The sequence below is a fragment of the Zea mays genome, chromosome 2, assembly GCF_902167145.1.
Source record: "Zea mays cultivar B73 chromosome 2, Zm-B73-REFERENCE-NAM-5.0, whole genome shotgun sequence".
Lineage (NCBI taxonomy): Eukaryota > Viridiplantae > Streptophyta > Magnoliopsida > Poales > Poaceae > Zea > Zea mays.
The window spans coordinates 201,929,186-201,998,923 of record NC_050097.1 but is presented as its reverse complement, the minus strand read 5'-3'; the positions used below and the strand labels follow the sequence as shown (position 1 = coordinate 201,998,923).

The following is a 69,738-nucleotide window of genomic DNA, read 5'->3' as shown; positions in this document are numbered from 1 at the left end:
CACGCCAGCGGCCGAGGCATCGTCCAAAGATACCTCGGGCACCGTGGCGGCGGTGGAGTTGCGACCGGGTGATACGGTGGAATTCGGTGTTTCGCGGATGTCGTCGGTCCGCGTGCAAGATATGCAACAGTTGGGGTATTTTGGCGGCGGGGTTGGGCGTGTCCCGGGGGTAGAGGAGGTCCCCGAACCCGAGGGCGAATTGGTTGTTTTTGAGGCATTTTTCATCGCCGGCCTTCGTCTGCCTGCACATCGTTTTGTGTTGGAGGTTTTGCAGAAGTTCGAAGTCCAGGTTCATCAGCTGACACCGAACGCCGTGGTGGCGTTGGCGAAGTATGTCTGGGCAACGACGTCGTATGGCGGTCAGCCTTCGGTGGAAGTCTTCGCCAAGCAATATTGTCTCCACTAGGAGAAGAGAAAAAATGGACATAAGATTGCGCAATTCGGATCGTGCACTTTCACGCTGAAGTCCGGGAAGATTTCAATGGAAGTTGTGGAGCTGGTCCCCTGTGCCCGAAATAAGTGGGGAAACTGGTGGGACTACTGGTTCTATGTTTCAGAGGTTGAAGTCGAAGACCACCCAGGGCTCCCCGCTGCCATTATGTGCTCTCATTATTATGTGGCGTACCCGCCATTTGAGGTAGCGGAGGATGATGAGAATGAAAGGGCCCTTCGGATCGCTGCCCGTACGAGTAGTGGGCGTGATCTAGTTGAGGAATTCATAGGGTGTGGGGTGTGGCCCCAGGCGCATGGATGGGCGCTGGGCGAAGTATGCCCTCGTGAGATGCCCTCCCTGGGTGGGCGGAAAGTGCGAAGTCCGCCTTTTGCTTTGGATGTGCGAGGGCGGGATCCTGTCGCGGTTGTGCGTGAGGCGGAGGATGGGGCGGTGCACATTGTTGGGCGCTACGTGTCGAAGACGGAGGCCCAGCGGAGCTGGAATATACGTGGATCCAACGACCGCCTGAATAGGGTCTTCGAGTTGAATCGTTTGTCGTATGGCGGTTATCCCGGGGAAGACGTTGTCGACCGCCGCGGGAAAAAACCAACGACTGTGACTGAAGACGACCCCGCGTCGGAGGCCGCCCCAGCCACTAAAAAAAGGAAGCTAGGTACTGCGATGGGAGAACTGGGGGTCTCCGATAGTTTTGCTATGGAGTTGATGGGGACATGCGCGGCCCCCGGGGGAAGGATGTCTTCGCCCGAGCTTCGGCAGTCTTTGGCGCGGATGCTGGAGGTTACCGAGAGTCGATGGCCCAAGAACGTTCCTATCCCCCGCGCGGCTGGCAAAGACTTCTTTACGTCTCGCATGGCTTGTGACTTGAGAGTGTTTCCTTACGGGCAGAATATTGCTGCTGTTGTGTCGGTAGTGATGACCAAGGACCGTCAAGATGCTGCGCAGAAGCGCCAGGCGGTCGTCGGGATGGTCGATCCCGTGCGCGAGGCGAAGAGGGCGCGAGGAAGCGCGAAGGCTGCACCTCCGGTAGTGGCAAGCTGGTGCTGGCTGCGAAAACGGTTGCGCCCGGGGGCAGCAAAGCGTCGATAGGCGAGAAGGCTGCGGCCGCTGGTGGAACCAAGCCTCTCCCGGGCGGACCGTCGGTCGCGAAGCTGCCTCCGCCGGGGAAGCGTGTTGCTGACTTCGGCACAAATATCAGTGTCGAGGATTATCTAGGTGGTAAGATTTTTTTTTGACCAGAGACGTGTTGCAGGGTCGGGCGAGGGGCAGTTGGTCGTTGTCCTGCCTTCGGTGGCAGCCACGTCGCCATCGACGGTGGTAAAGGCGAAGGGGGCCACGCAGGACCCGTGGGCTGCCTTTTGTGCGAGCGGCGAGATTTTGATGGCCGCTGCCGCTAGGGACGTGGCGGGCACCATGTCCCAGCGGTTGAGGGAAGTGTCTCAGCAGTTGTCGCAGTAGGTGACGCAGCAGCTGAAATAAGTAAGTTGCGCTGGACTTCGATGTTTGTTGTGTTTTGGTTCACGCTTTTGTCTCGTGAAGGTTTGACTTGTGTTTTTGCCAGGCGACCGACTTCGCCGACCGTGTCGCGTCGGGCGTCCTGACTGCGGACAACGCCGCCGAAGTCGAGAATCTTCGGGCGCAGCACGCGGATGCTGTCCGGGATAAGTCGGTCGCGGAGAGCAAGAGCCGCAGGCTGGCGGAGAAGGTGGCTGCCCTGGAGGCTGAGAAGATTGACCTCCAACGCCGGCTGGTGGAGGAGAGGAGGGAGGCTAACCAGGCCGTCGCTGAAGCGTAGGCTGCGCAAGCGGAGGCTAAGGTGGCGCTGGCGAAGGGTAGCCTCGCCAGCCAATGCGCCGAGGAGTGGGAGGCGAGGTTCAACGCCCTACGCAGTCGCGTAGACAAGGCCGAGACCTCAGTGCGCTCAGAAGTCGTGCGGACGCACCCGCAGCTCGTGGAGGCATACCGCGATCTGGGTGCGCGGACTGCAGATTTCGAAGTGCCCGACCGTGAGGCCAGCCTCCGCTTCCTTGAATGGTTGCAGGAGGAGCTGCTGGTGCTCCCGACGATTGTGCAGGGCTTCATGTCCTATGCCTCCCTCGTCACATGCGAGGGGCCATGAATGCGTTGTCGCGCGAGGGGTGCAAACACTATGAGGTCTTCGACAAGTCGGATGACAACTTTGAGCGGGAGATTTTTAAGGTTGAAGACCCTATGGTAAAGGATTCTGCGGGGGCGCTCTTCGATCGGATGTGGGGCCCCCATGGTCGAGAGGCAGTTAGGGAGCGGTCTGACCGGGCGAGTGTCAGCGTTTCGAGACGGGGGGGTCCCTGGGCCGACGAGTGAATGTCGTCGCGTGCCCCAGCCCAGATGGGTCGGCGCGAGGCCGAGCGCGAAGGGGGAAGTGAGGTGGCCGGAGATGGGCGTGAGAGAGATGGAAATCCCGCGGCCTCCGTGTTCGTCCCACGCCCAGGTCGGGTGCGCTTGCAGTAGGGGGTTACAAGCGTCCACGCGGGAGAGGGAGCGAGCGGCCTCACGCGAGCGCCTGTCTCGTCCTCGTCCCCGCGCGGCCAACCCTCTCTAAGAGGGCCCTGGTCCTTCCTTTTATAGGCGTAAAGAGAGGATCCAGGTGTACAATGGGGGGTGTAGCAGAGTGCTACGTGTCTAGCGGAGGAGAGCTAGCGCCCTAAGTACACGCCATCGTGGCGGCCGAAGAGGTTTTGGCGCCCGGTTCGTGTGATGTCGTGGCCGTCGGAGGAGCGCTACAGCCTGGCGGAGGGACAGCTGTCGGAGCTGTTGAGTCCTTGTTGACGTCCTCTTGCTTTCGTAAGGGGGCTGAGAGTCGCCGTCGTCACAGAGTGTGCGGGGCGCCATCATTGCCTATCTGGCGGAGCGAGCCAGGTGGGACGCCGGTCTTGTTCCCCGTGGCCTGAGTCAGCTTGGGGTAGGGTGATGATGGCGCCTCCTGTTGACGTGGCTGGTCTGCGCCCTAGGTTGGGCGATGTGGAGGCTCCTCCAAGGTCGAGGTCGAGTCTGTCTTCCGTGGCCGTGGTCGAGTCCGAGCCCCTGGGTCGGGCGAGGCGGAGACCGTCGGCTGAGGCCAGGGCTGAGTCCGAGCCCTGGGGTCGGGCGAAGCGGAGTTCGTCGTCTTCCGGGGCTGAGCCCAAGTCCGAGCCCTGGGTCGGGCGGAGCGGAGTTCGTCGGCTGAGGCCAGGGCTGAGTCCGAGCCCTGGGGTCGGGCGAAGCGTAGTTCGTCGTCTTCCGGGGCTGAGCCCAAGTCCGAGCCCTGGGTCGGGCAGAGCGGAGTTCGTCATCTTCCGGGGCTGAGCCCAAGTCCGAGCCCTGGGTCGGGCGGAGCGGAGTTCGCCGTCTTCAGGGGCTTAGCCCGAGTCCGAGCCCTGGGTCGGGCGGAGCGGAGTTCGCCGTCTTCAGGGTCTTAGCCCGAGTCCGAGCTCTGGGTCGGGCGGAGCGGAGTTCGCCGTCTTCAGGGGCTTAGCCCGAGTCCGAGCCCTGGGTCGGGCGGAGCGGTGTTCGCCATCTTCCGGGGCTTAGCCCGAGTTCGAGCCCTGGGTCGGGCAGAGCGGAGCTTCCTATGGTGCCTGAGGTCGGGCCTGACTGCCTCCGAGCCCTGGGTCGGGCGGAGCGGTGTTCGCCGTCTTCCGGGGCTTAGCCCGAGTCCGAGCCTTGGGTCGGGCGGAGCGGAGCTTCCTATGGTGCCTGAGGTCGGGCCTGACTGCCTGTCAGCCTTACTCTGTCAAGTGGCACCGCAGTCGGTGCGGCGCAGGCGGCGCTGTCCTTCTGTCAGGTCGGTCAGTGGAGCGGCGAAGTGACTGCGGTCACTTCGGCTCTGTCGACTGAAGGGCGCGCGTCAGGATAAAGGTGTCAGGCCACCTTTGCATTAAATGCTCCTGCGATTTGGTCGGTTGGTGCGGCGATTTGGTCAGGGTTGCTTCTTGGCGAAGACAGGGCCTCGGGCGAGCCGGAAATATGTTTGTCGCTGGAGGGGGGCCTCGGGCGAGACGGAGATCCCCCGGGGTCGGCTGCCCTTGTCCGAGGCTAGGCTCGGGCGAGGCGTGATCGAGTCCCTCGAATGGACCGATCCCTGACTTAATCGCACCCATCAGGCCTTTGCAGCTTTGTGCTGATGGGGGTTACCAGCTGAGAATTAGGAGCCTTGAGGGTACCCCTAATTATGGTCCCCGACAGTAGCCCCCGAGCCTCGAAGGGAGTGTTAACACTCGCTTGGAGGCTTTTGTCGCACTTTTTTGCAAGGGGACCAGCCTTTCTCGGTTGCGTTTTGTTCCGGTGGGTGCGCGCGAGCGCACCCGCCGGGTGTAGCCCCCGAGGCCTCGGAGGAGTGGTTTGACTCCTCCGAGGTCTTAATGCCTCGCGTAATGCTTCGGCTGGTCTGGTCGTTCCCTCATGTGAGCTGGCCGTAGCCCGGGTGCACGGTCGGATCCCAAGTTCTCGGGCTGGTATGTTGACACTGTCAACAGTTTGGCCGGAGCCGGGTTTGCGAGAGCAGCCCCCGAGCCTCTGCACAGGGCGAGAGGACGATCAGGGACAGACTCGACTTTTTACATACGCCTCTGCGTCGCCTTTCCGCAAGGAGGAGGGGGGAAAGCGCCATGTTGCCCTCGGTGGGCGCCGAACATGGTGTCTCCGGTGAGCTGCTGGCGGGTAATCCGAGTGGACGTCCGTGCCCCATTCGCTATGGGTCGGCTAGAGGCCCAGAGGCGCGCCCAAAAGTACCTGCGGGTGATCTGCCGGACCCGGTCCCCTGTCGACGGGGTCCGAGGGCTCGATGCCTCCCTCTGATGGGATTCCGTTACAAGATCGTTCCCGCTGGTCTCGGAAATGTCCTAGGGTACCTCGGGAGCGCAGCCCGAGCCTTGGTTATGTATCGAACGTACCCATGGTCATCCCTCGCTCTGTGTCTGAGGCGGTTATGAACCTTTCGAGGGCCAGCCTTCGAACCCCTGATCAGTAGTGGGCGCGGAGTCCGAGTAGCCTGAGGCGGTCGTTGAACCCTTCCGAGGGGCCGGCCTTCGAACCTCTGACCAATAGTGGGTGTGGGGCCCACGCGCTCTGAGGCGGCTGTTGAACCCCTCCGAGGGGGCAGCCTTCGAACCTCTGATCAGTAGGGAGGCTCGGAGCCTGGTTCCTTCACGGGGAAGGATCCTTTTCGGGGTATCCCCCTTTCCCGGTCCCTGTTGTAAGAGAGAGAAAGAGGAGAAGGAAAAGGATACGAAATTGAATGACGCGGCGTACCTTTTTTTGACGCGATCATTATGGCGAAGGCGAAGCGTCGCTTGCTTCTCCTGCCAGAGGCGCCGCCTGCCCTGCCGCGGAGTTAATGCGACGGGGCGAGTGGTTCGCGGGGCGGCCGTTCCGCGTGCGCGGGCCGTTCGAGGAACGGAACACGGGCGCGTCGTCTTCACGCCGTGAGAGAGGGTTCTCTCGCTGCCCCCGGATGGGATGTAAGCTTGGCTGACGACGTGACCGCTGCTCCTGCCCGCCTGCCACCGCCATTACTGTCGGCCCATTTTTTGCCGCATTGACCGTCGTGCCAGGCTGGCGTTGCTGGGTCGTGTGCTGGGTCGCCTCGAGTCGCGGCATTGGTTCCGCAGTCGAGGAGGCGCGGTAGTGGCGTGGGTGGCGGTGCAGTCGCTCGCACGCAGCATCCGGCGCGCCGGTTGCATGACGCGTGGGCCTGGGCCTCCATGCTGGGCATGTTGGAAGTCGGAGAAGTGCGCCCACTTGGCGCGGTTTGCATGCCGCCTGCATGGCTGCCCGCCCCTTCGCCCGCTGGTCTGGGCAAAAGTGGAGAGCCGCTTGTAACCGCTGGGCGATTGCATGCACCGCGCGCGGCGGTTTGGCTTCTTCTGCTCTGGCCTGCTTGCATGACGTGTGGGACCCAGCCCCTACGCCGTAGGGGGAGGACCTTGGAGTGTGTTGGAGAAGACTCAACCCACGACGGCTGGGGACACGAGTAGGAAGAGTCGCCTTTAAAAGGAGGGTGATCCCCTTGAAAGGCGACCATGTCTTCGCGCTCCCTTACGCATCGTGTCTTTCCACCTTCCAAGCCCCCGGATGGGGGATGCCCGCAGTCCTTCCGCCTTGTCGTTGGAGGAACGCAACTCCGTGGGAGTTGGTACCTTTCAGCCGTCGTTCGGCTTCAAGGATTTTCATCACGCAGCCCGGCTGCACCCCTCCACCGGTGGTCACCCAAGACGGTGACCTCCAGTTTGATAGCGGGGGAAAGCAAGTCAGGCTGCAGCCTCTGCCCCTCCCTCAGCCTCAAGTATTTTCATCACCAGTGCTGGGGAGGGGAGAGTGTCGAGTTGGGGTCGGCCCCTGCATGGGCGGTGGCCCGCTCCTTCCCTCAGTGATCGGGGGGAAGGAGCGGTTGCTGTCCGTGGCGCTGGCAGCTGCAGCGTGCCTGGCTCTCGGACCCGAGTGGCTTCGGAGCCACTCTCGGCGCCGGCTTCCGCCACGGCAGCTGGAAGAGGTTCCTCCGCCGACGAGATAGCCGGGGCCGCCTACGGATCGACCTCCAACTCTACGGCCTTCTGCCCATCCTTGCCTCACGAGTTTGGGCATGGGCGGGGGCCCCCTGGCAGCAGCATCCGCCCTGAGGTCATCGCTGCCGCTGTTCGGCCCCCCCGGAGCAGAAGTCGTCGTCGTCGCCGCTGCTGGAGCGGGTCACGGTGTGCCGTTCGTCGGTCTTCTGTTGCTCCGCAGGCCCCCCCATCGAGTGGGGTTGTTCGTACCTGCGAAGGTGGAACCGGAGTTCCGTTTGTAATGACACTTTGAATGCTAGTGTTTTTGTTCACTGTGGCTGTCGAGGCCTGAACATGTATGTATTTTTTCCTCATTTTCGAGCACTTAAGACTCGCCTGTTGGTTGTCTGAACCGCTTCACCAAACGCGAGTCGCCCCGTGCAAAGGTGACGAGTTAGGTATCCGTATCCCGGAGGCGTAGGAGTCCCTCGGCTCGGTCAGCCTTGGCTGCTTACGTGTACTCCGTCGTTTTCAGGATCCACTTTCGAAATAGTCGAAAAGCACGAAAGACATTCTGGCAGAAAAGATCTTTTTTCGAGGAAAATTTCGACGCAGAGGGGGTTCCCCCCTTTTAGCCCCCGAGGGAGGGTCGGGCTTTGCCGAGGCAAGGATGACCCTTCCTTGACGACTAAACTTTGCGCGGGAGCGACGTATATGAACAACTTGAAAACATCTTAAGGGTAGAAGCGACGTAGCTGTTGGATGTTCCAAGCGTTGCTGTAGACCTCGCCTTGACTGTTGGCCAGCTTGTACGTTTCGGGCTTCAGAACTTTGGCGATGACGAACGGCCCCTCCCAGGGGGGCGTGAGCTTGTGCCGCCCTCGGGCGTTTTGTCGCAGCCGAAGCACCAGGTCGCCCACCTGGAGGTCTCGGGACCGGAACCCTCGGGCGTGGTAGCGTCGCAGGGACTGCTGGTACCGCGCCGAGTGTAGTAAGGCCTTGTCCCGAGCCTCTTCTAGCTGGTCCAGCGAGTCTTCTCGACTAGCTTGGTTGCTTTGGTCAGCATAGGCCCTCGTCCTCGGGGAACCGTATTCTAAGTCTATGGGCAAGATGGCCTCGGCCCCATAGACTAGAAAGAACGGCGTGAAGCCCGTGGCCCGGCTCGGCGTTGTCCTCAGGCTCCAGACCACGGAGGGGAGTTCCTTCATCCATCGCTTGCCGAACTTGTTGAGGTCGTTGTAGATCCGAGGCTTGAGTCCTTGTAGAATCATGACGTTGGCACGCTCTACTTGCCCATTCGTCATGGGGTGAGCCACGGCGGCCCAGTCCACCCGAATGTGGTGATCCTCGCAGAAGTCCAGGAACTTTCTGCCGGTGAACTGGGTGCCATTGTCTGTGATGATGGAGTTCGGGACCCCGAAACGATGGATGATGTTGGTGAAGAACGCCACCGCCTGCTCGGACCTGATGCTGTTTAGGGGTCGGACCTCGACCCACTTGGAGAATTTGTCGATGGCGACCAACAGGTGCGTGTAGCCCCCGGGTGCCTTCTGCAAGGGGTCGACGAGGTCCAGACCCCACACAACAAAAGGCCAGGTGATGGGTATGGTCTGCAGAGCCACAGCAGGCAGGTGGGTCTGCCTTGCGTAGAACTGACACCCTTCGCAGGTGCGGACAATTCTGGCGGCATCGGCCACCGCCGTCGGCCAGTAGAATCCTTGCCGGAAAGCGTTTCCGACAAGGGCTCGAGGCGCTGCGTGATGGCCGCAAGCCCCCGAGTGTATCTCTCGTAGGAGTTCCTGACCTTCGGTGATGGAGATGCATCGCTGGAGGATGCCTGAGGGGTTGCGGTGGTAGAGCTCCTTCCCATCTCCCAGCAAGACGAACGACTTGGCGCGTCGCGCCAACCGCCGAGCCTCGACTCGGTCGAGGGGTAGCTCTCCTCGGTGGAGATATTGCAGGTATGGGGTCTGCCAGTTTTGACTAGGCGTGACCCCGCTTCGCTCCTCCTCGACGTGCAGTGCCTCACCCTCGGGTGCCGAGGGTGCCTCGGGGTGAACCGAGGGTGGCTCAGGCCGGGCTGAGGGTGCATCGGGCCTTACTGAAGATGCCTCGGACTGAGCCGAGGGTACCTCGGGCTGGGCCGAGGGCGCCTCAGGCTCGGGCGTGTCGTCGATCTTGATGCAGGGTTGATGCAGGTCTCGGGAGAAGACGTCTAGGGGAACCGTTGTTCGCCCCGAGGCTATTTTAGCCAGCTCATCCGCAGTCTCATTGTAGCGCCGGGCGATGTGGTTGAGCTCGAGCCCGTAGAACTTGTCTTCCAGGCACCGAACCTCATCGCAGTAGGCCTCCATCTTCAGGTCGTGGCAGTGGGAGTTCTTCATGACTTGGTCGATTACGAGCTGCGAGTCTCCGCGAGCGTCGAGGCGTCGGACCCCTAGCTCGATGGCGATCCGCAACCCGTTGACCAGAGCCTCGTACTCAGCCACATTGTTGGACGCCGGGAAATGGAGGTGTAGCACGTAGCGTAAGTGCTTCCCGAGGGGTGAGATGAAGAGTAGGCCTGCGCCGGCTCCTGTCTTCATCAGTGACCCGTCGAAGAACATGGTCCAGAGCTCCGGTTGAATCGGAGCTGTTGGGAGCTGGGTGTCGACCCATTCAGCCACGAAGTCCGCCAAGACCTGGGACTTGATGGCCTTCCGAGGGGCGAACGAGATTGTTTCGCCCATGATTTCCACCGCCCACTTTGCAATCCTACCCGAGGCCTCTCAGCACTGGATGATCTCCCCCAGGGGGAAGGATGACACCACAGTTACCGGATGAGACTCGAAGTAGTGTCGCAGCTTCCGCCGCGTCAGGATCACCACGTACAGCAGCTTTTGAACTTGTGGGTAGCGGATCTTGGTTCCGGACAGTACCTCGCTGATGAAGTAGACTGGCCTCTGAACGGGCAATGCATGCCCCTCTTCTTGCCTCTCGACCACAATCGCGGCGCTAACCACCTGAGTGGTCGCGGCGACGTAGATCAAGAGGGCTTCTCCGGCAGCTAGGGGCACCAAGATAGGCGCATTCGTGAGGAGCGCCTTCAGATTCCCAAGGGCTTCCTCGGCCTTAGCGGTCCAAGTGAAGCACTCGGCCTTCCTTAAGAGGCGGTACAGAGGCAGACCTCTTTCGCCGAGGCGTGAGATTAAGCGGCTCAGAGCCGTGAGACATCCCATGACCCTCTGTACGCCCTTCAAGTCCTTGATGGGTCCCATGCTGGTGATGGCTGCGATCTTCTCCGGGTTGGCTTCGATGCCCCGCTCGAAGACGATGAACCCCAAGAGCATGCCTCGGGGTACCCCGAAGACACACTTTTCGGGATTGAGCTTCACGCCTTTCGCCTTGAGACATCGGAATGTCACTTCAAGGTCGGAAAGGAGGTCGGAGGCTCTCCTCGTCTTGACTACGATGTCATCGACGTAGGCCTCGACCGTCCGGCCAATGTGTTCGCCGAACACATGGTTCATGCACCGCTGGTACGTCGCACCCGCATTCCTCAAGCCGAATGGCTTGGTGACATAGCAGTGCATGCCGAAGGGTGTGATGAAAGAAGTCGCGAGCTGGTCGGACTCTTTCATCCTGATTTGGTGATACCCGGAGTAGGCATCGAGGAAAGATAGGGTTTCGCACCCAGCAGTGGAATCCACGATTTGATCGATGCGAGGCAGAGGGTAGGGAACCTTCGGACATGCTTTGTTTAGACCAGTGTAGTCTACACACATCCGCCATTTCCCTCCTTTCTTTCTCACAAGCACAGGGTTGGCAAGCCATTCGGGATGGAATACCTCTTTGATGAACCCTGCTGCCATTAGCTTGTGGAGCTCCTCGCCTATGGCTCTGCGCTTCTCTTCGTCGAATCGGCGCAGAGGCTGCTTGACGGGTCGGGCTCCGGCTCGGATATCCAGCGAGTGCTCGGCGACATCCCTCGGTATGCCGGGCATGTCCGAGGGACTCCACGTGAAGACGTTGGCGTTCGCACGGAGAAAGTCGACGAGCACTGCTTCCTATTTGGGATCAAGCTCGGAGCCGATCCGGACTTGCTTGGAGGCGTCGCTGCTGGGGTCGAGGGGGACGGACTTAACCGTCTCCGCTGGCTCGAAGTTGCCGGCATGACGCTTCACGTCTGGCACCTCCTTAGAGAGGCTCTCCAGGTCGGCGATGAGGGCCTCGGACTCGGCGAGGGCCTCGACGTACTCCACACACTCCACGTCGCATTCGAACGCGTGTTTGTACGTGGGGCCGACGGTGATGACCCCGTTGGGGCCCGGCATCTTGAGCTTGAGGTAGGTGTAGTTGGGGACGGCCATGAACTTCGCGTAGCATGGCCTTCCCAGTACCGCGTGGTAGGTTCCTCGGAACCCGACCACCTCGAACGTCAGGGTCTCCCTTCGGAAGTTGGAGGGCATCCCGAAGCAGATGGGAAGGTCGAGTTGTCCGAGGGGCTGGACGCGCTTCCCGGGAATGATTCCGTGGAAAGGCGCAGCGCCTGCCCGGACCGAGGACAGATCGACACGCAGGAGCCCGAGGGTCTTGGCGTAGATGATGTTGAGGCTGCTGCCTCCGTCCATGAGGACCTTGGTGAGCCTGACGTCGCCGACGACGGGGTCGACAACGAGCGGGTATTTTCCCAGGCTCCGCACGTGGTCGGGCTGGTCGGCTTGGTCGAAGGTGATGGGCTTGTCGGACCAGTCTAGGTAGATTGGCGCCGCCACCTTCACCGAACAGACCTCCCGACGCTCTTGCTTGCGGTGCCGAGCCGAGGCGTTCGCCGCTTGCCCACCGTAGATCATGAAGCAGTCGCGGACCTCGGGGAACTCTCCTGCCTGGTGATCTTCCTTCTTGTCGTCGTCGCGAGCCTTGCCACCCTCCGCGGGTGGCCCGGCCCTGTGGAAGTGGCGCCGAAGCATGACGCACTCCTCAAAGGTGTGCTTGACGGGCCCCTGGTGATAGGGGCATGGCTCCTTGAGCATCTTGTCGAAGAGGTTGGCACCTCCGGGGGGTTTCCGAGGGTTCTTGTACTCGGCGGCGGCGACAAGATCCGCGTCGGCGGCGTCGCGTTTCGCTTGCGACTTCTTCTTGCCCTTCTTCTTGGCGCCGCGCTAAGTTGACGCCTCAGGGGCATCTTCCGGTGGGCGGCCCTGGGCTGCTTGTCCTTCCGGAAGATAGCCTCAACCACCTCCTGGCCAGAGGCGAACTTGGTGGCGATGTCCATCAGCTCGCTCGCCCTGGTGGGGGTCTTGCGACCCAGCTTGCTCACCAGGTCGCGGCAGGTGGTGCCGGCGAGGAACGCGCCGATGACATCCGAGTCGGTGATGTTGGGCAGCTCGGTGCGCTGCTTCGAGAATCGCCGGATGTAGTCCCGGAGAGACTCTCCCGGCTGCTGCCGGCAGCTTCGGAGGTCCCAGGAGTTTCCAGGGCGCACGTACGTGCCCTGGAAATTGCCGGCAAAGGCCTGGACCAGGTCGTCCCAGTTGGAGATCTGCCCCAGAGGCAGGTGCTCCAACCAGGCGCGAGCGGTGTCGGAGAGGAACAGGGGGAGGTTGCGGATGATGAGGTAGTCATCGTCCGTTCCACCCAGTTGGCAGGCCAGCCGGTAGTCCGCGAGCCACAGTTCCGGTCTCGTCTCCCCCGAGTACTTTGTGATAGTAGTCGGGGGTCGGAACCGGGTCGGGAACGGCGCCCGTCGTATGGCCCGGCTGAAAGCCTGCGGACCGGGTGGTTCGGGCGAGGGACTCCGATCCTCCCCGCTGTCGTAGCGTCCTCCGCGCCTGGGGTGGTAGCCTCGGTGCACCCTCTCGTCGAGGTGGGCCCGACGGTCGCGGTGATGGTGTTCGTTGCCGAGGCGACCCGGGGCCGCAGGCGCTGTGTTGCGCGTGCGCCCGGTGTGGACCGAGGCTTCCCGCATGAATCAGGAAGTCGCGGCATGATGTTTCAAGGGGTACCTCTGCCTTCGGGAGGCGGAGCTCTCGGCCCGTCGGACCGCGGCGTCCTCCAGGAGATTCTTGAGCTCTCCCTGGATTCGCCGTCCCTCGGTGGTTGATGGCTCTGGCATCGCACGGAGAAGCATTGCTGCTGCTGCCAGGTTCTGGCCGACCCCACTGGATGTGGGTGGCGGCCTGACCCTGACATCATCGGCGATGCGGTGCTGGAAGCCCTGGGGTAGATGACGCATTTCTCCGGCCGGAGGTTGGCCCGCCCATTCCTGCCCGACGTCCCGGCGGATCGGCTCAAGCGCTCGTGCTCCCTCGTCGAGCCTGGCATGCACCCCGCGGATTTGCTCGAGCTGCGGGTCATGGCCCCCCGCCGGAACAGGGACCACAGCTAGCTCCCGTGGGATGTCAACGCGAGGCACCGGCCTAGGGAGATCACCGTCCTCCGGCATGCCGAGATGGTTGCCTTCGGAGGGACCCCCTAGATCGACGTGGAAACATTCGCGGCTTGGGCCGTAGTCCTCGTTGCCGAGGCTGCGGCTACCGTCGGAACAGTCGGAAAGGCAGTAGTCGCATGCGGTCATGAAGTCCCGCATGGCACTGGGGTTGCCAAGTCCAGAGAAATCCCAATAGAAGTCGAGCTCGTCATCTTCCTCGGACCCCGAGGGCCCATAGGTCGAGACATCCGCCAGCCGGTCCCAGGGTGACCGCACACGAAACTCCAGAGGGTTTGGACTCACCTCTACGAGAGCGTCCGCCAAAGCGAAGCCGCTTGGCGGGTCGAGGCTGAATCCGAAAGGTGTGAGATGGGAATCGGTCGGTACCTCTTGGTCGACGGGCGGTGATGAAGTCACGTCGGGGACTGACTGCACCGTCGTCTCAGGTACGAGGGTGACGTCCAGCAAGCCTTTTGCGAGCGTGCTGGCGTCGTCCGTTTGCTCGGAATCGGCGTGTTGCGGGGAGACGGCGCTCGTTTTCGTCTCAAACGCGAGGTCGATGCCCGACACGCCCCCCATTGGGGCGCTGGCGCCGTCGACTCGCTCGACAGCCGACGAGGCGCTGCCTCCTGCTTGGCCTTGGTTGCCCCGCCTCCTCCTCCGTCGGCGGGGGAGAGGACGGGGTGAGCTCGAATGTTGTTCTTCCAGCACGCGGGGAAGACGTTGTCGATTCCGCCGCCGGCGGGCGGGCTGTCGGCCGCCATTGTCGCTGTCGCACGGCGGTGGAAGGAGTATCATGTCGTAGCTGCCGTCGAGGGACATGAACTCAAGACTCCCAAAACGGAGCACCGTCCCGGGCCAGAGAGGTTGCTGGAGACTACCCATCTGGAGCTTGACGGGAAGCTGTTCATCAACACGCAGCAGGCCCCTACTTGGCGCGCCAACTGTTGGCGTTTCGAGACCGGGGGGTCCCTGGGCCGACGAGTGAATGTCGCCGCGTGCCCCAGCCCAGATGAGTCGGCGCGAGGCCGAGCGCGAAGGGGGGAAGTGAGGTGGCCGGAGATGGGCGTGAGAGAGATGGAAATCCCACGGCCTTCGTGTTCGTCCCGCGCCCAGGTCGGGTGCGCTTGTAGTAGGGGGTTACAAGCGTCCACGCGGGAGAGGGAGCGAGCGGCCTCACGCGAGCGCCTGTCTCGTCCTCGTCCCCGCGCGGCCAACCCTCTCTAAGAGGGCCCTGGTCCTTCCTTTTATAGGCGTAAGGAGAGGATCCAGGTGTACAATGGGGGGTGGAGCAGAGTGCTACGTGTCTAGCGGAGGAGAGCTAGCGCCCTAAGTACACGCTATCGTGGCGGCCGGAGAGGTTTTGGCGCCCGGTTCGTGTGATGTCGTGGCCGTCGGAGGAGCGCTGGAGCCTGGCGGAGGGACAGCTGTCGGAGCTGTCGAGTCCTTGATGACGTCCTCTTGCTTCCGTAAGAGGGCTGAGAGCCGCCGTCGTCACAGAGTGTGCGGGGCGCCATCATTGCCTATCTGGCGGAGTGAGCCAGGTGGGACGCCGGTCTTGTTCCCCGTGGCCTGAGTCAGCTTGGGGTAGGGTGATGATGGCGCCTCATGTTGACGTGGCTGGTCTGCGCCCTAGGTTGGGCGATGTGGAGGCTCCTCCAAGGTCGAGGTCGAGTCTGTCTTCCGTGGCCGTGGTCGAGTCCGAGCCCCTGGGTCGGGCGAGGCGGAGACTGTCGGCTGAGGCCAGGGCTGAGTCCGAGCCCTGGGGTCGGGCGAAGCGGAGTTCGTCGTCTTCCGGGGCTGAGCCCAAGTCCGAGCCCTGGGTCGGGCGGAGCGGAGTTCGTCGGCTGAGGCCAGGGCTGAGTCTGAGCCCTGGGGTCGGGCGAAGCGGAGTTCGTCGTCTTCTAGGGCTGAGCCCAAGTCCGAGCCCTGGGTCGGGCGGAGCGGAGTTCGTCGTCTTCCGGGGCTGAGCCCAAGTCCGAGCCCTGGGTCGAGCGGAGCGGAGTTCGCCGTCTTCAGGGGCTTATTAGCCCGAGTCCGAGCCCAGGGTCGGGCGGAGCGGAGTTCGCCGTCTTTAGGGGCTTAGCCCGAGTCCGAGCCCTGGGTCGGGCGGAGCGGTGTTCGCCGTCTTCCGGGGCTTAGCCCGAGTCCGAGCCCTGGGTCGGACGGAGCGGAGCTTCCTATGGTGCCTAAGGTCGGGCCTGACTGCCTGTCAGCCTTACTCTGTCAAGTGGCACCACAGTCGGTGCGGCGCAGGCGGCGCTGTCCTTCTGTCAGGTCGGTCAGTGGAGCGGCGAAGTGACTGCGGTCACTTCGGCTCTGTCGACTGAAGGGCGCGCGTCAGGATAAAGGTGTCAGGCCACCTTTGCATTAAATGCTCCTGCGATTTGGTCAGTTGGTGCGGCGATTTGGTCAGGGTTGCTTCTTGGCGAAGACAGGATCTCGGGCGAGCCGGAAATATGTTTGTCGCTGGAGGGGGGCCTCGGGCGAGACGGAGATCTCCCGGGGTCGGCTGCCCTTGTCCGAGGCTAGGCTCGGGCGAGGCGTGATCGAGTCCCTCGAATGGACCGATCCCTGACTTAATCACACCCATCAGGCCTTTGCAGCTTTGTGCTGATGGGGGTTACCAGCTGAGAATTAGGAGCCTTGAGGGTACCCCTAATTATGGTCCCCGAGAGCGAGGGAACAGGTAAAGTTTGTCTTTTGTGTCGTGTCGTTGAATGTGGGTACGTGTGGGTTTGCTGAATCAGTGTGCTGTTGCTGTAGATGGCGCGTGCCGAGGACGTGGAAGACTTTGGACATCTGAATGGCCCGCAGCTCGAGGCGGAGGTCAACCCGGTGCTGCCCGAGGCTGAGGTCGACCCGGCACCGCCCCCGGAAACCGGTGAAGGCTCCCTCGCTGCCCCTGCGTCTACTTTGTCTGGTGGAGGCTCGTCGCCAGCCCCTATGCCGATGGCGGAGGATCCCCCAAAGGCGGCGACGGAGATGGCAGCAAAGGATCCCAAGGCGGCGGCTGGGTCTTCGCAGGTGGCTTAGTGGCTGTGGGGTAGTTAGTGAATTTTTTCTGTGTTACTGAACCTTGGTTGCTGCGCAGGTTCAGGGTTTTGGGCCTACGCACGCAACCACTACTGCTAATTTTATGGCGGCTTCGACCGTGGTCGCTGGAAATGAATCGGATGAGTCTGTGTCTAAGTTTTCGGAGTTTGATGACTCTGGGAGTTCGGTTGTGTGGACGGAAGAGTCTTCGGATGAGGGCTTGGATTACTTTGCGGCCTCGGATGTGGCTGCGGCGGAGGCTTCTCTGTGTGTTACGGATGCTGAAGTTTTGCCTGGTCCGAGTGCTGGGTGTAGGCGGCGAAGGGCGGTGGCGAAGCGTAGAGTGAGTGAGGTGGATGGTGGCTGGCTTCGTGTGGGCAGGGCTGGCAAGCGGGAATTGTTGTCCTCGCCGGTTGGGGCGAGTGTAGGTGATGAGGAGTTGCGAAGTCTTTTTGAGGGTGAGGAGCTGAGGATAATGTTGTTTAACTATAGGGAGATGGGTATCATCCCGAAGGTTGAACCAATGTAAGGTGTGATGCCCTCGTTGTACGTATGTAACTATAATTTGTATGATGAGGTTGTGTGCTTTCGCGCATCCGGCTATGTCCATAGGGGCGTTGCACACTTGGTCTAGCACGTTTATTATGTCGGTCCGGCTGCGCCTATAGTCGGTCTTTGCGCGGATAGTTTTCGACAAAGACTTTTGCACGGATGTAATGTGTCTTCGATTTTGCGCACTCGTTGTGCTAGTCCGGCTGCACCTTTAGGCGACTTTTGCACGAATAGTCTTTTGAGGAAGACTTCGATTTTTCGCACTTGTTGTGCTAGTCCGGCTGCACCCTTAGGCGACTTTTGCACGGATAGTCTTTTGATGAAGACTTCGATTTTACGCACTTGTTGTGCTAGTCCGGCTGCACCCTTAGGCGACTTTTGCGCGGATAGTCTTTTGATGAAGACTTCAATTTTACGCACTTGTTGTGCTAGTCTGGCTGCACCCTTAGGCTACTTTTGCGCGGAGTGTCGCATGCGAGGGTAGCCAGCGCTGCCCCTCGCGGTGACTTTTGTATTGGTCGAATGCTGAAGACCGTCGATGCGGTCTTTTTCGACGTAATTTTTGCGGGGGATTTTTTGCGTGTATATTACATGGCTCCGCCTCGTTAAAAACCTCACCCCCAGGAGGAAAAGAGTGCGAGCCGGAATAAAACTGTTTTGCGAGTTACAAGGGCGAGCTGGCCCTGAGGAGTCAAACAAAAAATTTGCGAAGATTGTCAATGTTCCAAGAATGTTCTAAGTCTTCACCGGATGGCGTTGTGAGCCTGTACGCGTTGGGGGACGCCTTCGTCTTGACGATGAAAGGGCCCTCCCACTTTGGTTCTAGCTTGCCCCGGGACTCTGCCCGAGCTGTCCGGACGAGTACGAGGTCTCCTTCGCTGAATTCCCTCGGGATGACTATTTGGTCGCGCCATGCTTTTGTTTGAGCTTGGTATTTGTTTAGAGCATGTAGGGCGAAGACACGGTCACCATCGATGAGGTCCTTCGAAGTAGGCTCGTCTACGTTGGGGACGGCTGACTTGACTGTCCGTGGTGACCCATATTTTATTTCTTGCGGGGTCATGGCCTCCGATCCATATAGAAGTCGGAAAGGGGTGAACCCAGTCGCCCTGCACTCAGTCATGTTCAGTGCCCAGACCGCTTCAGGTAACAGGTCGGCCCACTTGCCTTTTTTGTCGTCGAGGAGCATTTTCTTGACGGCTGTGAAAATTTTACCGTTGGCGCGTTCCACAACACCGTTGGATTGCGGGTGGTACACTGAGGCGAAGGCAAGCTTGGTGCCAATGGAGAAGCAGAAATCCTTGAAGTCTTGGCTGTCAAATTGCTTGCCATTGTCCACTGTGAGTTCGGACGGGACTCCGAAGCGGCAAACAATGTTTTGCCAGAAGAATTTCTGGGCAGTCTTCGATGTTATCGTGGATATAGCCCTCGCCTCGATCCATTTGGTAAAATACTCGATGGCAATGAAGGTGAACTTGAGGTTCCCCTGGGCCGTGGGCAGGGGCCCGACAATGTCCAGGCCCCAGCGCTGAAGAGGCCACGTGTGGGCGATTAGCTTTGTGAATTGCGAAGGGCTTCCCGAGCGTGGAGAAAATTTCTGGCAGGCTTCGCAGGACCTTGTGACCCGATTTGTGGCGCAGATCATGGCGGGCCAGTAGAAACCTTGACGGATCACCTTTGCGGCTAGGGCCCTAGGCCCTGCGTGAGAGCCGCAAGTCCCGCTGTGGACTTCGCGCAGAATTTGGACGCCTTCGGTCTCGGTGACACATTTAAGCATGGGTTGACTGACCCCCTTCTTGTAAAGCTGGCCTTCGATTAGTGCGAAGTCCCGGCTTCGATGTTTGAGGCGCTTGGCCTCATTGATGTCGGTTGGATGATAGTACCCCTGTAGGAACAGGATTATTGGTGCCCGCCAGTCTTCAGTCATGATGAGGTTGACTATGCGGTGGCCCTCGCTGTCATTGGTTATTTGGAGCCCCTCTGGGCTGCGGATGGCTGGTGTGCCGATAACATGGTAGAATACGTCGGAGGGTAGGGCCTCGCCCCTGGCAGCTGCCTTGGCCAATGCATTGGCCTCCTCATTCTTGGCTCGGTCCACATGCTGCAAGGTAAAACCTTTGAATTGTCTTTCGAGACTGCGGATAGCCGCGAGGTACTGCATAAGTGCGGGGTCCTTCGCTGCGTAGTCTTTCTCGACTTGGCCGACGACTACCTTGGAGTCTGTTCTGATGATGCAGGTGGTAACACCAAGTGCCCTTAGATTGCGAAGGCCGAGGATGACAGCTTCGTATTCTGCTATATTATTAGTGCATCTGTCAGACTCCAAAGCAAAGCTGAGGCGTGCTGCGTATCTGTGCTTGACCCCTGTGGGTGAAGTAATGACCGCAGCGGCGCCTGCCCCCGCATGGCACCATGCGCCGTCGCAATGGATTGTCCACACCTTCTCTGCGGATGGGTCCGGCTGTGTTATTGGCCCAGTCCAGTCGACGACGAAGTCTGCCAGGACTTGTGACTTGATGGTTGTCCTAGGTTCAAATGTGATGTGGTAGCCAGAGAGTTCGGCTGCCCATTTGGCAATCCGGACCGATGCCTCCGAGTTTCTAAACAATTCGCCAAGTCCCCTATCTGAGGTGACCCGTACCTTGAATGCTTCAAAATAATGGTGTAATTTGCGCGAGGCCATAACAACTGCATAGGCGATCTTTTCCAGTTCCATCATGTTGCATTTTGATGTTGTGAGTACTTCGGAGATGTAATAAACTGGGCATTGCCTGATCGTGCCCTCTCTGGTCTGCTCTTGAACCAGTGCTGTGCTGACCGCATGCGGCGAAGCCGCGACGTAGAGCAACAGGGGTAGCGAGGGGTCAGGGCGTGTAAGAATCGCCAATTCTGACAGGTACTGCTTCAATGAAGCGAAGGCCGCCGCCTGCTCTGGTCCCCATGCGGAGTCTTTTGCGCCACGGAGTGTTCTGAGGAAAGGGAGGCTTCGCTCTGCGGATTTGGAGATGAATCTATTGAGGGCGGCCAATCTGCCTGTCAGTCGTTGGACGTCTCTGGCTGACTGCGGGGGTGTCATGTTGATGATGGCCTGGATTTTGGTTGGATTGGCTTCAATCCCGCGGTGCGACACCAGGTAGCCCAATATTTTCCCCTGGCGAACGCCGAAAACGCACTTTTCGGGGTTTAGGCGAAGTCGTGCGTCCCGCATGTTCGCAAACGTTTCGGCGAGGTCAGCTAGATGGTCTTCCTTGCTTCTGCTGGCGACGACGATGTCGTCCACATACGTGAATATGTTTCTGCTGACTTGGCTCTCGAGCACCATTTTGGTGAGCCGAGAGAAAGTGGACCCGACGTTCTTAAGTCCCTCCGGCATTCTGATGAAACAATACGTGCCGAAGGGTGTTATGAAACTGGTGCTTGCCTTGTCTTCTTCCTTCATATATATATTTGATGGTAGCCGGAGAAGCAATCAAGGAGTGACATGACTTCGCACCCGGCCGCGCTATCGACGATTTTGTCGATCTGAGGCAACGGGAAGTTGTCCTTGGGGCAGGCCTTGTTAAGACTGGTGAAATCGATGCACATTCGCCATTTGCCGCTCTTCTTCTGCACCATCACTACGTTGGCGAGCCATGTAGGGTAGGCAATTGGCTCGATAAATTTGGCTTCAAGCAGGCGATGTACCTCGGCCTTGGCGGCTTCTGTCTTCTCATCAGACATCTTGTGCAGCCGCTGTTTCTTCGGCCTCACCGAAGGGTCGATTCCCAAGCTGTGCTCGATGATGGAGCGACTGACTCTGACCAGGTCGAGGGCGGACCAGGCGAAGACGTCTTTATTTTTGGACAGACAGTAGAGGAGTCTCTCCTCGTCATGCGAAGTGAGGTCTTCGCTGATGGTGACTGTTTGTTTGGGCGTTGCCTGGTCGAGGGGAACAGCATTGGTCCCGTCGTTGCTCTGCAGCTGTGCCTTGTCATGTTCTTTGGCGGTTGGGCTGGCAGACTCGGGGACCTCGCGCTAGGCCGTGAGGCAGTGTACGTTCCTTTGTCCGGGAACGAAGTCTCTTTCTATGTTACGCGCATCCTGCTGGTTGCCGTAGACTGTGATGGCGCCTTGCGGACCTGGGATCTTCATGCACAGGTATAGTCCGTGAATGGCTGCCTCAAACTTGTTGATGGAGCCACGACCCATTATGGCGTTGTACGGGTACACCATGTCGACGATGTCGAATGTGACTTGCTCACTTCATGCATTGGGTGCTACACCGAAGGAGAGGGGTAACTCTATTTTGCCGACAGGAAAGGTGCCCTTGCCGCCGAAGCCATACAATGGGTTGTCCGAAGGCTTGAGCAGGCTGTGGCTGATGCCCATGCGGTCGAAGGCGTGGAGGAAAATGATATCCGCCTGGCTGCCATTGTCGACTAAGACTTTGTGCAGGTCCCAGCCCGCCACGCTACAGTTGATAACCATGGCGTCGATGTGGGGTGCGCTGCGCAGATCGACGTCGCAGGCATCGAAGGTCAATGGCACATGGGACCACTTCGTCTGCACAACTGGACCGGTGACGACGACGTGGTTGACGCTGCGGTAATGGTCCCTCTTCTGGCGCTTCGTGTCGAAGTCGACGCTGGACCCCCCAGTAATCATGTGAATGACTCCGCGATACGGCTGATCGGCGAAGTCTTCTTGCTTTGGGGCTTGGGGGTGATTGTGGTGGTGGATATTTTGCTGTTGTTGCGGGTGTGGAGGTGGGGGTGGGGGAGGTACTATTTGTATCTCCTGGTGGTGTTGGTATGCATGGTGCGGTGGATGCGGAGCGGGGCCGTGGTTGTATGGTTGAGGGGGTTGTTGATATGTGTGCGCGACAACTCTAGGGTTGTCGGCTGGTTGCGCCCATGCCATCCTGTCTCTGGTAGCCTTCGTCTCTGGGCAGTCTCTTGTGCGCAGTCTTCGCCGTTGAACAAGCAGTAAAATCTGCGCGGCTCCTGCGCACGTCCCCGGCCCCGACCGTGAGCTCCGTTTCCGCGGCCCTTGGGGGATACTCCTGGCGGCGAGGGGCCTCGCCAGCGGGGTGCTGGTTGGCGATATTGTGTACCTGCTGCTGATTGCGGCCGTCTTGACCGGAGTCTGCCTGCGAAGGCCTCGTCCACGTGCGGCTGGACTGCGGAGGGTCTTTAGGTTTCCTCTGAGACTCGACTCTGCGCTGGTGGAGCTCTTCGGATCTAGCGTATTTTTCAAATAGCTGGTACAACTCCTGGAGATTTCTGGGCGGATCTCTGATGAAGTGGCTATAAAGGACGCCAGCCCGAAGTCCTCTGATGGCGTAGTGAATGGCGATTTGGTCATCAACCGATGGCAGTTGTGACTTGAGAGTCAGAAACTTGCGGTAGTACTCCCGCAGAGTCTCTCTTTCCAGCTGCTTGCAGAGTGAAAGTTCAGCCAAGGCGTCGGTGTCTGGGCAGTACCCTTGGAAGTTGAGCAGGAATTTGTCCCAGAGACTTCTCCAGGAGTCGGTGGACAGCGGGGGCAACCTGGTGTACCAGGTGAGGGCCGGGCCTTCGAGCGCGATGATGAATGACTTGGCCATCGTGGCGTCGTCCCCTCCGGATGAAGCAACGGTGACCTGATAGCTCAAGATATACTGTGTTGGGTCGGTGCTGCCGTTGTACTTGGGATAGGTCCCTGCCCTGAAGTTGGCGGGCCATGGTGATACTTGCAGGTGGGGCGCCAGGGGACTCCGCTCGTCAAGGTAGTTGACACCTTGGAATGCGGCGGCGTGCGGAATGGCGTGTCCGCGCTGAGGGATGAACAAGTCTTCGATTTGCACATGCTGTTGGATGGGTGGGCCGTGTTGCAGACCGAGTTGGCCTTCGCGCTGCATGAGTGCGATTTCTTGGTCAAGCTCTTGAGCCTTTTGCTCTTCGTCGCGTATCATCTGGTGCACCTTGGCTTGCGCAGACACACGTTGGCGCTTGGCCTCGAGGATCTCCTTTTGCTTCTGGAGGTTGCGGTTCTTGATGCGCAAGGCACGCAGCTGTAGTTGTTCCTCTGCGGAAACGTCGATGACTTCGCCGTCCTCGGTGGCGTCCGCACCCTCTGGCGCAGCGAAGCCTGGGGGAGGTTGCGGTTGTCCTCCGGAGTTGCAGGTGCGAAGACTGCCTTCGGGTGTGAGTTGTTCATTACGCTGCCTCTTGCTGAGTACGTCGTCTTCGCAGCCTTCTTGGTGGGTGGTGTCGACAAGGGCTGAAAGTCGCCTAGAGGGGGGGGGTGAATAGGGCGAATCTGAAATTTACAAACTTGATCACAACTACAAGCTGGGTTAGCGTTAGAAATATAATCGAGTCCGAGAGAGAGGGTGCAAAACAAATCGCAAGCGAATAAAGAGTGTGACACGCAGATTTGTTTTACCGAGGTTCGGTTCTTGCAAACCTACTCCTCGTTGAGGTGGTCACAAAGACCGAGTCTCTTTCAACCCTTTCCCTCTCTCAAACGGTCCCTCGGACCGAGTGAGCTTCTCTTCTCAAATCAATTGGGAACCAAACTTCCCGCAAGGACCACCACACAATTGGTGTCTCTTGCCTTGCTTACAATTGAGATGATCGCAAGAAAGAATGAAAGAAAGAAGCAATCCAAGCGCAAGAGCTCAAAAGAACACAACAAATCTCTCTCACTTATCACTAAAGCTTTGTGTGGAATTGGGAGAGGATTTGATCACTTGGGTGTGTCTAGAATTGAATGCTAGAGCTCTTGTAAGTAGTTGGAAGGTGGAAAACTTGGATGACTTGAATGTGGGGTGGTTGGGGGTATTTATAACCCCAACCACCAAACTAGCCGTTTGGTGAAGGCTGCTGTCGACGGGCGCACCGGACAGTCCGGTGCGCCACCGGACACTGTACGGTGCGCCAGCCACGTCACCTGGCCGTTGGGTTCCGACCGTTGGAGCTCTATCTTGTGGGCCCGCCTGGCTGTCCGGTGGCGCACCGGACAAGTCCTGTAGACTGCCCGGCGTGCCACCCGCGCGTGCACTGCTCCTCTGCGCCCAGGCGCGTATTTGATGCGTTGCAGTCGACCGTTGCGCGCGAAGTAGTCGTTGCTCCGCTGGCTCGCCGGACAGTCCGGTGTGCACCAGACATGTCCGGTGAATTTTAGCGGAGCGGAAATCCGAAGCTAGCGAGTTCAGAGTTGCTCTCCCTTGGGGCACCGGACACTGTCCGGTGGTACACCGGACAGTCCGGTGAATTATAGCGAAGCGCCTCTGAAAATTCCCGAAGGTGCAAAGTTTAGCTTGGAGTCCCCTGGTGCACCAGACACTATCCGGTGGTGCACCGGACACTGTCCGGTGGCACACCAGACAATCCGGTGTGCCAGACCAGGGAGCACTTCGGTTATCCCTTGCTCTCTTTGTTTGAACCCTTTTCTTGGTCTTTTTATTGGCTTATTGTGAACCTTTGGCACCTGTAGGACTTATAGACTAGAGCAAACTAGTTAGTCCAATTATTTGTGTTGGGCAATTCAACCACCAAAATCAATTAGGAAATAGGTGTAAGCCTAATTCCCTTTCAAGGGCCTTGCCCTTTTTCTCAGCCAGCAGCGCTGCCTTCGCAGCTTCGTCAACGGATGGGGCTGCCTTCGAGCTAGCTCTTTTGGGTGCCATCGCGGGTGGTCTTTCGTAGCACGAACAGTGGGCGCCAAATGTTGGAACTTGCTCTCCCAAGCAAGATGATCCAACGGGGGAATGAAAGTGACGCAGACAAGGTTTTTGCTCAGGAAGGCAATTGCTCGGTTAATCTAGCCTCTCAAGGGCACTGTGTGGGGGTATTTATAGGTGCCTGAGTGCCCAGCGTCTTGAGTTAAGGACGCATGTGCCCTTAGGCGCCTAGGTTATCCCCAGAATATTCACATAAAGCAGGGTTACAGACTGTAATTACAGAGAAGCCTTTACAAATTAGGCCCGTAATGCGCAGCGGCCACGCAGGACCTGTTACAATGGGTCGGATCGCACGTGGGCCTCCGTGTTGGACGAGGCCGCGGGATGGGACGACCTCGTCATAGGCCTTCGTCCTGCGACGCATGGGACGAAGGGTGGAGTTTGCCAGTCTTGTTTCCGTTGGTGCAGCGAGACTGGCGAATGCATCGAGCGAAGGGTGGCGTCTTCGCCTTCGCCCCAACACGAGGTTCTGCACTCGAAGGCCTAGTCCCCGTTGAGGTGTCCACTCAGGACGGGTCTCTTTCAACCCTTTCCCTCTCTCCACCGATCACACAAGACCGGCGAGCTCTTCTTCTTCTCAAGGATCACTTAAGACCCCGCAAGGATCACCATACACTTAGGTGTCTCTTGCTAGCTTTACAACCCTCCAAAACTTTGGAGGAAGTTCAATGGGAGTCAAAACTCCACGCGCAAATGAACACAAAGATGTAGCACCCACTATCTCTCAATGAATCTCACAAGGCACTAGTGCTAAACTCAAATGAGTAGCTCTCTCTTGCTTGCTCTCTCTTTTGTGGCACTTGTGTTGGTTGTAGTGGTCTAAATCTTGTGTATAGGATGGATCAATGAATAGAGGTGGTTGGGAGGGCTTGAATATGTCAACTATATGACTTGGAATGTTGCTTAGGCTCCCACACCTTGAAGTGGCTGGTTGGGGTGGTATTTATAGCCACCAACCAAATTGTAGCCGTTGGAGAAGTCTGCTGGCGATGGGCGCACCGGACAGTCCGGTGCGCCACCGGACAGTGTCCGGTGTGCCGCCATGTCATCCTCCCATTAGGGCTTGGAGCTGGTCGACCGTTGGAGGCTTTGTCCTCATGCGGCACCGGACAGTCTGGTGCCCCTCTGACCTTCTGCTCTGACATCTGAATTGCACTATTCACTTTGCAGAGTCGACCGTTACGCGCAGATAGCCGTTGCTCTGCTGGTGCACCGGACAGTCTGATGGCACACCGGACAGTCCGATGAATTATAGCGGAGCTGCGCCTGGAAATCCCAAAGCCAAAGAGTTTGAGCTGATTCACCCTGGTGCACCGGACACTGTCCGGTGGCACACCGGACAGTCCGGTGCGCCAGACCAGGGCACACTACGGTTTCCTTTTTGCTCCTTTCTTTTGAAGCCTAACTTGTTCTTTTGATTGGTTTATGTTGAACCTTTGGCATTTGTAGAATGTATGATCTAGAGCAAACTAGTTAGTCCAATTATTTGTGTTGGGCAATTCAACCACCAAAATCATTTAGGAAAAGGATTGACCCTATTTCCCTTTCAGAAAGGAAATGAATTGCATGCATACAAACAAAAAATCGTATTTAACGAAAAGAAAACACGAATCGGATGAGGTAGTGGCCGGAGGACATCGTCGATGACACAAGCACAAATATAGGTCATCACTCGGGCCGCCCAACCTACGCCGGATCGGAAAGATGTCACGCGCGATAATCGCTGCGCGCAACTCGCGCCTTCCGTGACGCCGCTCGCTCGAACCTCGCGCCTCATGCGTCACCGTCGCTACTCGCATGTCGAGGGGTGTCGTTTGCTCGCCAGCATTGGAAGTGTCGCTGCCTCGGGGCCTCGGGGACGTCGCCGCTTGCCCGCACAAGGGCCTCGCTGTCGCTCGCCCTCTGGATCGGGGAGCCGCCGCCACTACTCCGGATCGAGGAACCGCCGCCACCGCGCGTCGAGGTCAGGGAGCTGCGGCTACTGGCTGGGGTCCACCGTCGCGCACTCTCGGGCAACCGCCGTCGTCGCACGCGTCGTCGCTAATGAATCGGTGTGGAGCGTAAAAAACTAAACCCTAGCACTCCAGATCTTGTTTTATAAACGTCCGAACCTGGTCCGACTCGACCGAATTGCAACGTCCGATCTAGACTTCCTCTAGTTATTGAAAGCCCATGGCCCTTAATATATAAACTATATATATAATGTTAATATTTATTAGTACCATTAGACAAATATTTGAACTTATTTTTATACTAATATAATATTATTTGGAGTTAAAATTATTTGGAGATATGAATGTTGCTAATATTTTGTATAAATCTAAATAAAGTTGAGAAAGTTTGACCGGTACAAATATACGGAAAATATTTTAGTTAGAGGGTTATATAAATTTAATCAAAGGTTAGGTTGTTTTTATACAGACGGTAGAGCCATATGCGCACTGCACAGGTGCAGTATCCGTATGATTTGGCTATCCGCACTCGTGTAACTCTAAATTTCTGTTTTAAAAAAAAAATTATATCCCGATCAACGATTTTCTACTCTACCACACAATCCTTCGTAGTTATATTTATCCTAAATCTATATTATATATCAACTACCATATATTCTATTATTTATTTTACCTTGAATGCATACACACGCTACATGCATCCAGAATGGGGCCCATACTGCTGCATGCACATACTGCCGCGGTGACCGGTAGGCGGTAGCGTATACTACCTGCAACGCTAGATTTACAGTTTGTGCACCCTAACGCTATAGCGTAGCCCATGCAGTCCTGGGCTGCATCAAATTTCTTTACGCTGTCTCAAGTGATGTTAGTAAAACATCCGATAAATCTAATATTTTAATATAGATATATATAAATTTTAAAATTAAATTGTAATAATGTTATTTAAAAAATTATAAAATATTTAAATAGATTTTTTATATAATTTTTTATGTATAATATTTTCTTCCTAAAATAAAAAGTGAAAGAACATCTAAATCTGTATTCGGATAGACATTCAAATTTTATATCAATTATTTAAAAAATATAGAACGAATTTAATGTTTATTTTTTTAAGATTAATAGTATAAATATTAAAAATAAAATAATAAATTTATATATCAAATATTATATATTATTTGTTCATAATAAAAAAGATAAGACCAAAAAAATTTCCGGATCCATCCCTAGCTGTCTCCATTGAGTAGTGTGTCGAGTGACCCCCACTGCAGGGAGCCTTAGACCAACTCCAGCAACACTCCCCATCCCACCGCATCTGCATTTTGCACGGTCTGAGGCATTGTTGCGCTCTCCAGCAGGCTCCGCATCCGTCTCCGCAAAATAGACGCCATGTCCCTGCACTCCCCATTTCCACGCTTTCTCTCTCCTCTCCGTAGTTCTCTGCGTGCGCGCGCGGCTGCTCGCGGGCCCCAGGTGTCATAGACTGCATGCGGAGTGGGATGGGGAGTGTTGCTGGAAACGGAGACGGATACGGAGAGGAGAGAGAATGTGTTGGCCGCGCGTTTTAGGTTTACGGAGAGGGAGTCTGCTGAAGTTGGTCTTATACGCATACACTAGCTACGATTAGTTCTTTCCCAATGCATGAATAGTACTCCTATAGTCATGTCGCAATAGACAGTGTACTAGTCCATTAGCTAGTGCTGATAAAAGGATTTAAATATATTGCTTGGTCAAGCGGTGTTTTCGTCAGCTTTTCTATTTCATCTTGTACCTAGGGGTGTTTGGTTGCTCCTGCTAAAGTTTAGCCTGGGTCATATCAAACGTTTGACTTTTAAATAAGAGTATGAAATATAGACCCAACCAACTGGACTAGATTCGTCTCGTCTTTTAATCTTAGGCTGACAAATTAGTTTTATAATCCGACTACATTTAATACCCGGAACGGAGGTTCAAATATTTGATGGGACAGTGGCAAAATTTTAGCGGGGTATAACCAAACACCCCCTTAAACTTCGCTTTCTAACTACTGTCATCTATATTGTCACTTCTATATTTTACATGATATATCAAAGACATCGTTACCGCTTTGTAAACGAGAGGTGATTACAACATACACCAGTACACCACGGTGAGTACTACCAAACATTTTCATCACATGCCGCAAGAGCAAAATAGAGTTTATAATCTGCCTAAAAAATTACCATAAATATGTCGCATTATATATCTTCGGCGTTTATCCATGTTGTACTTTTTTAAGTAAATACTAAATGGTTAAGTTATATGAAGCCTTTATAACTAAAAGATGACTAGTCTAACATCGATTTCTAATCATTATAAGTTGAATGAATATCTACTAAGATATTTTCATACGAAATTTCTGAAACTACATATTCCCTTGGTGAAAATAACAAATCTAGCATTATAAATGTGCATAAAAGAAACATTTCAAGCTTAGGAATAACTTGTGGCCATGTCAAGGCCTGTATAAAAAGAAATATTTCAAGCTTAGCATTGTAAAGTTGTTTAATTTGTACCAACTATATTCGAAAAATCGTGTAATTATTGTATGGTAATGTTTTGGAGCTTGACTAAGGGTGTTTAATTTCTAGGGACTAATTTGTAGTGTCTTTATTTTATTTAATTTTAGTCTCTAAATTAGCAAATATGAAAACTAAAACTCTATTTTAGTTTCTTTATTCGATAATTTATGAACTAAAATGAATTGAAATAGAGAGATTAAAAATTAGTCCACGCAAACCAAACACCCTTTACAAAAATAATTTTATTGTAATAATACTATCTCCGTTCTAAAATATTTGTCGCCTACTAGTTTGTTTTTGACAAATAAAAAAAGAAGGAAGCATATTTGTCATCTACTGATTTGATACGTATACAGTTACAACTCACTGGTGAATTAAATGTATTTATTGGTTTTTTAACCAGTGATGGATACGTCTTATATAATGGTATAGGTGTACATTCGGTCCGCCCGGCCCGGCCCGGCTCGGCCCAAGCCCGTAAAGGCCCGTATTGTTTGAATTTCGGGCCAGTCCGGTCCGTATGAATTTTGGGTCGTGCCGGGCCGGCCCATGGGCCTAGCCCTCGGCCCACGGCCCAGCCCGTAATTGCTTAAACGTGTCGGGCTCATTTCGGGCGGCCCAAAATTATAAAAGCCCGAAATTCTCATTAGGGTCCGAAATTCAATTTTTGGCCCGAAATTCAGTTTTTGCCCAAAATTCACATTAGAGCCCTAAATTCAAAAACAATAGTAAAACAAATAAAAGATAAGACAAATAAATTTGAACAAAATCAAACATAATATTTGTATTAATTAAAGTTACCACAGCTATACAATGACTACCTCGTTTATAAATCATTTTGTTAGAAGAAAAAAGAGTATAACCAGTTATATACAAAGTTCATAAGTTCAGTTTATTGTCTAATGTTTATAACAAAAGCAAAATTACATCACACACTCTAATTCAAAGCTAAAAAAACATCTAACTAGCATTATCTCTAGCTTTATGTTTTTTATCAAATATATAAAAGTGTGGAATGAAGTGTGGTTTTAATAAATATATGGGTCTTTTCGTGCCTCTATATGGGCCATTTCGTGTCTGTCTTAAACGGGCCGTGACCTCGGCCCAAACCCGGCCCGACACTAAATTATTTCGGGCCGTGCCGTACCTGGACCGTGCTTTTTTTTCCGTGCTTCGGGCCGGTCCATGAGATCCGGCCCAAATGTACACCTATATATAATGGTACGGAGCTGGTACTCAACTTTGTACACGGGGTACCAATCAATCGTCCGCAGTGTTGTTTACGCGTGATTTTTTTTTGAATCTTTTTGAAATAACTGTTTACGCGTGATTCGAAGTGCCCAATCCACAGAAGACTTGTGTAAATGGGAAACAGCGAAAGCCCGGCCGAAACAGGATGCGTAGTATCCGGGCGCAGGCAGCAGCAGCAGCAGGAGTTCTCTCCAGATTACAAAATGATTGGCAAAGCATGGACAAGTAGATGGGAAGCTCTGCCGTGGAAACACTGCTCACGAAAACAGTAATTGTCTATACGTATGATTTATTACCACTAAAGACTTTTTTGTTTTGATGATAATCCACATGAATTAGCAAGTCAATCTATCTCAATCTCATTTAATAATACTCTAATACACATGGATTATCAATAACCAAACAAGTATGAAAATAGGCAACTGACTGCACCTGTACTCCACCTTGCTCATCAACTCGATTCGGCGCTGCATGGAGGACACGAGTGTTCTACTACTCGTATAGTAGTACTGTAGTAGCTTCTTCGCTATGTACTCCCTCCGGTGCAGTAAAAGAAGTCATCCTGCGCGTGATCGAGCGTGCACAAAAAGAAGTCATAGCGCGCGTGGGTCTGGGATTTGGACGTTGTTGCCCCTAGTAATTGCACAAAAAAAGATGCATTTAAGAGGATTTGAACTTGAGACCTCTAGTCTAGAATGCCTTGGAGCTGCTGCAGCAACCAATCAAGTCTAATTGTTTTAGTGACGTTAATGCACCCATATCCCTATTTAATAGGGGCAAACAGGGAAAACTCTATGATAATTAATCACTCCTTGGTATGCACAATCAGGCTGGTGCCAATGCAGGCTATAGTGAGGGCGATAGCGCCCAGCAGGAGGCGAGAGCGGGGCTGGAGGCGGGCGAGAGCGACCCGACGGGCGCTACTGCTACCGCCCGACGATAGGCAGACGAGAGCGGGGCGACGCGTTGGCGATGGCGTCTTCGCGGGCGAGAGCGAGGGGCGACAGTGAGTGGCGGCTTCTGATTGGTCCACGTGTGCTATAGCCTGAGGCTGTAGCCTGCTGCAGCCTGTGCACTGGAGCAGCAGGGGCGAGAGTGGAGGCGAGAGCTGACGTGGCAGGGGCGAGAGAGAGGCTGTGCACTGGACTCAGCCTCATGTCCTGAACGACTACCTTTACTGCACTGGAGGGAGTACAGGTACAGCTCACTGGGATGATCCCTGAGGCCTGAGCCTCCTGCTCTGGACGGACTGCTGCCCCGGGAAACATCCTCGAGAATATACACGCAAATCTTGTGCATTAATGGAACGGATTCGTAATCATACGTCCCTATACGTCTACGTCATTAGCCTAGCGTCCTCTGCCATCCCTAGCGTCGAGTGACACAAACCCATTGCTCGCGTTCCGTCTCGTCTGCGGACTCATCCGCAGAAGCGTAGAAAGAAGACGACAGCACACGTCTGATCGCCTCCTCCCCTCTTTTTATACCTCTTGGACTCCCGTCTAGCTTCTTCCTCCATCCGATCCTCCGACTCCGACTCGCCAGAACCAAGCCGCCACCACCAAAGCAACACCAATGGCGCCTCTCAGCCACACAGCCCCAGCCTACATCCCGACGAAGAGAGGCGCGCCATGGATCCCGCCGCCGCCAGCCTCCGGGCTTCCTACGTATATCAGCTGGATGCCCACGCCGCCGCCACGGTTCTTACCGTGGCCGCACCTGGCGCCACCTCCGCCTCCGCCGCTGCCTTGCTGGAGCGTCCCGCAGGTCCCTTGCGCCACCGCCACGGGGATGGTGCAGCGCCCGCTGGCCTGCGTTGCGAGCGCCGCCGCCGGGAACGCGAACGAGGCGGCGACGAACCAGCCGTCCCCACGCTCCGTGCTCGCGGTCACCAGCCCGCCCATCTCGCCGACGACGTCCCTCCCGACGTCGTTCCCGTACCGGCTGGCGCCCCCTGCGCCGCCGCCCACCGCAGGCCACGCCGCTCCAACGCCGCCTCCCACCGCCAAGCGGAGCGTGGCTGCCCGTCCACGGCACGGGCGACGGTCGAGCCGTGTCCGCCGCACCCGCAGCGCTCCCAAGCCTCGGCGTCTGTTCGATCCTACTTCCGAGCTTACCAGTTTCATGATCCGAAACATCCCTAACGATTTCACGTGAGTCTGCCTGCCTGCCATGTTTACTTTCTCTTCGTCGTCGCATTTGTACTAGTTGGTTTTGCTCTACCAAGTACCAATCCCGTTTTATTATTCGATGAAGATCGGTTTACTTGATTCGTTTTTTACGACGCGCGCAGGAGGGCGAGGTTGATTCATATCCTTGACCAACACTGCTCCATCGAAAACGAGAAGATCGCGCCGGGCGGGGTGAGGTCGCAATACGATTTCCTCTACCTGGTGGTAGATTTCAGGTAATTACCGGCCGATACATTTCCTCTATCTGCCTGCCATATTATACCCTTGCGTTGTTGTAAGTAATGGGCCTTCTCGTCTAGCAACGCTATCCGCGACCTTGATCTCGTTCGTTGCGTTTGACCAGGAGCCGTGCAAACAAAGGCTACGCATTTGTGAATATGACCTCGCCGGAGGCGGCCCGTCGGCTCTGGACGCACCTCCATGGACACCTGTGGGCTTTTAAGAGCAGCGCGAAGACCTGCGCAGTCGACTACGCTGATTTACAGGTGAGTCTCCGCTCACTGCCTCCGTCTTCGACCTCCCGCCGCCATGGCGCATCGGACTGACGTGCTGCATGCTTTGGCCGTTTGGATTCCTGCAGGGGCAGGACAACTTGGTCAGCCATTTTTCTGGGTCGCGCTTCGATTGCGACACAGACGAGTACCTGCCAGTGCGCTTTGAGCCTCCGCGCGACGGCACACGGCCTGCCGAGGGAGCCATGAATGTCGTTGGTCGGCGGATTACCCGTTCGCGTCCCAGTGATGAGAACTAATCCGTCGTCTCGCTGCCTGTATCCTGGCCACCCCGTTTCATATCTCGTGTTCTATCTGTTTCTGTTTAAGGGAGGAACAGATAGAACGGGAGATACGATACGATGGCTCATCTGGAGCGGATAGAATGTGAGACACGATACGGGGAGTCGTCTGACGTCTTTGCATAATCTGTCTGTGGATTGCTCTCAGTTCGTATCAATGTGCTTTCTAGCGATCTTGACTCAGAACTACTAAGTTTAGTGTTGAATCTTAGGTTGTCCGGTTATGTATGTATACTACTATATGAATTTGGTCATGTTAGGCTGTTAGTCTATGTGTGTGTTTACTTTGAGGCGTCTGAGGTTTGAGTACCGGTGTTGTTAGTGTTAGCAGGCTAAAAACCTGCTTGTTTCCCGGCATATGGATTAATTCTAGCGCTTTGATTCCTCTGCATGATGATAACAGCCTCATCTAATTGCTTGACTCCTAGTTTCCTGTGGTATGATGAATAAAAATGGTTCCTTGAATCTTGAAGGGACATGGAATATCATGTTTGTTTTACACTAGGGACTAATGGAACTTGTAATCATTGAGTGCAGACATGGACTCAGAAACGGAGCTTGTTAATTACTTGCCATCTTCAAAAAAAATCATCGATTTGGGTTCTTCAACTCTGCGGTGGTCATTTTTTTTGTATTAATAGTTGGCTTTGGTTCTTTGATAAATTTTGGTTATGATTAGGTACGTGTGAATAATTCATCTTACCTTAGTACTGAAGCTTTATGTTACTACTCTTGTTCTTGCACTCACGAGAAATAGATTGTCATAGGACCCACTTTTGGTTTCGGCAGAAGGGCAACTGGGCAACGTTCGTTGTCCGCATCATCAGAAGGGCAACGTTCGTTGCTAGGACCCACTTTTGGTTTCGGCAGATCTTCTGACGACCTCCAGTCCTCCTTGTCAGATTGGATCTTGCTCTTCTCATCTTTGAGTCTAGTTTTGTCCTATTTTTGTTTATTGATGTTTCGGCAGGTTTGGTCCAGATCTATCTTTCGGTTTCATTCACCACGCTTGTTTTATCAGTGTTGGCGGATAATGTTACATGCAGGATTCTATATTTGTGTGCTCGGTGGATCGGTTCAGTATTAACTCAAACTTAGATTCCCTTTAGAACAAAAATGGAATCCTGCACGAAAACTTAGGGCCTGTTCCAATCTCGCGAGATAAACTTTAGCAGCTTTTTTTTAAGCTACTTTTAGTCATTTGTAATCTAAACAGGAGAGCTAATGGTGGTAATTGAAGCTAAACTTTAGCACTTCAATTCATATAGCTAAAGTTTAGCAGGAAGCTAAAGTTTATCCTGTGAGATTTAGAAACGGGGCCTTAGTACCTGTGTTACTTTGGTACAGATGACCAAACCACCAGATTCAATTGAACTCCTCCCTTTATCTCTAAACAGATATTTCTAGCTCAAAAATTATCTATAAATTAATTAATTTCTAAGTGGTTAAATAGCTTTTTTGGAGTCTCATTTTATTAGTTTTTTTTGGAAGCTTTATAAGTGTTTTTTGATAATTAATAAACTGAATGAACTAGCATGGCTTCTAGTATAGTCAATGAGCTTAGTTTGGTCCAAATCAAAGATTAAGTAAAAAATACCAACCATTAAACGATAATGATGATGATAAAGAATAAGTAGCATATAGCGTGTGCTAACGCTACGCATCCTAGAAAGGGGAGATCCACAGGCGACGCCGTGAGTGAGGCGAAGAGAGGGTGGGGCAGGGGGGAGGGGGAAATGTGTGCGCGACGGGGTCGTAGAATGAGGGATGAATGATGATCCAAATAATTTTATCCATTGAGTTTGAGTGAAGAGAGAGAGTGTTATTTAGCAATATGAACTGTTGGTTTTGATGTTGTGTTAGGTATAGGTGCAATTTATTTGGTGCACGTAGTGAAGGTTATGAGTGTAGGGTAAATTTTGCAAAGTTTAAACTGATGGATTATATAGTGGTACAGATAAAATGCTAAACATTAAAAGAGAAAAATATAATAAAATTTAATTGCTCAGTGCTGCTGCAAAGTAGTTTCTTTGACACCAGTTTTGTGTTAATCAAATTTTGAGGCGTGCCTTGTCATTTTGTAGGGTACTCTTCGTAAGTAATTCACCTCCTCTAGCCATCTAGGTCCAATTAATTGGTATCAAAACTAGGGTCTCCGTTAATTTTGAGGATTAACAACCTATTGTGTAAAAGATGGCAACTAATCATGTTGGCAAGTCATCCCAGTTTGATGGGAAAAAATATGGTTATTAGAGGAAGATGATTTGTTTGAATTTGTAGTGCTTGATATAAAGAGCCTAACACAGAAAGAGGAGGAAAATCGCAATTAAATGATCATGCTCTTAATGTGGTATATAATGCTATTGTTCCAAAGATGCTTCGATCAATCCAAGACTTGAATTTGCACATGAAATATGAAAAAGCCTTAAGATTCAGACGAGGGCACACCAACGGTAAAAAGAAGCAAAACTCTATATCCTTAAGTATGAAAAATTTAATATGGTAGAATATGGTCTTCCCCACGCCACCAAAACTTTCTCCAAGTACTTATACGATGCTTTCTAATGTGCGAAAGCAAAGATATAACATCATTAGGTACTAGTCTACATTCAAAACTATGAAAAGTATCGCTTAAAACGAGCACTCCTCTAAATTTAATTGTTGCTTATTAGACCTCGCATAATGATTGGATGATCATTGGACGCATCGGAAGGAGTGGTATCGTTACCATCTGTTTCTCTACCGAAGTGTTACCAACTACTTTATGGTGATACACCTTGATTTACGATATATATTTCGCTGCAAGCATTAGACACACCAAACTTGTCGTTCAGTGCGTCTTATAATTCTTCACTAGTTGTGTATGTTATGTACAATAAGAGTGCGAATTAGTGCTTACTCCTCCTCATCAGAAGTAAAATGTTTTGGTTTTCCCTGTACGGTATGACAGTGATTCGCCATTGCCCACCACCACAAAAGATTATCTTACCACACCACGTATCTTTTATTAAAAAATGTAAAGTTCTACTACTCATCTTACCGCCTCATCGGAATTCTTGTAGGTTTATGTTTAGTTCTACTCTTTCCGTACGACGTTTTTTTAAAAAGGAAATGCGCAGAGCTTGGACTGCCAGTACCATTCCACGAAGCACCGTGCCTGCCACAAATCCCCACTACGGGCGAGCTGTTCATCTCCCTGTCACTTGTAGCACTGCTTGGGCTTGTGGATGACGACTGCCACAAACTTCAGCGGTTTCCCCTAAATTTTTCCCCCTATATCCTATTTCCATGCCACATCATCACCCTCTCTCCCCCTATATATTCACCTTCTGCAATGGTTTCCTCTATACCATCTCTCTAAATCCCACCATGCTACTAAAATATACATTGCGCTACAGCTAACTGAACTACTGGTTCTCTGCTCGGTGGCGCGGCAACCTATGGAGCGGGACGATGACGTCCATGGCAGTGCACTCGGCGACAACAGCGAGGTGGGAGGACGATTTAGCGTCACGCTTGACGGAGAGGGAGAGAGAAGCCTGCTGTGGTATTGAGGGCATTGAAGGGGGAACCGATGCAGTGTATAGGGGGATCCTGTTGCCGCTACAGAATGGGAGGGGGGAGGGAGGCGTTCACCGTTGAAGACAGTCTCAGGCAAACAAGCACTAGGGATGGGATAGTGAGCTTTTTTGTTTTTGGCGAATTTCGATTTCGTTTATTTAGCTTGCGCGAGGAAAAGAAGAAGAAGGAGGAGGTTTCTTCCGCACCAACATCACGCCATTCAGGTTTAGTCCAGGTCGCTGCCATTGGTAGTTGCGGCAAGCATGGCCTCAACGGTCACATAGGCGCCACATTGTCCAGCGTCTCGGCGATCAGGGGGGACCACAATGGAGGCGGAGATAGAGGTGGTAACGGGCCATTTAATTTAGCCTAGCAAATTTAAGGATCGAGTCAAGTTAGGGCCGGATCATAAAACAATACAATTTTGAACTAACAAAATTAAGGGCTTTGTTGATTTGTGAAGCAAGTATTAGGGTCATGATCCATTACCACCTCTAGGCGGAGACCGGAGCGGAGCATGAGCTAGGAAGAAGCCCCATGCATGGATCGAGAGCAGCTTACGCGGATGTGGCATAAGCACACGCTAGGAGGTCATGGCCTCATCGCCATGCGTTCGTCCTCATGCCATATCGCGCGTACACCGCCGCATCGTGCGCGTACCGCGACGCTGCGATGGCGCGCGCCACCACTCGGTCGACGCCATGAGCTACTCCAAGGTCCTGACATGCTCGCGCGCGACTACCTAGCTTGGGGGGGGGGGGGGGGGGGGGGCAACGCAGCGGCCAGCCCTGGTGTGCAGGTGGCGGCGTACGTGGACCTGACCTGTAGCACTTTTTAAAGTTGATGACGCTATACAACGCATCCATTAAAAGTTAATGAAACTCTCGCTAAAATTTGAAGATATGAGCACGTATGTTTTTGTTTGAAGGTGCGGCTTGAATGTGGGAGTGGGACCTACACCTGTTTACGAGCCCACGTCCCACCAATTATGGCCTGTAAGCATGCCCGCGGTCGGTCAGTCCCAGTGGACAACAAGTTACTGTGCCGGATGGCAGACTGCATGCCTGCAACCACTCGACTGCACCCTGGTGTACAGCTCCCACTGCAGTACTGCACCATGCCGCGTGCGCATGGCGTTGCTGCCGCGGCAGCGACCTGACGCAGGACTTGTCTTGCAGGGTTCGGCCTCCACCAGCTGCTAGGCAGCTAGTGGCACACAGTGCTGGGGTGTACGTAGGAACTGTTGCTGGGCTAGGACAACACCGCAACACGTGCGCAGCATTGTGTGCCATTCCCTTGGATTTAATCTGTACAGTTTAGACCCTGTTTCACAACAAAGTTTTTGGAAACCATGGTTTTTGAAATACTACGGTATAATTTAGTCATGACAATACCACAGTTTAAAATACTACAGTTTTAAAATACCACAGTATTGGATATATAAATGTGTTTGGAAGCAAAGTATTTTTTTTGCACGCGTTAGAGATGCGCGCGCTGCGTTTTACACAGAAAACTGAGATATAAACCTAAGTTTAGAATACTTTAAAAAAACTGCAGTATTTATAATACTTTAGGGCCTATTTGAGAATGTAGTTTTGAAATAATGTAGTTTGAGATACCATAATTTACAATTGTATACGACATAAATACTACGGTATTGCTTTACCACAGTAAAACTACAGTATTGCTTAAAACCGAGATCTGTTTGATTCTATTGGAAAAACAAAGTATATGTAGAGAAAAGAGAAGAAAACTGAGGTCCTGAGTAGAGTTTCAAAAACTCCAAAAATACCATAGTTTTGGGTAAACCATTGTCGGGGACCATAATTAGGGGTACCCTCAAGGCGCCTAATTCTCAGCTGGTAACCCCCATCAGCATAAAGCTGCAAAGGCCTGATGGGTACGATTAAGTCAGGGATCAGTCCACACGAGTGACTCGATCACGCTTCACCCGAGCCTAGCCTCGGCCAAGGGCAGCCGACCTCGAGAGACTTCCGTCTCGCCCGAGGCCCCCTTTTTATGGCGGACACATCACCGGCTCGCCCGAGGCCTTGGCTTCGCTCAGAAGCAACCCTGACTAAATCGCCACACCGACTGACCAAATTGCAGGGGCATTTAACGCAAAGGTGGCCTGACACCTTCATCCTGACACGCGCCCCCGGCAGAGCCGAAGTGACCGCCGTCACTCCACCGCTCCACTGGCCAGTCTGACAGAAGGACAGCGCCGCCTGCGCCACTCCGACTGCAGTGCCACTCGACAGAGTGAGTCTGACAGGCAGTCAGGCCTTGCCAAAGGCGCCACGGCGAACTCCGCCCCGCCCGACCCCAGGGCTCGGACTCGGGCTAAGACCCGGAAGACGGCGAACTCCGCTCCGCCCGACCCCAGGGCTCGGACTCGGGCTAAGACCCGGAAGACGGCGAACTCCGCTCCGCCCGACCCCAGGGCTCGGACTCGGGCTAAGACCCGGAAGACGGCGAACTCCGCTCCGCCCGACCCCAGGGCTCGGACTCGGGCTAAGACCCGGAAGACGGCGAACTCCGCTCCGCCCGACCCCAGGGCTCGGACTCGGGCCAAGACCCGGAAGACGACGAAACTCCGCTTCGCCCGACCCCAGGGCTCGGACCCGGGCTAAGACCTGGAAGACGACGAAACTCCGCCTCGCCCGACCCCAGGGCTCGGACTCCGCCCTGGCCTCGGCCGAACGACTTCCGCCTCGCCCGACCCCATGGCTCGGGCTCGGCCACGGCAACGGAAGGCAGACTCAACCTCGGCTTCGGAGGAACCCCCACGTCGCCCTGCCTAGGGCACAGACCGCCACGTCAACAGGAAGCGCCATCATCATCCTACCCCGAATCGACTCGGGTCACGGAGAACAAGACCGGCGTCCCATCCGGCCAGCTCCGCCGGAGGGGCAATGATGGCGCTCCACAAGCTCTATGACGACGGCGGCCCCCAGCTCTCTTACGGAAGCAGGACGACGTCAGCAGGGACTCGACCGCTCCAACAGCTGTCCCTCCACCAGGCTCCGCCGCACCTCCGATAGCCACGACATCACGCCAGCAGGGTGCCCAGATCTCTCCGGCTGCCACATTGGCATGTACCTAGGGCGCTAGCTCTCCCTCCGCTAGACACGTAGCACTCTGCTACACCCCCATTGTACACCTGGATCCTCTCCTTACGACTATAAAAGGGAGGACCAGGGCCTTCTTAGAGAAGGTTGGCCGCGCGGGACCGAGGACGGGACAGGCGCTCTCTTGGGGCCGCTCGCTTCCCTCACCCGCGTGGACGCTTGTAACCCCCCTACTGCAAGCGCACCCGACCTGGGCGCGGGACGAACACGAAGGCCGCGGGACTTCCACCTCTCTCACGCTCGACTCCGGCCACCTCGCCTCTCCCCCCTTCGCGCTCGCCCACGCGCTCGACCCATCTGGGCTGGGGCACGCAGCACACTCACTCGTCGGCTTAGGGACCCCCCTGTCTCGAAACGCCGACAACCATGGTATTTAAAACTGAGTTTTGACTATACAATCCAAACAACTTTTGAGCTCAAATACTATAGTATCATCAAATACCATAGTATTGTTTCAAAACTGCAAAAATACTATAATTCCAAACAGGGCTTTAGTTTTGAAAACAAAGATTTTAGCTGGCTTGCCAAACACCTTTTGGTATATAATATTACAGTTTTTTAGAATACTGCAGTATTCTTCTAAAACTTTAAAAAAACTTCACTCCCAAACACCCCTTATATGTTTTTGCCTCTATTATTAATTACAGCCGCAGTTATCTAAACAGCCGTCTTTACAACTTATAATGCTTTAATCTGAAGTCTCTCCAGTACCCCCAACTACACCACGCCCATTACTACTCTTAACTTAGGGGATGTATTTCTTGTCAGCATCGATCCTTATTATTATTATTATTATTATTATTATTATTATTATTATTATTATTATTATTATTGTTATTATTATTATTATTATTATTATTATTATTATTATTATTATTATTATTATTATTAATATTATTATTTTCTCAACGATTTGTCACTACTTTGCACGGTGCTTTGCACTAAAACAACTATTGTGTTTCAGTATAGAAAACAATAGTTTTGAACAGGACCTTATAGAAAAACAACTATTATGTTTCCGAACCATGACGGTCCTATTGTGTTTTTAACTCTAAATTACCCAACTTGCTTAGAATAAGAGGCTTTGCTGCTGCTGCTCCATCATCTACTAAGGCCCTGTTTCAATCCCACTAGATAAACTTTAGCAGTTTTTTTAGCTACTTTTAGCAATCTAGTCTTATTGTGTGATAAAATTTAGCACATATTATCTCATAAGCTATTCAAGGGGGTGCTAAAAGTAGCTAAACGTGGACCAGTGAACCCTATTTTCCACTCATACCCTCCAACCTCATTCTCTCTCTCCGCATTAGGGTCATATGTGTCTTTTTATTTTAATGTGCTAAACTTTATTAGAGTAGTCCAAACATTCTAAGGAACTAAACTTTATCACTTCAATTTATATGGCTAAAGTTTAGTAGGAAGCTAAAATTTGTACCGTGAGATTGAAACAGGCCTAAGTCATCAACTCATCATATCTGATCAATGGAGCTTGTGCGCAATGCACCGCCTGAGGACGAGTGGAACAGGTTGTTGAATAATTAGACAAATTCCAGTTTAAATTCCGAATATAAATCATGACCAAATCAGAAGAACTGAACTAACAAGTCAAATCAGATGATGCGTACTGATTAGACTTACTGATAGATGGCACGCGCCGGAATCAGCAGGGTCGACGATGTCGAAGTAGCGAAATCAGCAGGGTCGACGAGGTCAGCAGATCACGAGCAGTCGCGTGAAGACGCTTCCCAAAAACCTTATTCGCCCTCTCCCGGTGCAGGATCTAGAAGACGAAGGGTTCCGGAGACCTGCTCTTCTGATCGCAGATGCACCTCTGCGGTCGGGACGAAGGGAACTAAAAGGCGGCTCAGATATGAAGAGAGGCGAAAGCGAACTTGGATCTGGGATGATTTGGAGGCTGGCTGCCGGGCTCCTTTTATAGGGCCAAGTCCGCGACCCCCGTGCTTATCCGTCCACGAAAATCTCGCAATCAGTTGAGATTTTATAGCGATCGGTTAGGATAAGCGTAACAGCCAAGAAACCAAAAAATCAAACGGCAAAAGGTAGCCGCGCCCCCGCAAGGCGAGGGGTCGGATTTCGACGGACCATTCACGCGCATGTCGTGCGCCCGCGCCCTTCGCCCCGGCCAGGCAAGCGAGCGCGCGCGCGTGGCTCTCCACACTCTCTCCTCTCATCCATGACTTGGTGAGTGAGTGTGGCTTCCATATTTAAGCTAGCTCTACTCCACTAGAGCTAGCAATATGGTGCTAATGGTTCCACCTATCCTCTAGCCATCCTCTTGTATGGGCTTGAGATTTTCTGGGATTTTTTTGAATATCTTAATTGGGCCAAGCCCATAAATCCTAACACAGGTGTCGCTTGACAGGCTTACTTATGGTAGGAAAAGGAGACGTTTCGCCAGATGGTCTTTATGCCATTATTAACAAGAGAGTGGAGAAAGTTTTCATTCGTATGGAGAGATACGCAGACATCTGGATGTTACAGGGAGAAGGGCCTCGTCTTGAGCATAACACTGACATATGTTCTTCCATACTCTTTCTGTTCTGCATGAAGGGTCTGTTTGGGAATACAATTTTAAAATACTTTAGTTTTGAGATATCATAGTTTACAATTGTACATGACATAAATACTACGGTATCGTTTTATCACAGTAAAACTACAGTATTGCTCAAAACCGAGATCTGTTTGGTTTTATTGGAAAAATAAAGTATATGTAGAGAGAAGAGAAGAAAACTGAGGTCCTGAGTGGAGTTTCGAAAACTCTAAAAATACCACAGTTTTGGGTAAACCACGGTATTTAAAACTGAGTTTTGACTGTAAAAACCAAACACATTTTGAGCTCCAATACTATAGTATCATTAAATACCATAATATTGTTTCAAAACCGCAAAAATACTACAATTCTAAACAGGGCCGAAGTTGGTTCTTACCGGCGACGCATACTGGTTGAGTATCTAAAAGAGATTCAGGCTAGAAGCCTAGAGCAGGGGAAATTGTCCAAGTGTTTCAAGGACCAAAGGTATAAAGTCTTACATGTTTTTCCTGCTCGCGCGTAGTCTTATGGACCAATGGCTTAATTTTGCTGTTGTGCTGTTGTTTAGCAGAGACTCAATAGGAGGAGGTACGTTTCCGCATTTTGCAGAGAACCCAGAAGCATTCGACTCTATTCTCTCGGCGTTGAACAGCTTTCGTCTTTTCAGTTTCAGAAATGTCTAATGCTGGACCTGATCAGTGATCCGTGGCCACACAAAGAGAGCACTGGAAATGGAGAGAAGAGATAAACCGTAAAACTCTTCAACAGATCGTGCATACGGTGATGTAAAACACCGTTTTGTACTGTAGGTAGCACCGTTTTCAGAGTCAAAAACATTTACAGCAAATCGCCTTTCCTTACTTTCGTCATTGCCCATTTTAAGTTTCCGAAGCTAAGAATTCGTCACACACGCCGCTACCAATTCTTAGGTACCTTCGTGCCTGTTGTGGTATATCGTATATGCTAGATTGAACAAGAAGAAGTTATGGTCTATTACAAACACAAAAGATTCAGTTTTGCTCATCTTAATCAGTGGTCGAATTCTAGCCAAAGAACCCCAACCAATCACCAATGCCATTAGAATCGGAACAAATTAGCAGGTTACATCTTGTCCGTCTCACCATCACCGGTCCGGTGGTGAGCGAAAGGTAACACACAGCACCACACAAACACGAACTAACTAGCTCATGAATTGGCGTAGAACCTGCCGACCATCGTGCGAACCACCAGAGGGATCCTCACGGCGTGCACGCCGTCCTCCCACGTCAGGCTGCCGAAGGTGTATCTCCCTTGCACCTTCACCAGCTTGGCCCGGAACGTCACCTTGAACGCCAGCCTCCTCACGGTCGAGTTGAAGGCCAGGAGCGAGGGGCGCACGGAGACGTCCACCCCTGGAGGAGCTTCCACGCGAGCCCTGTACTCCGACAATGCCGAGCCGACGTTGGTGACCGTTCTTGACACGGTAAGCCTGCCCCTCAGCTCGGGGACGGCGATGGATGGCAGGTTGAGGTCCAGCTGCGTCTTGGGCGCGTGCTGGCAGGTCTCAGTCTCACGCTGCTGAGCCACGGAGCTGATGGCCGAGACGTTGTAGCCCATGGAGCAAAGGAAGCGCACGTAGTCAGACGCCCCCATGTCGTACACGAGACCGGGGTACGCAGCTCGGTTCGGATCCACGTGACCACCTCCGTAGTCGAACGGGTTCGCCTGGCTGTACGGTGCTGCCTCGGACACGATCCCAAACCCATACGTGTCGTGGACGCTGGCTGCAAAGGCAAGGCGCTAGGCGCTGGCTTGTTTAGGCCTCAAGACTTGTTTTGCTTAGAGAGAAAAAAAATAGTAGTAGATGGCCGCGTTACCTGTTGTGACAAGCGCTGATTTTACTGCAGCAGGACTCCAGTTGGGATGCAGTGATCTGAGGAGAGCAACGACTCCTGAGATGTGCGGGCAGGACATGGAGGTTCCTGAATCGATCTTGAAGCTCACGGATCCAATGGCTGATGATACGGCGGCGGCGGGAGTCCATGCGGCCAAAATGTTGACGCCTGGAGCAGCGATGTCTGGCTGCACAAGAAGGTGCAGGTATTTTTTTTTTCAGCCAACTACTAGGACAGCAGGCACTAATGCAGAAGTTTTGATCAGCTGTTGAACCGGAGGATATATATATATATTTTTTTACCTTCAGAACAGAGGGGGACAGAGAACTTGGACCCCGAGACGAGAAATACGCGACTTCTGGGCCGATCACTTCTCCAAGAACTGTTTTTGCTGAGCCAAACTGAACTGTTGGGTTTCTGTGTGTGGAAACTTGAAATCAGTGGCGAGTTGCCGAGAGCAACAGCATGTTGAAACGGCACTGTATGCATATACCTCATGCTAGTAGTGTACGCGAGTATAACTGTTCCAACTTGGTAGTCTACTTGAACACATGGAACATCGAATGAAGACGCGATGTCCTTAGTTAAGAACTGGGCGAAGATGACACCGACGCCACGAGCTTTCCTGACGGTCTCCACCGCCACCGAAGCTGATCTCTGAGCCCTTGTTTGGAAGCAAAGCACCACCTTTCCCTTCGCTAGAGTAGAATTCAGGGATCCTGCAGTGCAGCTTCTGCAAAGACGTGAGCCGGTTTGGAATTCGAACTGAAAGTCTGATCGGGAGACGCTGAGCACGACAAAAAAAAAGTTTACCTTGCATCTGTATCGTCTGCGTCGTTAGATGCAATGTCTTCAGCGTAGACTAGGCTCATGCTTCTTCCAGGATGCGCTCCAGAGTAGAGCGTTTGACCCTGCACCGTCGGAGACATCTCAGAATGCGAACAACTGAGCACGGATATTTTGCATACGAGCTTTGCATTACAACAACGACCTCAAGCCAAAAAAAAAAAATATATCAGATGGAACTCTTACCGCGTAGGTGCTATTGTTGCCGAGGGCGATCTTTGCGAGGAAAGTCCTGTCAATGGTGCCGGCAGCGACGGTCACGATCCACGGCGCCGAGTTGATCACCGTCTCCGAATAAGGCCCGGAGTTCCCTGCGGAGCAGACCACGGCGATCCCTCTCGCGACAGCGTGGAAGGATCCGATGGACAGGACATCGTCGACGTATGCAGGGAGCGGTGGTGCCTGGCCCAGGGACACCGAGAGCACGTCGACGCCGTCATGTATGGCGTCGTCAAAGGCAGCGAGGATGTCCGCGGAGGTGCAGTCTCCGGTGGCCCAGCACACCTTGTAGACCGCCAGCCTTGCCCTGGGCGCCCCTCCCCTCGCGACGCCGCTGGCGAGGCCCCTGAAGCTCGCGTCGGCTACCGGAGCGCCGGCGGCAGTGGAGGCCGTGTGCGTGCCGTGCCCGACGGCGTCTCTCGCGGACATGAACTCGTAGATGTCGGTGGTGTTCATCTTCCCGTACTCGGCTTCGTAGCCTCTGATGTACCACTTCGCGCCTATTATTTTCCTATCCTATCATGAATTTGAAGTCACTACCAGGACAACCACCAGCACAAATTCCTCCTCATTTACGATAGCTATAAAATCTTTTGCAGGCAAGACCTGTTGCAGTTGGAAGCATTGAACCTGTCCCCGGCGACGCATCGCCCTTTCCACCGCCGTGGAACCTCGCCGATGCCGTCGTCTCTAAAGCTGGCCGACTCTGGCCATATTCCTGCAAAGTGCGAGCCACCAGGATACCTCAGACTTCGAACTGAAATGTCAGTCCTAATCCCAGCTGTTACTAAAAGAAAGAAAGAAAAAAAATGAAGGGAAATCGCCTCACCAGTGTCTAGCACACCAATAATGGAATCCTCACCGAGTCTACTGTTTGAGAGGATTCCAGCCGAGTGCGACGGACTCATCACTCGCATGAAGTCCCAGCTCCTGGTGGTGTGCAGGTCAAGAACACGGTTCCGCACCACTCGCACAACCCCAGGCGAATCTTCGATGCCGCCGTTCAAAATTGAGCCAGAACACACAGGAGAGCAGGCAGCAGCAGGGGTTTCGTCAACATCACAGTATCAAACACACACGGAAGCGGAAGGTCCAACCAGAGAGCAAGAGACAAGTGAAGTTTGAGGAGCTCACCGGCGAGCCGCGCCGCCTGGCTGTCCGTTAGCGTGGCGGCGAACCCGGAGAAGCCGTGCCTGTAGCTGTAAAGGATGGCGTCCCTGGCCGCCTGCTCGCTGCAGAGCCCGACACCGTGACACTGACTCGTTAGGGGCGCGCGGGCATCGTAGATAGGCAATCGCCAGGCTTTGGACCAATGCAAGATAACGAGTGGCGGCGGCGGCCTCTCACCTGCCAAGGAGGGCGGCGAGCATGCCGTGGTGCGCGTCCCGGACCAGAGCCGGGCGCAGCTCGGGGCTCCTCTCTCCCATGTACGCAATGTACACCTGCAGGAAACGGGACCGCGTCATTCAAGCAAGAGCCAAGGCAAGAACCGCTCGTGGTCGTTGTGGATCGGGAAGCTGAGCCACCAGGACTCAGTTCAGGGTCGCTCACATTGCTGCAAGAAGAGGGGCCGAGCTGGAGCAGCAGCAGGAAGAAAAGGCCCAGCAGGGCCGCCATGGCCACCGCCACCAGGCTCCAGGTGCGAGCGAGGTAGCTTAGCTAGCAGGTCGCCGGCAGCTCAGAGCAAGACGAAGCTGACGCGGGTGGGACGGGAAACGGACCGGGTGGAGTGGTTTGAGGGGGGAGCTAAACTAGACTACAGTGTATAGGAACAAGGCTGCTCGCTTTCTCGGCTGTCTGGCTGGATTGGATTCAAACACCGCACTGTTGCAGCGCGGATAGGTTTGTTTAACTCTCTGTTCTTCCCCGTCCTGACGCAGCGACGTGCCAGTCGTCGGTCGCCCTCTGTTTCTTTTAATGGAGATGCTGGCTCAGTGACTGACTGACTGGTGTCGTCGACGTCGACCCCGTCCATCCTTCTCCTCTGGCTGCAAAGCAAAATGTTCTCTTCTCTGCGTGCGCGCGCGCACCCCCGGTGTGGTCGTGTACTCGTGTGGTGTTGGCTTGGGCCAAATGCGTCGTGCTCGTCGCCAGAACGCCGAGTGCACCCAAGCTTACGCGGTGCGGCGGCTGCGGGGGTGCCGTGGCCCCGGCCCCGGCCCCGGCCCCGCCCGTGGTGGAGGGTTTCGGTCCCTTCTCGCGTTGCTTTCTCTCCGCATTTTCGTGATGGGTGGATCAGTGGATGGAAGGAAAAAATTTGACTACCACAAACAAGAGGTTGCGGCGAACGTTGCGTTAGGCTCGCGGGCACCTACCCCGTCCCCGAGCACAAGCACTTGCTAAAATAAAATGGTGTTCCAGTGTGTGGGCCGTCTATCTTGCTTTTGCAAGTTAATTTCGGGCTTTTCTTGGGATCTCGCTTCGCTTCCCTTCCCTTTGAGTGCGGAGACGTGCCCGACAGGTACATGGAATCTCTCGTCTCGACACATGGACGGGTTATAGGATCCTTGCTTCGTGGGCGTCGGACCACACGTGTGATGATTGCCAAACTGGATGAAGAGGTTTTGCATAAGATACTATATATACTTCCTAGCTAGGCAGTGAGTAGACCGACCATTGGTCCCAGGAAAGGATAAAATAGAAACATTCCAGTGTAGATCTGGTGACATCGGATCGAGTAAACAAAATAAGCGGAGACGCAGCACCAACCACAGAGACAACCAGTTGACCGAGCAGTGTGGACTTTAACACGAGTGGCCGGAGTGGGTGCCTCTTTCACCTTTTGATTAAAAAAATAGATAATGGCCGGGCATGCTGCTTTTATGCTTTGGAACTTTTACAGCAGCACACGTCGCTAGATTTCGTCCGCCTTTTCAACGTTCAAACCCCAGGCAGTAGTGGATGCCAATGCCATGCGTTTGGAACTTTGGATGAGTGGCAGCAGGCTTACTGAGCGGCAGGCGGCAGTGGGGGTGCAGCCTCGCAGGGCAGGAGCCGCCGCCCCACGTCCCCTCGTTCGCCACACAAGGGTTTGACCGTTTGAGAGGAGATGTTCACCATTCGCCAGGGACCGGCTGCTTTCCTCCGTGAAAAGTAGTTTGCACCTTTTGTACTGTACAAATCATCTGAGAAAAGTTGGTTGCAGCGGTTTTTTGCTCTCTCTCTCTCTCTGTGTGTGTTTCCAGCGAGCCTCAAGTACAGAATGGCAGCGTCAATGGAGGCGGTACCAGTGCATAGCCTAGCCTGCTTCAGGTCAATGCTCAGATTAATGCCTCATGAATGAACAGAACACTTTTCAGAGTAGCATGACACCAGCCAGAGCACCCGCCACCACCCGCTGCTTTCAGTTGTACTCCACATCCACATTAAGTCATTAAGGTGTTAGTAGATTTGGATGATCTAAGACTGAACTATTGTTTATCCCTGGTCAAGACAATAGACATAGGAGAAAACAAGACCAGGTCTGGGTCGTGGATCTGGCAGCACAGACGACCATTCAACCGTGGGATCTGGCAGCACAGACGACCATTCAACCGTCAGCGCATTCAACTGATCACTGGGCCAGGAGCAGGTTAACCATTTCGTTCTTTTTTTACACACTAGTATTTGACGTGCGCCCTGCGCGTAAAAAGAATTTGTAATATTAGTGACAACAATATTATGTACATAAATATTTTATAATATAAGTGATAATTCAGCAAGCTATTCATATGTGTTACAAAAAGATAGATCAATAGTTGGTTCTAGAGCAAACAAAACTATCTAAAACACAGTTAGGTCAATTATGACAAGAGCTAGTTCTGCACGCTTGTTTCGACGACTAAAATTAGGTATATTTACACAAATTGTCTTAAGAAGACTGAATAGACATATACATAATTATCTGGGCATATAAAAATAAACATCCTACAACTTCGAAGACTATTAACGGTAGAATCAGCCGGGAGTGATGCAAGATTTGGCAACATTGAAGATGAACAACACTATATAATCATATAAACATCAAAACCACACCTACAACATTCAATTAAACATTACGTACGTAGAAGCACAAATAAAATACATATAGAAACGTTGACCCTGGAGGGCATATTTGGTGTTGTTTTAGTCTTCAAACCTAATATGGTTCCAGACTCCAAATCAATGTAGCAAGCATACTACATTCCATAACAGATGCATACAAGGTCATAAAATTGAATTTGCATGAAGCTACCAAAGGTCAAATAACATAGACTTATATGCAAATTGGGAATGGAATGTTAGCTGATAAAGTTAAACATGTTTGCACTTAGTGTACATATGTCAGTCAGTATATTGCATAGCATGGAGTAACCAAATGTCAAACACAGAGACTTATAAGTTGGGAATAGAATGTTAGCTGATAGGAGTTGAACATGTTTGCACTTACTGCACATATGGCGGTCAGTATATTACATCGCATACCTTTCCTTAAAAGCAATTTCATCAAATTGTCGTGCTACATAGGAATTAAGACTGGCTTCCTGTACGAGATATCTCAGCGGCATTCTATCGAGCACATGGTATATAACTTTTGTAGAGTCGTTCACATAATCACATCCAGTTGCAACAACACAGGAGAAGGAACTGCCGAGAACATCAAATCTGTGCAGAAACCAAAACCTATACCATACATCCATACATGTGCTATCTCGAGGCTCTAATAAGAAAATAGATCTTCATATCCATCAATATTCAATACCAATGAATGAAGAGAATACATCGCCCCTGTTGCGAGCAGCACGCGATGCGTCTGCCTGCGCTGTCTAACATTCTCAAGTCTGCCTGCGCTGTCTAACATTCTCAACCGAGAAACCGTGTATTTTCATCGAGAAATGCTGTTTCTCGAATTTTCAGTCAAAATTCAACCAATATCATCGTCTTCCGATTACACCAAACGAAATCTGATTTTCCGCTTCAAACAAGCAGCAAGTTAAATTGCATGTACATATGCAGCCCTAAATTACAAGATTATGCAAGTAAAGCGAGTGAAGTTGGAATCCTGGAAGGCTCCATTTGCATAATCAGTGACGGAGCTGGGGCTGCTGTGCTTCGTTCTGGGACTACAATACAAGAGTAGGGGTCGATTCAGGTAGTACTTGTGTAAGGTTTCCAGTAGCAGCAAGGCATTTCTTCAGCTCTCAACCTTGAGCATAGATGATATACCTCAGCAAGTCGGCATGGCTACTACTTTGGTGGGCGACGATCGTGGTACAATATGTCATGAATATTTTCCTTGATATAATTGGCCGTTTTGTTTAGATTCTTCGCGACCCCTGAAGCGACCAGTCCAGCACTCTTCTTAAACCTGTGCCATCCGTATACATCAGCAAGGCAATATATCCTAGTGGGGGCTGGGGACAGAGAAAAGCTATGGACAGTAACTTTCCTCTCCAAGAATTCCTGCCTCGACAAGTTCGCAGGTCTCTGTTGTCCTTGTTGGTGAGAGCGGGTGGTAGCTGCTGCTAAAGGAAACATGAAACGTGCTCAGTAGGAACAAATAGTTCCATCTTTAGAAGAGGATGGAGCAATAGATATAACATCAACAGAAGACTTCACATACCATCCTTTGTAACATGTGCTGGAGCTTGTTCAGCTGCGGATGGTTTTCTCTCGACCAATCTGCTGTCCACCAATAACTGCAGGGACATTTCTCACTCCTATTAGGACTGCACATAAGCTTATCATATGATAAGCTTCAACAAATATAAAACGTATGGTACACCTATTAGTTAATCTTAAAATTTATACGTGCTATTAGGAGGTAGAAAGTTCATTCATTGCATTCAAAGAGCACAGCATTCTCAAGAACAGAATCTGACAACAAAGCATATGTACCCCCTCAGTTCTTTTTTATCTGTCGCAATTTAGTTTAAAAATGAACTAGCGGGCGACAAATATTCGACACCGGAGGTAGTAGTTTTTTTTTGTTACCATTCATTCATATTCAGTGGGATTGAACCAAAGGATTCACATAAGTCATATCTGCTGATGAATCTTTTCAGGGTGATTAGGAATCAAAGCAGTGATTCTTTGTAGTGCACGAGGCAGTCAAAAGGTGAAACCAAATTACAGGGTTAGATCAGAACTGTTTTTTTTTTCATATGGTGATGATGGTGCTGGTGGTAAGAAGGAAACACTCAAAAGAAGGTCAAGATTCAACAAAAAGGTGTGGTAAGAAAAAAGAAACTTTCAAAGCAATAGCAAACATAAGGGCAACAGTAATGGAACACCTCTCCTGCTAGGAGGGTAACAAAATTTGTCTACCCTTGTAGTTGTAGGGTTGTATATGCACTAGCATTATCACGCATCTGTGTAGTTAATCACGGAATTACTGTTCATAAACCTTTATAAGCTATAAATCCTGTTCTTACATGAGTTATATGGCCTGCTGATTTGTCAGAATGTTGGCAAAACCTTGCATGAAGGGAAGGATGCAAGATACTCACTGGTCATGATTTTGGTATACTACAACAAAATCTGAGGAAATTCGTGACCCTGTACTATGTTCTAATCACACACTACATATACTGTGCTATGTTTCCTAGATATGAGAAACAAATGAGAAATTCTGGTATACTACAACAAAATCTGAAGAAATTCCTGGCCTGTACTATGTTCCAATCACTCACTAGTCACCACATATGGCCATATGCTGTGCTATCTTTCCTAGATATGAAATTTAACAGAAACAAATGAGATACACCGACACACGTGCTGGCAGCAGCATTGGGCCCTTGGCCAAAAAAGAAAAAGAAAAGGAAAATATGCTAAGTTCAGAGATTCTCAGATTGTGAAAGGAGAGGAAAACCAACCTCGAGGCCCCTGCAATACGGCAACAACGTCTTGCCCTCGCCCTCACCACCTTGGCCGTCCCTGTTCACGAATATGGAGTAACCCGCGCACCCGTACCTGAACCGCCTGAGATCATGCCCCTGCGCTGTCGCGTCCTCCTTAGGCTCATCCACCACGTAGTTAGGAACTAACACACCAAATCATCAATAGCCTCATGAGATCTTCGGGTCAGGCGTAACTCAAGTCAGACTTCTTTTTTTCTTTCAACTTTCAAAGAAATAAATTCGCATACAAAAGCAAACAACTTTGTGGATTCGGCTGCAAATATCAATCAAACAGACTGCAGAGCTCCGGCGTATCGGGTTAGGGTTTGTGACCTTGGGGGATGGAACGGGGGATCCCAACGCAGATTGGGTTGTAGCCGCGGGACTTGAGCACTGACGAGTAGTAAAGGCAGCCCTTGCACGACTTCCCCTTCCGCGGCGGAGCCGTACCAGAGGTACCTCCGGAAGCCGCGGCGCCGGACACCGATGATGCCCCCACTACCATCCCACTTTCCCCCTCGCTCCTGTACCTCCGTGTCTGTCCGGCGGGTGACGGCGAAATTAGCTATCGAAGCGAGAGAGAGAAACTGTCCAGGCATACACCAGCAAACGGAATATTTAGGGTCTATTTGGTTGGGTTGTGGCCGTGAAAAAAGTTGCTGTAGGCTGTGAGCTGTGGAAAAAGCTGCTGTAGGCTGTAAGCTGTTAAAAAGCTAAAAATCGTTTGGTGGAAAATACTAAAAGTCGTTAAAAATTCTTCGATATATGTTTTTATAGTTTCATCCGAAAAGCCACTAAAAGCAGGTCCAGGGGTGCTTTCAGATTTGCACTATGAGAAAGTCGGCTTTTAGAAAAAACTGCTTCCTAGATCCAGCCCTTTGGTTGGCTTTTGGCTTTTAGGGGGGCAAAAGCCAAAGCCAAAAGTCAAACTAAACACACCCTTAAGTATTTAGCGTGCGTTTGTTTCCCATTACTAAATTTTAAATTTCAGTCACATCAAATATTTGATACTAATCAGAAATGTTAAATATAGTCTAATGACAAAATTAACTATATAGATGAGACTAAAGGACAAGACAAACTTATTAAACATAATTATTTTGTGATTCCTACGTGTGATGCTGCAGTAACTGTTTGATAATCATAGATTAATTAGAGTTAATAAATTTATCTCCTCATTTTCTTTATCTATGTATTTAGTTTTATAATTATATTATATTTAATAACTATAATTGTTATTCAAATATCCGATGTGCCACATACTAAATTTTAGTCAAGAAACCAAACACTCGCTTAACATGATTGACCACTCTAAAGACGACACTTTTAGAATGTTTATAACACATTTCATACTACAAAACGGAAGATGTTACACTTTTGTCATTTTGTTCTATGTGGCTTGTCGCGTTTGCACGTCACATCCTTACCATCATGGATGGCCACACCAAAAGTCTTTTTTGACCCTCGCTTGACACCACCTCCATTTGGCCTCGTTGTCTCGTCTTCTTGCAAGTGGCTCACAATCTAAGTCGTGTGGGGCCGATGTGGTGAGAAAGAACGGTGACGAGCAGAAGCCGCTCTCGAACGTGACACAACAACAAGCAAAGGTGAGGTTTCGCTCACCCAGCTCGATCTGGTCCATCCACGACAGCAGCGCCCTCCTAGACGCAGTCCTCGCACATGTCCCCGGTGTCTGCACATGTCCTCACATCTTAAGATGGTGGTGCTTGTTAATCTTGGAGGTTGCATCCTCTAGATGGAAAAGCGGCGTGTGATGCCTGATGTTAGAAGGTTGTGTGTGGCTCCAGAGAAGGCTTTGCGAGGGGTACCATGATCGCAAACAGTAACAATAGTAGAGCAGGGTATGAAGAGTGGTCAAATGATCTAACCAAATCAAAGTGCTAGAGCTCTTGTGTAAACAGTCGCTTTGGTGGAGAGAGTAAGCTCGTATGCTTACCATAAGAAAGAGGATCGACGTAAACATTGAACTTGCTTTAACGAGGATTTAGTTATTGGTAAACCACTAAACCTTAGGATAAAAATCATTGTGTCAAATTTGTCTTCATGCTCGTTTGCAATCCTATAACACAAGCTTGTTTCACTTGTTTTACTTATGTTTATGTTGTTTTTCTTGTGCTTGCTTAGCTTATGTAGCTAAGTTGTTGTAGCTCTCTAAGACAGCCTCTAGCAGTTCACTCATATGGTCACTCAAAACATTATTTTACACGGTTTTGTACTATAGACCGCACTGTTCGCATAGTAGAGTTTCAATACGTGAATGAGGATGGACAAGTTGTTGGAGATAGTCTAATTTAGCTTGTGTTCTTTGCTAGTTGAGTGGTGCTAATGTTGCTTAGACTTTGCACTTTACTTACTAGTATGTGCATGAGTTTTTAGTGTGTTTAGTTCACTAGTTGCATAGGTCTCTGTGACCTTGCTAACAAAAATTGTTTAGATGAACTTCTACTAACTCGACATCTTAGTTATTTAACTAAAATTTCTTATATAATGCTTGTATGATAGGTGAAAGGGAAATAGGGTTAACCTTTTCCTATAAATAATTTTGGTGGTTGATTGCCCAACACAAATAATTGGACTAACTAGTTTGCTCTAGATTATATGTTCTACAGGTGCATAAAGGTTCAACATAAACCAATAGAAGATAAAAGATAGGGTTCAAATTCAAAGGAGCAAGAACCTTGAGAGTGCCCTAGTTTGGCGCATTGGACTGTCCGGTGTGCCACCGGACAGTGTCCGGTGCACCAGGACCGTACAAGTCCAAACTCGCCACTCTCGGATTTTTCCAATGCCGCTCCGCTATAATTCACCGGACTGTCCGGTGTGCCACCGGACTGTCCGGTGTGACAACGGAGCAATGGCTCTTCGGCGCAACGGTCGACTGCATAGTGCCCCTGACAGCGCTACAGTTCGCGGCAGAAGTCAGAGAGAGGTCAGAGGCGCACCGGACAGTGAACAATAGCTGTCCGGTGCGGCACCGGACTGTCCGGTGCCACTAGAAGTCAGCGCTCCAACGGTCAACTGCGTCAGAACCCTAACAATTGGGAGTCGTGGCTGGCACACCGGACAGTGTCCGGTGGTGCGCCGGACTGTTCGGTATGCCCATCGACAGCAGCCTACCCCAACGGTTGTTTTGGTGGGTGAGGGATATAAATACCCCTCAACCACCACCACTTCAACCATCCAAGCATTCAGCACTCTTCATTCAATACAAGAGCAAAGTGCAACACTCTAAGACACAAATCAAAGCCACTGATCCAATCAAAGTCTCCAATTCAATTCTAGTGTTTTAGGACTTGTGAGAGGATCGTTCTTGTGTTTCTTTGTTGCTCTTGTTGCTTGGTTGGCTTTCTTCTTTCTCTCATTCTAATTCTTAAAGCCTTGTAAGCGAAGCAAGAGACACCAATCGTGTGGTGGTCCTTACGGGGTCTAAGTGACCTGAGAAATCAAGGAAGAAAGCTCACTCGGTCTAGGTGACCGTTTGTCGGTGTTTTGGGTCCTACCGCGCACCTAGGGTTACCCCTTGAGGTGCTTTTTGGAGTAGGACGGTGTAACCGACTGTAACTCAATGGTTCGTGCTAGATGCACGAGAGACAGTAGACAATTTTGCACAGGTTCGGGCCGCTTTGAGACGCGTAACACCCTACGTCCTGGTGTGGATCTTTTACGTGGTGGGTTACAGAGGAATTCTCTAGCACGAGGAATGCTAGAGAGCTAGGTGGATGGCTGATGAATGAGATGAAGATCATTTTGATGGGGTGCCCCCTAGGCCTTATATACTCGACCGTGGGGCAATACATGGGATATGATAACAACGTACGCCTAAGCAATAGTGAACCGACTAAACTTATCTTCCTATGATCCTGCCGACTTATCATCGATTAGTTCCGATGTCTGAGGGTGCTGTGCGGGAGAATCGGATCACTACTGCGGATAGCGCTTGAACTCAGCGAACCGCACGGGTTTGAGTTGGTCTGATCTCGTGTTGATCCAATCCGCCGAAAGTTCTTCCCCTGGCCCACGAAGGGATGGCCTTGCGAAATAATGGGCCTAGGGCCCTTCGCGAGGCCTTCTTGCCTTCTAGTGGACCCAGGGGATATCTGTCCCCCATAAGCCCCCAATCTTTGTGTTGATTTTGAAATAATTGGCTCAAAGATTCCAGGTCCAGCTTGCAATTTTTAAACATGTTTGCTAAGTCGTTGCCTCTAACTCTAAGTGACTTGGTAAAAACGATCTTCTGTCATCTTCTTTTGGCATCATTCCACAGTCTTTTGCTTTAATCTTCAGGAATCGATGCTCTGTTCATGCTTTGGAGATCAACATTTTGTTCTCAGGGGTTAAGGATTCATTGGGTGCACCGGAGGTGCACCCAATGGGTATAGCCCCCGAGCTTTGAGTGGATTACTGAAAATAATCCACTCAAAGGTCTTCATCCCATGCTTTTTTAGAAATCATTGTCTCTGACTTGTACTCATGCCTTTGAAATCAGCATTTTGCCCTCAACCTATGCTTTAGAGACCAACATTTTGTTCTCGGGGTTTTAGGATTCATTGGGTGCACTGAAGGTGCACCCAATGGGTGTAGCCCCCGAGCTTCGAATGGATTACTAGAAATAATCCGCTCGAAGGTCTTCATCTCAGGATTTTTTAGAAATCATTTTCATCTTCATCTCATGCCTTAGAAATCAGCATTTTAACGTTAGTTCATGCTTTAGACATCAGCATTTCATCTTTTGGAGTTAACGATTCATTGGGTGCACCAGAGGTGCATCCAATGGGCGTAGCCCTTGAGCTTTGAGTAGATTACTAGAAATAATCCTCTCACAGGTCTTCATCCCATGCTTTAGAAGTCAACATTTTATCCTCACTGAATGCCTTAGAATTCAGCATGATATCATCAACTTTATGCTTTAGAAATCAGCATACAGTTTTGCCTTTGAGATCAACAACACGATCTACCCATGTCCTGTTGAAATTTATTTGATCTGCGACAAATTGGACATCCGGTAGATGGCCCTTGGCTGGTCTTCCTTTCACTTCATGCTTCAATGCTCATGTTGATTAGACTTGTACTTCATCAGCTATTTGTGGCTTTCCTCCGATCTCGATCGATATCTTCTTTTTGTCTTGATACATTCATTGCGTATACTGTATGGATGTGACTGTTTGGGAAAATCTATTGAAAGTTCATGGACATCCCCCCAATGGGTGTAGGCAAGGGACGGCTTGGTGCGCTGAGCGTTTAGCAAACTGTCCCTGAGTAGTAACTTGACGTGACCATGGGTGTAATCATATCGTCCATGCAGTTGACTTGAGTCCCAATGGGTGTTGTGTTGCGTGAAACAGCGTCAGCCGCCTGACTTGTTTCCAGACGATTTGAATTGCTTATTGAATACTTGTGACTGTTCAGTGGCCGTGGTAGGAGATGAGCGATTATCTTCTTCCTCTATAAATAGAACACTTGCTTCTCTGGCGTCTTCACACATCTCTCTGTCGCTTGTTGCTTGCTCTCCTCTTTTCTCTTCTACTCCACCATGGGCAAGAGCAAAAAGGGTGGAAGCACATCGCACCATTCCGGCGACAAGCAGAAGCGTGAGCCGACCCCTCCCTCGGAGGACTTCGGCGATTCCGAGTACTCGGAGGAGAAGTTTTCCTCCAAATCCGAGGGATCGCCAGTCTACACCTCGCCCCCGGCATTGTCCGAAGACTCGAACGATTCCCAAGGGATCGTCGCCGAGGTGTGGACATATATCCGGGCCGTCGAGCGCTCTGGGCTCGAGGGCTTGGATGAGTCGGAGGTCTCCTCAGACGAGGAGGACTCCTCTGACTCGTCCGAGGAGGGGAGCGGCGGTGACGGCGACGACGAGGGTGACGACGCGACGGAGGCAACGGCAAGGGCGACGGCAAGGTCGGCGACAACAGTAGCAGGGCCAGTGGCAAAGCGCCACTAGCTTAAAATATTAGCAAGATAAGTAGTATTAGTATTAGTAGAATAATGTAGTAGTAGTTAGTAGTATAGTGTAGTGTAAGTAGTGTAGTAGTGTAATGTAGTAATGTAATGTGTTGAAAAATGGGAGGAAGGCCGGCTCATAATGAGTCGGTCTTTGAATTTGTGAAAGAACTTCTCCCTTTATATAATGAAGAATGTTGGCTCTTATGCATATCTTTTGCCTTTCTGATGCCCCTTTATAGTAGATCAACAACTTGTACTTATGCCCAACGTAGCCATTGTTCTTAGAAGTAATTCTTGAGTAACGACTTGTTACTGTCGGGCCGTATTTAATTCTGCCTGCGTTTTATGTGGAGAAAAAACGGCTGAGTTGATGTTGGTGCCTTCAAAGGCAATATCCGAGTCGTGCTTAATCACGTCGGTGTTTTAGAAGTAACAACCGGGTGGTGCTGGGCCACGTCGTCATTTTAGAAGTAACAGTCAAGTGGTTTCTAGTGACGTCGGTGTTTTAGAGGTAACAACCGAGTGATGCTGGATCACGTTGACGTTTTAGAAGTAACGGTCGAGTGGTTTCTGGTGACATTAGCGTTTTAGAGGCAACAACTGAGTCATGAAGTCCTGCCTTTTTCCCGAGTGATGACTTAGCGCTTTTAGAAATAGTATCTGACCCGAGAAAACCCCATTTGCATCACGTCGTCACACGCCTCCGTGTCCTGAGCCCTAACCTTGCTTTTTGCCTCCAAACATCCTCTGTTTTCCTTTGATTTTGCTTCCGCCCAATTCGCCGACGAGATTGTGATGGCGCCCAAGCGAAAGAACTAGAATTCCGCTACTGCGGTCATTCCTCCTATCGATCCCAACAGCCAATTGCCTTTCGCATGTAATCATATGTCTGTTGTTTCCGAGTCGGATCTTCTCCATCTTGTCGATGTCAGAATTCTTCCTTCCAAGGAGCTTTGTTCTTGGTGGATTTGTCGTGGGGTTACTGTCCCGACAGAGGACACCCACGAGTCCATTGTTTATGTTCCTTTTCTTATTCGTGGTCTTGCCCTTCCCATTTCTCCTTTCTTTCGCGGTCTCCTTGACTTTTACCATCTGAATCTGACTCACCTGAATCCCAACTCTATTCTGCAAATTTCTATCTTTGTTCACTTGTGTGAGGCCTACCTTGGAATTCTTCCTCACTTCGGTTTGTGGAAATACTTGTATCACTGTCGCCCTGGGATGGCTGGGGGGCAGCATCAGCTTGTGGGCGGTGCGAGCTTGGAGATGCGCCGTGGGAGGAAAACAGAATACCTCGATATCCCACTTTAGGACAGTATTAAAGGATGACACTTAGAGTGGTTCATTGTGGATAATCATGGTAACTCCATCCCCCCTCGGTCAGGGAGACAACCGGATGTGCGCACTCCGAGTTGGATTGAGTCTCCCACAGCCCTGGAAGTAATAGAGGCCAAGGTTCTGCTTGCTAAAATTTGTTTACTGAAGGAGAGAGGTCTGACCGCTGAAGCTGTGGTTGCAGACTTTGTGTTTAAGAATATTCAGCCTCTGAAGGATAGAGCATACCTGGCTTACTTATACAGTGGTATCGCCGACTCAACCCAGGTTACCAACAAGAGAATTCCTGCTGTGGATTTGGTGAGCCGACTGAAAATGATTCTTAGGGGCAAAGTATCAAATATTGGTGCTCTTGTTGCATATTCTGCCTAGAATCTGCCATCTTTCAAGTCCTTTTTCGATTTTGTGTCCAATCCTCCTGATAGTGACAGTGGTTTGGGTCTTAGAGTGCGACCCTCTCTCGAAGAAGTTCAGGTTCTGGTTGCTTCACTTGATTATCTTCCCAATGATGATAGGCAAGTTCACTTTGAGATGCCTATGAATCCGGGTGACACAGAGATAAGTGCTATGCTGGACATGTTGGCTGGAGATTCTTCTGACTCAGTCCCTACTGAGCCAATGGCTGTCGCAACTATCTTAGAGCCTGGAAAAATCGTGTATACTCGAAGGCCTGAGGGTACTCGTCTGAAACGTCTCCGCCAGGTCAGTCGTCCAACTGCACCTGCCGAGGGGAAGAAAAAGAAAAAGAGATGGCTTCGACGAGTGTCGTGTTTGGACCAGGGTGCTGGCCCTTCTGCTCCTACCGCTGAGGGAGTACCGGTGGAACTCTTTACTGGAGCTGAACCCAATGTCGCCAGAGTTGATCCCAATGGGTGTGGCCCTACTAGAGTTGAACCTAATGAATGTGACCCTGATGATGCTGAACCCAATGGGTGTGACCCCGCTAGAGCTAAAACCAATGGGTGTGACTCTGCCATTTATGGTCTGGATTGTTGACGAGGACGAAGAAGAAGAAGAAGTCCTGTTGATTCAGAAGAACAGTCGACGTTACAGAGTCAGTGGGGGAGTAGTGGTATTCCTTATCTAGCTCTATCTGCTCTTGTTGGTTTGCAAGAATTATCCATAGCCAATTTTGATCAAGCTCTTGAGGATGTTGTCCCTGAAGATCTGCTATCCGAGTCCACTGATGGTGATATGATGGACGTCTGCTCTGACATTCCAGATGTGGGATTAGAGGTATCCCGGGCAGCGTCTCGTGCATCGTCGACCTTGGAGGGCGGTCTTCGGAGCCAAGAGGTTGGTCAAGGTTGTTCAATTCCCATGGAGGTGAATGAGAGTCCTTCAGCCTTAGAGGTGGCTGTTGCAGAGAACCTAGTTCTCAAGGATGGTGACAGCGGTTGCCCAGCCCCTAAGGGTGTTGCCGGTAATGATCCGGCTCGGGTGGGTAGCGCAAGCTGCGACCCAGCCCCCGAGGGTGTTGTCGGTGGTGATTCGGCTCCGATGGGCAGTACGGGCTGCAACCCAGCCCCCGAGGGTGTCCGAGCGGGCTTCTCTTCTCATACCTCCATGGATGTCCACGTCCGATCCTCTCCACCACATTCTGGAGGTGTACTAGCAGTGCATGCTTCAATTGAAGGAGTCACCTTAGAGGTCGGCACACTGGATGCTGAAGCTCTGATGCCTGTTGGTGGCATCGAATTGATCCCTGGTGATGTTCCTTTATCGAGCCATCATCTAGCTTCTCGTGACTTGGGATTTCCGCCGTTCTTCTCTAATCTTTAGGTAACTTAGTTTTTCCTGTTCTGGCTATACTCCTGGTAAAATGATATCTTTGTACTCATTTGTTTGTAATATCAGGCTTTGGTTGACGGGATGGCTGGTCAATTGAGATCACAAGGTGCCTCTGTCCCGGAAGGAGCTCTGTCCCTGACGTAGTGGAATCCGTTGCTGCTTCAGAAACAGATATCTGATTTGAAAATGGCAAATGCTGGTTAGTGTCTTTGCTTCTTCCTTGGCTACTTGATTAGTCTGTTTTAAACTGTGTGCCCTTCTTCAACCGTTTTTCATTAGATATGGCCCGATGGTGCTCTGAACTCGAAGAAAAGTGCTCCCAAGGTCAGATCGATCTGGCTCGGGTTTCTGCCTCCTTAGATGACGCCCATTCATTGAATTCCTCTCTTAGTGCTTAGCTTGACTCTGAAAGGGCGGCTAACGAGGTAAGCTTGCTTGACTTTCTCTGCTGTGTTTTTTTGCTTACTGGATGTTGAAAGCTGATTCTTGTCTGTAGGAAGAAAAATGTGTACTTGCGGCTTCTCGCGATAATCTTGATAGGTTGTATCGTGATGCCAGCAATTCTCTGACTATCATGGAGAGGAGCCATCGTTTTACCATGGCAGATTTGGATCACCACCGTCATGAACTGCAAGCTTCTCAGGATGAGGTCCTGCGTCTTAGGCAATTGGTGTCGAGCAAAGATTCCATCATCAAGGATCTGCGTGCCTCCAAGAAGTCAGTCGCCCAGGAGCTAGAGGCCGCTCGACTAGCCACCAAAGCTGCAGAAGATAACTTCATCATTCTGAAGGCCCAGCGCGATAAGGCCATGGACAAAGCCATTCGTGCGTGGCAGATCTTGATGAGGAGGCCGGGTGTGGTTGTTCCTGATGATATAGTTGCCGATGTCAAGGCTGCTCCTGACTCCTCGAGTCGCCCTTCTTCATCGGTTGCTCCTGAGAAAGATATTACCAAGTAGAGATACTGAATACATTCATGATGTATATGTGATCAATGTGCCTGAATACTTTGTTTAGAACGTGTTCTTGGTACTGGATGCTATTTTTTGTTTTTCTGTTGTTTGAATTCAACAGTTGTCACGATTGCAGAAATAAATATAGTGTGCTGGTTTCGAAGTTTCTTTTTTCTTTTTGTGAGGCATAGAGATCGCCTTAAGACGAGTGATCGTAAGCATGTTTATGCTAAGTCAAGTGGACATCAGCATGTTGCACCGCCTTAAGTCAATGCTGACTTAAGCCAATTGCTCCATTAGTAGGGTATAGTGGTCACCCTAAGTTAAGTAAGCGTGAGCATATTGCACTGTCTTAAGTCCCTGCCGACTTAAGTCGATTTCTCCGTTAGTAGGGTATAGTGGTCACCCTAAGTTAAGTAAGCGTGAGCATGTTGCACCGTCTTAAGTCCCTGCCGACTTAAGCCAATTGCTCTGTTAGTAGGGTATAGTGGTCACCCTAAGTTAAGTAAGCGTGAGCATGTTGCACCGTCTTAAGTCCCTGCCGACTTAAGCCGATTGCTTCGTTAGTAGGGTATAGTGGTCACCCTAAGTTAAGTAAGTGTGAGCATGTTGCACCGTCTTAAGTCTCTGCCGACTTAAGCCGATTGCTCCGTTAGTAGGGTATAGTGGTCACCCTAAGTTAAGTGGGCATGCAGATTCATAGTAAGTAGTTCGAGTGCCTTTGAGAATGAAGACTTTTTATTGATGATGTATTTTCTGATTACAGAATACAATGCTGCCCCGATAGCTTTTGAAATCTAGCTAGGGGTAAAACTTCCTGAGGTGCTCTATATTCCATGAATTTCCTATTTCCGTGCCATCCATTTGAGTAAGCCGGTATGATCCTGGTCGGGTAACTTCTGCTACTACAAATGGCCCTTTCCATAATGGTGACAATTTGTGTCGTCCTTTCCATGTTAGAATTCGACGAAGGACCAAGTCTCCCACTATGAAAGATCGATGTCGAATAGCCTTATCATGATAGCGCCTCAGGGTTTGCTGGTACCTGGCTGACTGAATTAATGTATTCAATCGCTCTTCTTCTAGTACATCAATATCCTCCAACCTGGTAGCCTCTGCCTCGGCTATGTTTTCGAAGACCAATCTTGGTGCTCCAAACCTAAGGTCGGCAGGTAGCACTGCTTCCGAACCATAGACCATGAAGAAAGACGTGTTCCCATGCAAGGCTCTGCTAGGTTGAGTTCTTAGGCTCCAAACCACATATGACAACTCTCTGATCTATTTTCTTGCGAACTTTTCATTTTTGCTGAAGACTTTCTTCCTGAGTGCTTCCAATATCATTCCATTAGCCCTCTCTACCTGACCGTTGGCTCTTGGGTGTGCTACTAATGCATATTTGATCTGGATGCTTTTTTGTTCGCAGAAATCAAAGAATTCCGAGCTGGTGAAATTGGATCTCAAGTCCGTTATAATGTTAATCGGTATTCCGAACCTGAATATTATATCTTGTATGAATTCTACTGCTTTAGCCGAAGTTAGAGAAGCAATGGGTTTGTACTCTATCCATTTAGTGAATTTGTCAATGGCAACCAGCACGTGAGTGTCTCCTCCCTGAGCTTTCTTGAAGGGTCCAATCATGTCCAGTCCCCAACACACAAATGGCTATGTTACGGGTATGGTTTACAGTTGCTGTGCTAGTAAATGCTGCTGCTTTGATAAGTATTGGCAGGCGTCACACCTCTGGACTAACTCGGTTGCATCGTGCTTTGCGATCGGCCAGTAGAAACTAAATCTGAAGACCTTTCCCACCAGTGTTCTAGGTGCTGCATGTATTCCACACTATCCGACATGGACCTCATCTAATAGTTGTTTCCCAGTGGCCGAAAGAATGCACTTCATGAGGACTCCCAATGCATCTCTTCTATACAGTGTATCCCCAATGAGGGTGTAGTGTGCTAACTATCTTGCGATGTGCTCCGCTACAGCTTTATCATCCGGCTCCTCTTCATTCTTTATATGCTTGATGATAGGTTCCCTCCAGTCATTAGTCTGACTGTGGCTGGCTTAAAACATTGCACTCTTCTGCCCGATCTGAGGAAATACTCGGGTGTGGTACCTCTTGGATGAAAACTCCGGGTGGAACCTGAGTCCGACTGGATTCTAGCTTTGACAATGCATCTACCGTAGCGTTGCGTTCTCTTTCCACGTGATGGAACTCCAGCCCTTCAAATCTGTCTTCCAGTTTTCGGACGGCTGTGCAATACTTGCCCATGGAGTCATTCGAGCAATCCCATTCTTTATTTATCTAACTTATGACCACTAGTGAATCTCTATATACCATCAATCTTTTAATGCCCAGTGATATAGCAATGTTCAATCCGTGGATCAAAGCTTCATATTCTGCTGTATTATTGGATGTTGGGAATAATAATTGGAAAGCATATTTGAGTTGATCACCTCTAGGAGCAATGAAGAGGATTCCTGCGCCTGCTCCTTGCAATTTCAGCGAGCCATCAAAATACATCCGCCATACTTCTGCAGCCTCTGGGTTATCGGGTACTTGTTGCTTGGTCCATTTTGATACGAAGTCAACTAGTGCCTGAGTTTTTATTGCAGTGCGAGGCCGAAACTCAATGTCGTGAGCCCCCAGCTCGCAGGCCCACTTGGCTATTCTTCCAATGGCTTCTTTGTTGTGGAGAATATCCCCTATTGGAAATCCAGTGACTACTATGACTTTGTGTTCGTCAAAGTAGTGATGGAGCTTGCGTGCAGTTAGAAGTACTGCGTACAATAGTTTTTGAACTTGGGGATATTTCTTCTTTGATGGTCCCAGAACTTCACTGATGAAATAAACTGGGTGTTGTACTGGATACACATGCCCTTCCTTTGCTCGCTCGACTACTAACGCGGTGCTCACCACGTGAGTCGTGCAAGGGATGTATAATAGCAGATCTTCGGCCGACTGATTCGGCGTAGCTCGACGTGGCGGTTTTAGTACTGGTGGCGTGGCCAAGAACCTTTTTAGTGCATTGAGAGCTTCCTGTGCTTCTGTGGTCCACTGGAACTTGTCCACCTTCTTGAGCAATTTGTAGAATGGCAAGCCTTTTTCTCCTAGTCTTGATATGAATCTGCTCAGAGCTGCCATGCATCCAATAAGCCTCTGTACTTTCTTCTGCGATCGTGGTGCTTCCATTCTCATGATAGCTTCGATTTTCTCCGGGTTGGCTTCAATTCCTTGGTAGCTAACAATGAATCCTAGCAGCTTCCCAGCTGGCACTCCAAAGACACATTTTTCTGGATTGAGCTTCCATCGATACCACCTCAGACTGTTGAAGACCAGCCGCAAATCTTCAATAAAGTTTTCTGAGTTTTCTGTTTTGATCACCACATCATCAACATAAGCTTCCACTCGCTTGCCCCAGTGATCGGCTAAGCATGTTTGAATAGCTCTTTGGTAAGTTGCTCCAGCGTTTTTGAGGCCAAACGACATGGAGGTATAGCAGAAAGCTCCAAACGGGGTGATGAATGCAGTTTTTTCCTCATCTTCTTTTGCCAGGCTAATCTGGTGATATCCGGAGTAGCAATCCAAGAAGGACAACATAGAACACCCGGCTATCGAGTCTACCACCTGGTCTATTCTAGGAAGCCCAAAGGGATCCTTCGGACAGTATTTGTTGAGATCTGTATAGTCGACGCACATGCGCTAATCCACTTTATTCTTTTTTAGTACAAGGACTGGGTTTGCTAACCACTTAGGATGTAGTACTTCTCTAATGAATCCTGCTGCAACTAGGCAAGCTAGCTTAGTGCGGATGGCTTCTCTTTTGTCGAGTGTGAAATAACGCAACTTTTGTCGGATCGGCCTCGCCTGGGGATAGACCTTCAGTTTGTGCTCGGCCAGCTCTCTTGGGACTCCTGGCATATTCGCAGGTTGCCATGCGAATACGTCTCAGTTATCTTGCAGGAATTGGACGAGCGCGCTTTCCTATTTGTCATCTAGGCTGGAGCTGATGATGGCAGTCTTGCGTTCGTCAGCGAACCCGAGGTTGATTCTCTTGGTTTCCTCAGTCGGTCGCATAGAGGTCATGGCTTGAGCTTCATTCACAGGTACTGAAAGGTCCTCCTCAGGCTTTGAGTTCGCCTGCGTAGAAGAAGTCGTCGATGGTTTGGTGGTGAGGGCCGCCTGAATGGCCACTCAGAAACATTCCACGGCGCCTTGGAAGTCAGCGCACACAGTGATGATTCCTTGTGGTCCTGGCATCTTCAATATCATGTACGTATAATGCGGGATGACCATGAATTTTGCCAACCCCGGCCTGCCGATGATGGCGTTGTATCCACAGTCGAAGCTCGCCACTTCGAACCTCAGGTACTCGGTTATGTAGTTGTCTGGAGTACCAAAGGTGACTGGCATGTAGATGTGTCCGAGTGGGTACTCTCCTTCAGTCGGCACGATGCCGAAGAAAGGAGTGTCTGACTCTTGGAGCTCTCTGAGTGCAACTCCCAAGCCTTGAAGTGTTCGAGGGAAAGTGGCGTTGATGCTTCTTCCCCCATCCACTAACACCTTTTTACCCTACTCTCTCGGATCACCGGATCGACGAGGAGTGGGTATTTGCCCGGATGGTCAAAGTTGAGCCACTGATCCGCCCGAGTGAAGGTGATCGGATGTTCGGACCATCGATATGGGGTGGGAGGACCAGTGGCCGCCACCAGTATCTGACGGTCATTGAGCTTCTGTTGCCTCTTGCTCTCTTGAGATCCGTGTCCGCCGAAGATGATGTTGACTTCTCCGTCGACACGGGGGAATGCTCCACCTCCTCCCCTTCCTGCTATTGAGGTCACCGAGGTTCTCCGGGTCCTCCTCGTGGCGGGGGAGGTGGTAGAGGCTGGAAGGGTCGGTCGTTCCCGACGGAATGCTTGAAATATCTACAGGTCCAGAGGGTGTGGCGCATGTCCTTATGGTACGGACATTGGGCATCGAGGATGTCGTCCAATGTTCGCTCGCCTCCGCGGGGTGCCCCTCAGGGCGCGGGAGACGGGTGGTCCGGCGGCGTGGACTTCGTCGCGAGGCCTCTTCTCCCAACGTTTGTCGGGTTGCTGGTTTGCGTCGCGCCGCAGTGCCGGTGGTGCAGGCTTCGTTCCCCCGATGATGTAACACCCCTGGTGTTACTGTAACTAAAACTTGAGCATGGCATCATAAACATTGGCATTGCAGATGTTTGACACACCTAGAGTGCATTTACTAGGTAAAAATTTCAAACAAGTTGTATTGTTATAACATTTTGCAAATAGAACCCTAGATAGGAAACCTGACCCTAAATAAGGCTCAAAGGGGTAAAACTTAACCCAAGATGAGAAAACCTAAAGGCTTTAGGGAAAGAGTCATAAAATGTCTCCAAAAACAAAGTTGAATCACATTTATACCCCTGGGATACCAAAAATCTCAATTGGAACCCTAGAAAACCCTAAAATCAAACCCTAGGGACCTATGTGCAAAATTAGTCCACTTTTGGACTAAAGTGCAAAAACCAAGTCAAATAAGTATCTTAAGTCATTTGGTTCACAAATGTGTGGACTTGTAAGCCAAATATTGGATTTTGGACTTAAATGCAAAATGGACCTCAATTAAGTTCTATTCTAAGTCTGAAATTCAGTGTTGAGGACTCAACTTTGGAGCCCTGTATCTTTCAAAATATAGGGCTTTTCCCTAGGGTACCACATCAAACTTGTAGACCTATTAATGGATAACAAGTTTGCTTAAGAGTGCAAGCCATGTTCTTGTGAGAAATTAGAAGATAATCTTGCCCAAAGTTGGACTGTCAGGTTGGTATAGACTGAACTTCAGATGGACAGTGACTTTGATCCAAGATTGAGAGCCATTTAGACTAAGATCCAGTGGGAATCTACCTAGGATTGCTATAACAAAGTTGTAGAGCTACTATACAGGAACAACTTTGCTGCAGAAAGTAGGCTTTGGTTCCACATAAAAATTGGAGAAAATAGGGCTCCAACTTGATCTATCAGTTAAGCTTTCTACTGAATCCGGTGCACTGTTCATCGGTTTTCAGTAACATCGCGCCGTGGATAAGGATCGGCTCGCCGGCGATAAGGATGTCGCCGTGGCTCGGGTAAGACGTCGGCGGCCACGACAAAAGTTACCGGCGACGTGTCAGAGTGTCACTGAGGTGGCAGGCTCCGGTTAAATGGCGGTCACCGCGCTGTCACCGGAATCCGCCGCGCGGGTGTGCTCGCCAGCGCAGTCACAGCTCGGGGATCTCATCCATCCTCGGCTGGCCGACTATAAATTGGGACCTGGCGTTGCTTCGTCGTTGCATCACGCGCTCAAGCGATCACTCAATTGGCTCAATTTCACTGAAGAACCCACGAGTCCTTTTGTCGGGGACCATAATTAGGGGTACCCTCAAGGCTCCTAATTCTCAGCTGGTAACCCCCATCAGCATAAAGCTGCAAAGGCCTGATGGGTGCGATTAAGTCAGGGATCAGTCCATTCGAGGGACTCGATCACGCCTCGCCCGAGCCTAGCCTCGGACAAGGGCAGCCGACCCCGGGGGATTTCCGTCTCGCCCGAGGCCCCCCTCCAGCGGCGAACATATTTCCGGCTTGCCCGAGGCCCTGTCTTCGCCAAGAAGCAACCCTGACCAAATCGCCGCACCGACCGACCAAACCGCAGGAGCATTTAATGCAAAGGTGGCCTGACACCTTTATCCTGACGCGCCCCCCAGCCGGCAGAGCCGAAGTGACCGCCGTCACTTCGCCGCTCCACTGACCGGCCTGACAGAAGGACAGCGCCGCCTGCGCCACTCCGGCTGCGGTGCCACTTGACAGAGTGAGACTAACAGGCAGTCAGGCCCGGCCGAAGGCTCCATAGGAAACTCCGCTCCGCCCGACCCAGGGCTCGGACACGGGCTAAGTCCCGGAAGACGGCGAACTCCGCTCCGCCTGACCCAGGGCTCGGACATGGGCTAAGACCCGGAAGACGGCGAACTCCGCTCCGCCCGACCCAGGGCTCGGACACGGGCTAAGACCCGGAAGACGGCGAACTTCGCTCCGCCCGACCCAGGGCTCGGACACGGGCTAAGTCCCGGAAGACGACGAACCCCGCTTCGCCCGACCCCGGGGCTCGAACTACGCCCTGGCCTCAGCCGACGGTCTCCGCCTCGCCCGACCCGGGGGCTCGGACTCGACCTCGGCCACGGAAGACAGACTCGACCTCGGCTTCGGAGGAGCTTCCACATCACCCAACCTAGGG

At 51.7% G+C, this 69,738-nt stretch overlaps 3 protein-coding genes across 7 annotated transcripts; 1 reads left to right on the top strand and 2 right to left on the bottom strand.

Moving 5' to 3' along the window:
• Nucleotides 1-31,912: 31,912 nt before the first annotated feature.
• On the top strand, nt 31,913-33,791 carry LOC100285052 (uncharacterized). The gene is made up of 4 exons (NM_001157947.3): nt 31,913-32,549; nt 32,690-32,803; nt 32,932-33,073; nt 33,169-33,791. Exons 1-4 carry the CDS (start codon nt 31,972-31,974, stop codon nt 33,337-33,339), a joined length of 1,005 nt encoding a protein of 334 aa, NP_001151419.2. The 5' UTR covers nt 31,913-31,971; the 3' UTR covers nt 33,340-33,791.
• A 9,879-nt stretch (nt 33,792-43,670) lies between these two features.
• LOC100383258 (putative subtilase family protein) lies at nt 43,671-47,576 on the bottom strand. 2 transcript variants are annotated; one of them, NM_001175919.1, is given in 11 exon segments: nt 43,671-44,387; nt 44,481-44,685; nt 44,801-44,915; nt 44,992-45,231; nt 45,312-45,409; nt 45,531-46,074; nt 46,170-46,281; nt 46,393-46,551; nt 46,698-46,795; nt 46,911-47,005; nt 47,115-47,428. In NM_001175919.1, coding segments are annotated over 11 exon segments (2,310 nt in total). In that variant the 5' UTR covers nt 47,181-47,428; the 3' UTR covers nt 43,671-43,809.
• A 2,669-nt stretch (nt 47,577-50,245) lies between these two features.
• Nucleotides 50,246-53,036, bottom strand: LOC103647612 (uncharacterized). Of its 4 annotated transcripts, none has more exons than XM_008672121.2 (6): nt 52,754-53,036; nt 52,397-52,563; nt 51,145-51,220; nt 50,971-51,043; nt 50,748-50,889; nt 50,246-50,644 (listed from the first exon to the last, which is right to left on the bottom strand). In XM_008672121.2, exons 1-5 carry the CDS (start codon nt 52,923-52,925, stop codon nt 50,769-50,771), a joined length of 609 nt encoding a protein of 202 aa, XP_008670343.1. In that variant the 5' UTR covers nt 52,926-53,036; the 3' UTR covers nt 50,246-50,644; nt 50,748-50,768. The 4 variants fall into 4 exon arrangements, with proteins under 4 accessions (XP_008670343.1, XP_035821328.1, XP_008670342.1 ...); XM_035965435.1 differs by having other exon boundaries at nt 50,971-51,046; nt 52,754-53,014; XM_008672120.2 differs by having other exon boundaries at nt 50,246-50,889.
• Between the last annotated feature and the right edge of the window lie 16,702 nt (nt 53,037-69,738).

Bases quoted from the DNA above. Each gene is read 5' to 3' on its own strand.
- LOC100383258 (XM_008670172.4), bottom strand. From the start codon at position 47,180: ATGGCGGCCCTGCTGGGCCTTTTCTTCCTGCTGCTGCTCCAGCTCGGC. The intron at 46,796-46,910 runs GTGAGAGGCCGC...CGGGCTCTGCAG, and splicing joins CTCGCCGCCCTCCTTGGCAG to CGAGCAGGCGGCCAGGGACG. The intron at 44,404-44,480 runs GTAACGCGGCCA...GCCAGCGCCTAG, and splicing joins ATCAGCGCTTGTCACAACAG to CGCCTTGCCTTTGCAGCCAG.
- LOC100285052 (NM_001157947.3), top strand. From the start codon at position 31,972: ATGGCGCCTCTCAGCCACACAGCCCCAGCCTACATCCCGACGAAGAGA. The intron at 32,550-32,689 runs GTGAGTCTGCCT...CGACGCGCGCAG, and splicing joins AACATCCCTAACGATTTCAC to GAGGGCGAGGTTGATTCATA. The intron at 32,804-32,931 runs GTAATTACCGGC...GCGTTTGACCAG, and splicing joins TACCTGGTGGTAGATTTCAG to GAGCCGTGCAAACAAAGGCT.
- LOC103647612 (XM_008672119.1), bottom strand. From the start codon at position 52,925: ATGGTAGTGGGGGCATCATCGGTGTCCGGCGCCGCGGCTTCCGGAGGT. The intron at 52,564-52,753 runs GTCACAAACCCT...TTGGTGTGTTAG, and splicing joins CCCCCGTTCCATCCCCCAAG to TTCCTAACTACGTGGTGGAT. The intron at 51,047-51,144 runs GTATGTGAAGTC...TGTTTCCTTTAG, and splicing joins AGCACATGTTACAAAGGATG to CAGCAGCTACCACCCGCTCT.